The sequence below is a fragment of the Lactuca virosa genome, chromosome 6 (assembly GCF_052849685.1).
Source record: "Lactuca virosa cultivar CGN04683 chromosome 6, Lactuca_virosa_CGN04683_v6, whole genome shotgun sequence".
In the NCBI taxonomy this organism is placed as follows: domain Eukaryota; kingdom Viridiplantae; phylum Streptophyta; class Magnoliopsida; order Asterales; family Asteraceae; genus Lactuca; species Lactuca virosa.
In genome coordinates this window covers 80619294-80691382 of record NC_136431.1, presented here as the reverse complement: position 1 = coordinate 80691382, position 72089 = coordinate 80619294, and the positions used below count along the sequence as shown (strand labels likewise).

General features: G+C 36.6%; 1 protein-coding gene and 1 long non-coding RNA gene across 5 annotated transcripts; both read right to left on the bottom strand.

The window, feature by feature from the left end:
- Positions 1–37738: 37738 nt before the first annotated feature.
- LOC145122610 (uncharacterized) lies at positions 37739–41024 on the bottom strand. 3 transcript variants are annotated; one of them, XR_013714662.1, is made up of 8 exons: positions 40790–41024; positions 40612–40704; positions 40330–40426; positions 39776–39867; positions 39391–39526; positions 39037–39201; positions 38872–38937; positions 37739–38106 (listed from the first exon to the last, which is right to left on the bottom strand). It is a non-coding gene; the product is annotated as an uncharacterized LOC145122610 (long non-coding RNA). The 3 variants fall into 3 exon arrangements; XR_013714661.1 differs by lacking the exon at positions 39391–39526 and having other exon boundaries at positions 40790–41022; XR_013714663.1 differs by lacking the exon at positions 39391–39526 and having other exon boundaries at positions 37739–38091; positions 40790–41022.
- A 5949-nt stretch (positions 41025–46973) lies between these two features.
- LOC145120999 (receptor-like protein EIX2) lies at positions 46974–51024 on the bottom strand. 2 transcript variants are annotated; one of them, XM_079056784.1, is made up of 3 exons: positions 50599–51024; positions 50339–50532; positions 46974–50239 (listed from the first exon to the last, which is right to left on the bottom strand). In XM_079056784.1, the coding sequence occupies exon 3, from the start codon at positions 49742–49744 to the stop codon at positions 47096–47098; it is 2649 nt and encodes an 882-aa protein (XP_078912910.1). In that variant the 5' UTR covers positions 49745–50239; positions 50339–50532; positions 50599–51024; the 3' UTR covers positions 46974–47095. The 2 variants fall into 2 exon arrangements, with proteins under 2 accessions (XP_078912910.1, XP_078912911.1); XM_079056785.1 differs by having other exon boundaries at positions 50339–51024.
- Positions 51025–72089: the final 21065 nt, after the last annotated feature.

The following is a 72089-nucleotide window of genomic DNA, read 5'->3' as shown; positions in this document are numbered from 1 at the left end:
AGAGGAGTGGGTAGGAGACAATGGTGAGTCTCCACCAATTAACTCAACAATCTCCCACTTGGAGACTTGAACCATACGGTCTTCTCTATCATCCAGCTCTTGCAACACACACACACACACACTCTCTCGTTATCTGCCATGCCTTCCTCCTTAAACTTCTGGAAGGCCAGTTGAAGTCATGCATAACTTCAACTTGTCAGTGGTAACCACCTTGGTGAACATATCTGCTGGATTCTTCGTTCCAAGGATTTTCTTCAGATGTAGAGTTCCATTACTGATTAACTCTCGAATGAAATGGTATCTCATCTGAATGTGTTTCGTTCTACTGTGAAACACCGGATTCTTAGCTAGGTGAACTGCACTTTGGTTGTCACAATGCAGTACACAATCCTCCTGTTGAAATCCAAGTTCTAATAAGAACGTTTTCAACCATATAAGCTCCTTGGCCGCTTCTGCAATAGCCATATACTCTGCTTCTGTGGTTGAGAGAGCAACACTCTTTTGTAACCTGGACATCCAACTGATTGATGTACCTCCAATTGTGAACACATAACCTGTTGTGCTCTTTCCTGAATCCACACATCCACCCAAATCAGCATCGGCGAACCCTTCCAAGATCACACCCTTTCTTCTGAAACATAGGGCAACCTCAGATGTTCCTTTCAAGTAGCGTAACAACCACTTTACTCCCTCCCAATGCTCTTTTCCTGGATTTGACATGAACCTGCTCACAACTCCCACTGCATGAGCAATGTCTGGTCTGGTGCATACCATAGCATACATCAAGCTGCCAACTGCAGATGCGTAGGGAACTTTAGTCATCTGGTTCTTGTCTTCTTCCGTCTTTGGGGATTGCTTCTTTGAGAGTCTCAACTGACTTCCCAAAGGTGTACTTCTGGCTTTAGCATCTGCCATGCTGAACTTTTCTAAAACTTTCTTGATGTACTTAGCTTGTGAAAGTTTTAATGTACCGGTAACTCTGTTCCTGGCTATGCTCATGCCCAATATCTGCTTAGCAGCCCCTAGGTCCTTCATCTCGAACTCTCTGGACAACTGCTTCTTAAGCTTGTTGATTTCCTGCATGTCGGACCCAGCTATCAACATGTCATCAACATATAATAACAGGATGATGTATGAGGAGTTGAATTTCTTCAAGTAACAACAATGATCCATTTCACATCTGTGATACCCACTCCTCTGCATGAAGCTATCAACTTCAAGTACCACTGTCTTGGAGCTTGTTTCAATCCATACAGACTTTTCTTTAATTTGCACACCAGGTTTTCCTTGCCAACTGTTGGGAAACCCTCTGGTTGTGCCATGTAGATGTCTTCTTCCAAGTCACCATGGAGAAAAGCTGTCTTCACATCTAGCTGCTCTAGATGGAGATCTTCAGAGGCTACAATTCCCAAGACCATTCTGATTGTAGTCATCTTCACAACTGGGGAGAATATCTCGTTGTAGTCAACACCCCTCTTTTGTTGGAAACCCTTTACTACCAATCTGGCCTTGTATCTTTTACTGCCATCAATCTCATCTTTGACCCGAAACACCCATTTGTTCTGCAGTGCTTTCTTCCCTGCCGGGAGCTTGACCAAGGACCAAGTATGGTTCTTATCAAGTGAGCTCAACTCGTCTTCCATAGCCGTCTTCCACTGTATGGAATCTTTCATCCTTAAGGCCTCTGGATAAGATTCAGGTTCACCATTCTCAGTCAACAGCAAGTAATTAGTTGAAGGAGAATACCTTACTGGAGGTCTTCGTGATCTAGTGGATCTACGAATAATAGGAGTTTCGGTTTCTGCATCATCTGCAACCTCATCTTCTGAACTACTATCCACTGTGCTCCCACTATCTCCAGATACATCGGAGCTCCCACTGCTTCCTGAACTTTCACCTATCTCTGGAGTACTAATAGGTTTTACAACGTCATCGTCTAAGATTTCTTCTAACTCAACTTGATCCTTCTTTTCTGGTTGCTTGTCACCATTGGAGCTTTTTGCAAGTTCATCCTTGTATAGAGCATTTTCGTTGAACACCACATCCCGACTTCTGATAACTTTCTTATTCTCATTATCCCAGAAGCGGTACCCCATGTCATCCAACCCGTAACCTATAAAGGTGCACTTCCTTGCCTTTGCCTCTAGCTTGTCTCTCTCCGAGTCTTTAACTTTAACATACGAGACACAACCAAATACCTTCAAGTGTTTGAGCGAAATCTCTCGACCTTGCCATTCCTCTTCTGGAATCTTGAACCCTATGGGAACTGAGGGTCCTCTGTTGATTAAATATGCAGCTGTGTTGACCGAATCTGCCCAGAACATCTTGGGTAAACCTGCATGCAGTCTCATGCTTTTAGCCCTCTCGTTCAATGTTCTGTTCATCCTCTCAGCTACTCCATTTTGCTGAGGTGTCTCCGGAACCGTCTTTTGCATTCTGATTCCTTGGTCAGCACAATAATCAACAAATTCTTTGCTACTGTATTCGCCCCCATTGTCTGATCTGAAACACTTGATTTTCAAGTTTGTTTCATTTTCTACAATAGCTATCCATTTCTTGAATGTGCTGAAAACTTCAGACTTATGCTTCAAGAAATAAACCCAAACTTTCCTTGTGCAGTCGTCAATGAAAGTAACATAATATAGGGATCCTCCCACTAAAGAAACTGTAGTGGGACCATAAACATCTGAATGTACTAGCTCCAACTTCCCGGACTTGGGTGGACGACCAGTCTTCACGAAAGTAACTTTCTTCTGTTTACCAAGAACACATGGCTCACAGAAATCAACTGTTACAGTCTTCAGATATGGAATTCTTCCTTTGGAGGCTAGCATCTTCATTCCCTTCTCACTCATATGCCCAAGTCTTTGGTGCCATAGAGTAGATGCCCCAGCTTCTTCTACAGCATGTACTTCAGAGTCATCAGCTTCCACCATGTAAAGTGTACCCCGCTTCTGACCTCTAGCAATAACTAAGTTTCCCTTCGTTACCTTCCATTGCTGATCACCAAATGTAACATGGTGACCCTCGTTATCAAGCTGCCCCACTGATATCAACATTCTCTTTAGGTCTGGAATGAACTTCACATTCTTTAAAGTCCAATTCGTGCCTAAAGTTGTCTTGAGAACCACGTCTCCGACTCCCGTGATATCTAGACTCTTGTCATCAGCCAATCGAACATTTCCTTTGTAATGTCTAAAATTATGCATCACATCTTTGGAATGAGTGGCATGAAACGACGCACCAGAATCCATGATCCAGGATTCAATTGAGTTTTCAACCGCACAAATGAGCGCGTCACCTTCAAAATTTGCTGCCATATTTACTTCCTTCTTGCCTTTATCTGCCGAAGGCCTCGGGCACTGATTTCTGAAGTGACCTTTCTCCTTGCAGTTCCAACAGGTAATATCCGACCTGTTCTTTGACTGACCTCTCTTTCTCGACTTTGATCTTCCTCTACCGCCGCCTCCTCTATTGGACCTTCTTCCCCTGTCTTCAGTACTAAGAAGACTACTGGAAGATTCTCCGGCACTCCGTCTGCGTACATCCTCACCAAGGATTAAATCGCGAATACCTTCGAATGTTAGCTTAGCACCTCCGGTTGAGCTGCTAACTGCTGTCACCGTACCGGACCAACTTTCGGGCAAAGATGATAATAGTAGCAACGCCTCGACTTCATTCTCGAATCCAATATCAACCGAAATCAATCTTGAGATGATTGAGTTGAATTCATTTACATGATTTGTCACCGAGCCACCTTCCTTCATCTTTAGATTTACTAACTGTCGAATCAGAAAAACCTTATTTACTGCTGAAGGTTTTTCATACATGTTAGATAGGGCCTTGATCAACCCATGAGTAGTCTTTACATTGACAATATTGTAAGCTACATTTTTTGCCAATGATAATCTCACCACACCAAGTGCCTGCCGATCTAACAAGTCCCAATCCTCCTCCTTCATATCTTCGGGTTTCTCTCCGGACAGTGGTTCATGTAACTTCTTCTGGTAGAGATAATCTTCGATTTGCATTCTCCAGAAACCGAAATCGTGACCATCAAATTTGTCGATCTTAACCTTCCCATCTTCCGCCATAACTTCGAAAGAACAATATTGTATACTAGAATATAAATCTGTCGTACACAAAACGGTCAACCTTGTTTCTGATGTGGCCGATCAGACTAAGCTGCAACCACAGAGCATACTACAAGATATGACCTCCTTCAACCTTGGGCTGTGATACCAGTTGTTAGTAATAATAGACAATAAAATAAATTTCAGAACACAATATTTAACGTGGTTCGGTCTAATCTGACCTACGTCCACGGGCCAACGAGAGAGAGAGGATTTTATTATCACCAGAGAAAATTACAATCATACAAGGCTAAACTGCACTTGTAATCTGATCACTCAGTATAAGGTATCACTCGTGCTTTTGGCTGCCGAAAAGGCTCTGCACAAAAGGCTTCCTCACTATTTCTACTGGATATATAAGAGAAGTTACTTGACTCTTATATATGTTTTTGTTGTGTTTTGGTGCATCTTTTCCCTTCAACATATGCTTCCTTTTATAGTAGATGAAAAGGAATAAAGAGGAGAAATTAGTGGAGCAAATCAAGGAGTAATTTATGGAAAGAGGAGTGGGTGGGAGACAATGGTGAGTCTCCACCAATTAACTCAACATCTCTCATTATCCAAACACTTTTTCATATTAACACCATTATAAGTATCATCACCTCCCAATTGGCTGGCAGTTGTAGTCACAAGGAGGAGCAAGAGAAATGAGAAAATTATTAAAACACAAGGATTCATATTGTAAATCAAAATCTGAAAGATTTTTGGTAGTTGTATATGAACTGCCCTGTGAGGGTTTATATAGTCTTGACTGTGATTGTGAAGACAATGATTCCAAGTGGGTGGCTCAAATTGGTATCTGCTTTTGTGGGGCATGCAATGCTTAATTTCAATAAAATGAGAACGAAGCTATAAGAAAAATCAAAGATGAAGAATAGGAATTAATTGCCACAAATTAAACCTCCAAAGACTTGCAAGTCTTGGAAATTTGTATTTATTATCCATAGGTTTTCCCATATTGTGATATTTTTTGGTACTAAAAATTATGTGATATAAATCACAAAACAAGCAAACTAATGACATAAAATACAAACCGACCCATGAAAATATTAATGATATTACTGTTTATTTTAGTATTGTAACCAATTTCATGAATCTCATATTCGCCCTCCACTATTTAACTCCATATACTTGGCACATCCAACCAATTTCGGGGCAAACTTTTACAAAAAAATAAAAAATAAAAAAGTGACCAAATTCGTAATGAAAAATAAAACATGGGCCAAAATTGAAAAAATAAAAGTTGGTAACATGTTGTACCTGGTATAGCAGGTTATGGGGACTATTTCATAGTTGGTTACCTCTTGATATAGTAAAAATAAAAGGGGTATGTTAGACACTTGATATTGAATTTAAAAATACGTGAAAATATACGCAATAAAACTTTCATTTTACTCTCCATGATACGTGTTAGAAGAACAAATTAGACAATTAGTAATTAGCCATCAACTAAACTTCATAGCTTCTCTAGTTTATAATTTCCTACCAAAGTTTCAAATTTGTTTAAAACTCGGTATTTTGCAAGAAAATAAGAGCAATGGACAAAAACATAATGCAAGTTGTCAGACTATGGGGTGTTGTCACTACATGTTCACTAGAAAAGTGATGCCACGTATGCGGCACATCATCTCCACTACATGTTCACTAACATTGGAAATGGTTATCACTCCACATTGTTTATTTTTTTTATTTTTTTTTTGTTGTTTTCTTATATTTAGATTAAAATTGAAAAAACATAATTAATAAACATAATTAAATATTTCACATTACCTAAAAACACATTACATAACTTAAATTACTAAAAAACATAAAAACATAAAATTTCAAACCTAAATTACTAAAAAAAACATAAAAACATAAAAACATAAAAATTTAAACCTAAATAACTAAAAAAACATAGAAATTAAACATAAAATTAAAACGTTAAAACCTAATTTCCATACTTTTTCCGAACTTGTTGGATTTTCAAAAACGCGGCTAGATTTTCCGGGTCGATATTCGGTTGCGGCTTCGTATTTAAAATTTGAAGATTGGTAAGTGCTTGTTTCTGGCGCCGACCTTCCTCCGTTGCTTCATATTTTTTTTTACTTGTAAAAAACTTAGAATTTTGTCAATTCTTTCCGCAAGTACATCTTCGTTACTCGCTTTTCCGTTTGAAGACGCCGCCTTTTTTCCTTTATCCCTTCCCGGTGGTCGACGAAGTTGGACTTCCAGTGGACCCTCTCTTTCAGTGCCATCGAAGTCGTCATTGAGGTCGACACCAAAACCCACATCCGACTCGGAAGTTCTTGTCATTTTGTTGGAACCGGTGGTCGATTCCGAATGCAAAGTCTCCGGGTTAAGGACCTATTTTGGACCCTTACGACAAATTTCTTATGCTTTTTGGTGGCCAAACGCTTTACCGCCGTTGGTAACCTTGTATTGTTGGCAATCGGTTGATAAAATATTGAAATCGTTGCTACCACCTTTATGCATATTTTTCAGATTTTATGTCGTTAAACTTTGTGCAATCCGCTCATATTTCACGCCATTTTTCATTGACCGTGTCGTACGTTTGACCCGTTTTCCTTCCCAAAAGCGAGTGAAAGTGATCTAAAACACGAAGCCAAAAATTGTTTCCCGTTTGCGTGTTGCCCGTCCTCGAGTCACACGATATAGAAATCCAATCTTTAGCTAAAGCTTCCTCCTCATCTTCGATCCAAGCCGTTCCTCTTTTATTTGTAGCTTTTCCTTTTGCTTTCCTTCTCCTAGATGGTTGTGTTTCTTCGACCCGGTCGTCACCGTCATTGTCCAAGTTTATAGGTGAGGATTGAAAAAAAGGGACTTGAGATTGTTGTGTTTGGAATTGTTGAGATGATTGTGTTTGGAATTGTTGCGGTTGAAATTGTTGAAAACATTAGAAGTGAGATTGATTGAATTGTTGTGGTCTTTGTTGTTGGAAGTAGTTTGGCTGATATGGAATGTTGGTAAATAGAGGTTGTTGTTGGATTGAGGATGTTAACATTTGAATGTAACATTGATATTGATCATTTGGAGTGTTTGGGGTTGTTGGAGTGTTTGGGGTATTTTGATTTTGCTCCATACTTTTGAGAAAAAACGAGAGAGTAGAGAGATATGTGAATGATTTTGTGGTGTGAAATGGTTTAAAAATATTTGGTATTTATATAAGGTTAAAAAGTTTTAATTTTTTTTTTTCTAGTGGGTCAAAAATTGACCGTTTGGCACAAATGAAATTGATTAGTCGTAACAACGCGTAATTGACCTCAATTCACACCACGCTTACGGACATGGGGGGCGGTGTTCACGCGTAAGAACCCCCCGCCACATCACCCTCTACGCGTAAAAAACCCTTCCACACCCTTCGGCCTCATTGTGTATACATGCAATTAATATGAGTAGTTTCACTCTTAATTGTTCTTTACACAGCTAAATATGGTTGTTCTTTGATGGTCTTAAGAAAGATCTATAGCGTCATACTTTCAATTTTCTATGAAAAATATCACAAAATGGGAAAAAGATATCTATAGTAAAGACAAATTGTCAAGACTTGTAAGTCTTTCAACGTCTAACTAATTTGGTGCAATTAATTCCAATTCTTCAGTTTGGTTATAATTTCATGGAAATTAAATATTGTATGACCCACAAAAGTGGCCACCAATTTGAGGGCACCCACTTATAATCATTTATTATGACAGCCAACATATCTATAATAAAGACAAATTGTCAAGACCTGTCATTGTGTATACACATGTTGCTCAATTAACCATTTTGCATTTGACGAAATGAATTATCATTGAAGTCATAATACACATTATCACACAGTGTAGTAGATTAAGACCCTGTTCCCGAGTTCAAGGAGAGAAAGGAAAAAGAAATGGGTGGAAATGAGAAGAAAATAAAAGAAATTGGTTTTCCCGAGTTTTATTAAAGGAGAGAATTAGAAGGAAGTGGAGGGAAATGGGAGGATCACTTTCCCTCCTAACTTTCCTTCCGATTTGGGAGGATTTGGAAAGAAAGAACAAAATGATTCATTTTCCTTCCACTTCTCTCCAACTCGGAAACACAAAAGAAAATTTTGTTTTCCTTTCCGTTCTCTTCTTTTCTCTCGTGACTTTTTTTTCTCTTCTCTTCTTTTCTTTCGTTAAACCCGGGAACGAGCCGTAAGTGTAGTAGATTATGGTTTTATTAAAAATCTGAATACATTTTCTCTCATCCAAAACAATCGAACTTAATCCCTGGTGATTTTAGCATTAACCTTTCTTATAAAAGCTAAATTTGAATTGAAACATATCATCAAGACATCAACAACTTTAATTCAACAGCAGTCAAATAATATTATGTTGCAGCTGCTTATTTGACCATGGTCAGTTTTACCAAAGTGTGCAGCTAGATCCGTTCGTTCATTGCTGGTTTTTGATATGGAGAGTGTTAGTGTACACAGACATAAGCTTCACATTTTGGGCACAACCAGATGCTCATAAGGAAACCCCAGATTATGGTCGATTCATTTACTGGTTGCAAGGAAACTAAAAGATCAAATAAAGAATAAACTGATTACGTACTGATCATCACTGCAAATTTTAAGAAAGTATGTATCATGAAATAGAACTTAACATTAATGGTGAAAACAGGTTCCACGGAATGCTCAGCACTTGTTCACTAAAGACTTACCACCCACCCGGAATGCTCAGCACTTGTTCACTAAAGACTTACCACCCACCCCGATTTTACATCTATACCATTCATAACTAAGAGATAAAGACTCATCGATCAGTAGAGATTAATAGCCCTAATCTAACAATAGATTAGATGCACATGAAGAACACCCGATACGAAGCAAGAATCCTGAAGTAGTACATCACCTAGGTAACGATGTGTCAAGTGACGACGCTCTGTGCGTGGTTGTTCTGATTTCCAACCCGCGTTGACTGATCATTACGCACATAGATCTCACGATCCTATTTCGATCGTGCGACCTTATCATCGATCTTGTTTCAAAATCAGATCACTTTCTGATGTTTGAGCATATCAGCAAAACTTGTCCAACCAACTGGATATTTGGGGTAAAATGGTAAAAAAAAAAAAAATTTACTTTCCCATGACTTTTATATAATTATTTTTAAATACAATCCGGAAATTTGGGCATACATGGTATTTTTTTTTTTTTGGGTCCATTAATTACATATGCATTCCCTTAATCCAATATAGGATAACATTAACTAGAAGTTGCTGGGAATGTGTCTTTAATCAAAGATTGAGGGTTCAGTCTTATATATGTTGAAATAGTTAGATTTGTTAATAGAGTAATGAATAGAGTAATGATTGTATGAAATAGTTAGATTTGATAATATGTGTCGTTGTTGTCAAAATCATCATCTTATTGCATGATTGTATGATCCTATGATCTTAGGTATAAAAAACTAACGGGATAGTAAATGGATCGTATTTGGGGTATGATCGCAGGTAGGATAGTAAGATCGGGATCTGATCCAGTTGTACCTTCCTTTGATATATATATATATATATATATGGAGATGTTCAATAGAGAACCATAATTAACCAATGAACCAATGAACCAATCTTTTTTTCAACTTTTACAACTTATTTTTTATCAAAAAAAAAAAAACTAAAAATACAGAAATTCATAACTTTTTATCCTTTTTCCAATGATATCAAATTCGAATTTTTTTTTACGTCAAATTCATAATGTGAATCTTTGAAAATTCACAACGTGAATCCGGATTCACACGGTAAATCCGAAAAATATTTTTCACATTCACAATGTTAATATATGAATTTAGATATTTTTAGATTTTTTTTTCGGTAAAGAATAAACTCTAGAAATTGAAAAAAAGATTTGGTTCCTTGAAGAACCAATAATTATGGTTCTCTATTGAACTTTTCCCTCTATATATATATATATATATATATATATATATATATATATATATATATATATATATATATATATATATATATATATATAGGGGAGGGTTCAATTGAGAAAAAAAAAGGTTGAGAATGGAGGAATCATTCTCAGCCACTCATTTATTTTTGCCACAAAAGCCTCCGTCGTAGCAGCGGAAATGGGAAATGAATAGACATGTGTTTTCCAACAAAACATATTTCCTTAAACTATGTTAATCATTACCTTAATATATACAAAAACATAGTTTTTTTCATTTTTTTTAATTTTTAGAAGCTATTTTTATCAAAAAATGATTTTAAATATACCAAAATGCAAGATTTTTTATTCTCTACAAATAGACATCCATATTGATATAGTTTTAAGATAAAATAAAAAATTTAGTTTTTTTATATTTTCAGCTATCGTTATTCATAAGTGAATAAAAATGTATCAGGTTTTATTACAGTACATTCATTATTCACTTATGAATAAAAAGTATGATTTATTTTTTTTACAATTTAAGTATCATTCATATATGAATATAGCATATAATAAACATAGTATATTCATATTTAAATATTGGACGATATATTCACTTGTGAATATTAACATAGTATATTTGCTTGTGAATATTAGGTGGTATATCCACTTATGAATATTAAATGATATTTCATATGTGAATATTACATAGTATTACATGGTATATCACATGTGAATATTACATAGTATATTCACTTGTGAATATTAGATGATATATTCACTTATGAATATTACACAATATATTCACATATGAATATTACAAGGTATATTCACTTGTGAAGATATTCACTTATGAATATTAGAAGGTATTTTGACAAATATATATAATTTTTATATGTTATTCACATATGAATAACATACAGAATTGTATATTTGTTTTGTCTTTTTAATAATCATATACTGATTCAGGTGAGAAAACATATTCATATGTGAATATAACGTGGTAATTTAGTTTATGCATTTCATCAAACAGTTGGAGTGCATACAAGTTAACTATTTTAAAAATGTTAAAAACATCAAGTTATCAATTCCAAAATCATCATATACTTCCGATTTTGACTTCAGATGCGACATCATATGTCTGATCGATTTCTCATTTTGATTTTGATTTCTAAAAATCCGATTGGGAACCTGTGAGTATCGATTCTGAGTCCTTCAATGTCGACTGTGACTGCGAGTCCAGAACTCCGATTCCAATTTCATGAACAACGAAGAAATTCCGATTCCAACTGATTTCGTTTGCGAATCTGGGAAATTCCAGTTCCAAATTCGTTATAAACTTTAACAAATGCTTGCAAGCTACGAACATTCGGAGTATTCAACGAAGAAATCGATGAAATTGATGAAATTGGGTTGCGAATCTGTCTTGAACGGCGAACCTCCCAGCCACGAATATCGATGATTGATTAACACTGGATGATTGTTGAAGGTTGGAGGAGAAATTTTGATGATGAACGAACTGTTATCGAATTCTCTATAGTTACGTATTTGAGATTGAAGGTTATTAACATATTTACAAGTTTGCCACCGTGTCTTTTTATGCTTAGATTAAATGAGTGGCTGAGAATGATTCCTCCATTCTCAACATTTTTTATTTTCTCAATTGAACCCACCTATATATATATATATATATATATATATATATATATATATATATATATATATATATATATATATATATATATATATATATATATATATATATATATATATATATACTGCAAATGATTTTTTTTGCCAATTTATATCTTTTACCCTTTACCAATTTACCGTTTATCATTTTGTGTTGTGACTTATACTAATATTTTGAATTTTTTATAACTTTTGAACGAAAAATTGAACATTTGAAATATTTTTTATGCTTTAAATTTATAAATTAGAATTATGTTTTATTTTGTGGGATCTTAGGATCCCGATCTCGATCTTACGATACCGATTTTGCAAACTCAAAAACGTTCATAAGTAGGATCCTGATCTTCACAACCTTGATATGTATACTTGTCTAAACTTTATCCAAATTAATATTTAAATCAGTAACCAATCAACACTTTGGATACATATTCCGACATCACAATCATGTATCCAAATTTTTAAGACATCTTAAATTTTGGATTTCCAATTTTAAAAGGGTTTCAATGGAAAATGTGCGAGGTAGGCTTTATTTATAGGCTTCATCTAAGATTAAAGCCTCTTTTTGATGTTGGATGATATATCACAACACTCAATTTGCAGTGGGGTACCGTTACTAAATTCACGGTGGGGTACGATGGTAATGGTGATGGTGATGTAACATGAACAGATGACGAAATCACAACACTGCAAAGTTCAATCTTTTTTTTGGCCATGTAAGATGATTAAATTAGCTTTATTTTTTTTTTATTAAGTTCAATTAAATAATTAAGAAACATGGTCGCCCACCCTACCCGACAAGTCTTCCATCTCTCATTTGTTTTTGTTTCTTTTTTCACGCTCTATTAGAAGATTACTAGAGATAGAGATGGTGACCTACCAGAAAAATGGCCTAAATTTAGTGAATTATATAGCGGGCTGAAATCTTGGGGCCTCCTGTGGACAGTCGGTGCGAGGCCTATTTGAGATTTACATGAGTATCGAATGCAATTTAGGATATGCTGAGTGCACATTTGTATAACCGAGTGCACATTTGTATAATCGAGTTTGATCCAGGATACAAAATATGACTAGATCTACGGTATGCAGTATGTAGGGCTACCATTGAGGGGTCGATCAACTGCTCCAAAATTATTTTCAACCATCAAATAATATCATTTTGATGTTTATACGTCTGTATAGAAGATGATTCTTCCTCTTATGAATTTGATTCCTTTACATAAAATATATGTTTTACTAATTTGAACTATAGCTATAGTGATTTTGTATCTTATGAATGGAATTTCATGGTTTTTAGATATTGGAAACAAACAAACCTTACAAAAAAATAGTTATTAACTTCCATCTTCTTACATAAACTTATAGTTGTTTTTTGATTATATTACCCTATGGAAAATTTCATGGAATCCAAACAATTAATGGTCGATGCAATTCCACATCCAAGTTTGATGGGCATATTGCATATACACCGACAAATATTTAATAATTTACTTATTTCTAACAATGTATGATCATAAATTGTGGCACTTCAACACTCTCTTACTAATTAGATTATACTAGGCGATATTTCGCATGTTGCACGTTATAATTAAAATATTGATATATGTTATTAAAATAAATATATTATTGTTAGTATCTTCAAACTAATAATTCTTACACTAATTTATTATAAAACATTCTAAGTATTTTAAATAAATGATAAGCATTATCAAACATGAGTGCATAAAATTACTTTCGTAATTTATTTATGAGTATCAAATAATAGAACTCATATTATTCTATTTAAAGTCGCATCACCTCAATAGCGACTACCTATGAAAATAAAAATAAATTTAATTTAGATAGACATTTTATGTTATATTATTTCAATGCAATATATCTATAGTTTGTGTGTGAATTTGGAATTACGATGTAGGTTTTTAACATTTTATTTATACCTTTATTATTTTTAATGAATTTTAAAACCATCTTTTTATACATGTTTTATATTTAATATTATATTTAAAATTTTAAAATTTTTAATTTAATTTAAACTATCTATTTTGAGAAGAAAAAGTTATTATAAAAAGTAATTTTTAATCAATTTTTTTTGTTAATTTGACATTTTGATTTAGATCTTATATTTAAACTTTTTAACTATTTAGAAAAAAAATAGGTTTTGAATATATTATAAAAATTATGTTTTAAATTAAACATCTTATTTAGATTAACAAACTTAATATGTTATATTGAGAATAAAGAATTAATATTGAAATTACAGTAATATTAGATTTAAAGTACTAATTTAAAAAGAAGTTGAAAGGTTGGGGGGTTTCAAATGAATGTGCTCGAAGAAAAAACGCCTCTATTATAAGTATAGTAGGCGAATATCCGCGCGTTGCACAGAATATTATAATATAATTAATATATGCTATTAAAAATAGTTATGTCGGTATCATTGGCTTTGAAATAATATATTTTTTTCTATTTTAATTACTTTAAATATAGAATAAGATAGATACATATTTAAACTAACTATCTCAAGAGCGTTTATTATTGGATAGTATAAAATTTCATTAACTTTTGATTTATTGTATTATTTACTATTATGATAATCAATTTGTATAGCTATTTTTTAGAATTGCATTATCTTAATGACATATATCTAAACATGATTTGGTTCTGTAATAATAGTAGTTTGATCTATCATTTTTTTCCTCATAAAATACATCAATAAATAGTTTCTTCCATTCACCTACATAATTAAAAATTTACAATCTATATATAAAATCAGCTAACTTTGAAAAAATATTTAATTACACGTTTATATAGAGACAAATGTGAGTAATGAAGTCATTTTACCTACAAAATATCACATCATCGAATATACGTCACGTCATCTAGGCATGATCGTCATGCGGGTAAGTTGGATTTTGGGTTATCAGTTTGATGTTTGTTGCTTAACCGAACTGTATTACTTTTGTTAATCTACTTTTTGGTTATTCGGGTCCAGTTTGAACAAATTCGGTTTCGTTACTCGAATAACACACTAAATCCAATATTTTGCATTCGTCTTCTCTTACTCATGTAATCTCATCAACTTTTTTAATATCATATTGGTTATTATATTTTGGCAGCCTTTAACTTTGTCAAGCTTTGCATTCGCATACATCAAGTCATGTGAATATATCATATATCATATATTAAACCGCCCAAGTCATGTGTTTTAATGAATTAATTAATATAATACAATAACTTTTTTAATTAAAAGTATTTATATATACAATCATCACATTTTAAACGCATAAAGTATTTATTCAAGTGAAAAAAAATTAATCATATGGTCTTAAATAAAAAAAATGCTCTAAGAATGAGCAATCTTGTCATTTTACTCAATTGGAAGAATTAATAATCAGAATCCTAATTATTATTTGAAAGTAAAAAAAATCTTGTAGGTTGAGAAATATATGCTTGAGATGTATTATCACTCTAGATTTTCATTTCACTGGAGATGTGAGAAACAACCCATGAAAACACACAAATAGAATGCAAAACTTCATCAAAAATGAGAAAAAGATTAATAATAAGAATAAAAAAATTACATGTATTAAATCAATAACAAACCTTGTATCAAAAGAATCCAAAAATTTTAGCAGTAATACACCCACTAGTATTCTCTCCAAGGAAAATGAAATTATGCATACACATAGGTAAAGAGATATCATGAAATACCATTAAGTATATATAAGTTAAAAATGAACATGATTTAATCAATTTTTTTTCATAAAATATCATTAAGTATACACAAAATTACAAAACTTTTGAATGGCTATTATTAATTATGTGGAAAATAAAAAGTTTTGGAGGTTTCAAATGGATATTATGCAAGAAAAAATGCCCCCTTTATAAGTATACTAGGCGTAACCTCGCGCGTTGCGCAAGAATACATTTAAGTGGTTAAAATAATTATGGAAAAAATAGAAATATGTTGAAATTTACGTTTTTAGTTATGTTTTGGGCATTAACCGAATTATCAAATAACATAAAAATCTATCAACTTATTTTGATACTATCTAATATAGTCAATACCTTATAAACTTTACTTTTACTTTTATAATATCCAATATATATTATAAGTTTTTGTATAACATTAATGTAATCTACTTTTCTTATGTCCGATAATATTTTTTGGATAAAATAAGAAATAAGTTGTTTTGAATGAGCTATTAATAAATAATATTGAACTAATAAACTTTGTATTATAGGGATGAGAATTTGGCCCGAAAACCCGATCCGAACCGAAACCTGAACCGAACCGAACCGAATTAGGCCCGAATAAGCAATTCGATTCGGTTTTTGGGTATCTATATTAGGCTTATTCGGGTTTCGGGTTATTCGGTTCGGGTTACCCGAATAAGGGCTTATTCGGGCCAAATGGACCGAACCGAATTTGAAAAGTCACATTTTTTTCCCTTGATCGATAGCTTATTCGGTCTTGTACTATCGTGTTCAATCCATCATAAGTTCGTAACCCAAATACCCGATATCCACGTAACCTGGAAACAAAAAATCAAAGCAATCGACAAATCGACGACATGAGTATTTGATCGATCGAGTGTTTTTCTCATCCCTACTTGCGACGAGTGTTCTTAACCTTATTGTTAGGGATGAGTTTGATCAACACCGATCTAGTATCAAGTGCATGCAAAAGGCCGTTAAATACATTAGGAATTCTACACAACGGATTCAAAGGTTCAAAGAATGCATGAAAGAACTAAATGTGGAATCCAAGAAATTTTTGTGTAATGATAGCCCAACCCGATGGAACTCCACATACGATTTGTTGAAGATTGCGGTGGAGTTGGAGAATGTTTTTGGCATGTTTGAAGTCAAAGGTAATTTCATATTCCATTCCATTGTTTTTTTTTTTAATTTCAGCATGTTTGGAATTTTTTAGCCAATTTTGAACTGTCATAACGTCTTTGTTATTTGTCGGATTAGCCCAATTTTTTTCCAGCTTGTATTTCTCAATTTTAACTACAGTTTAGACTATTTAAATGCATTATTTGGTTATATATTCAGTGAGATACAAGCTTCTAAACATGGGGTATTAAAGCTGAGTTTTTCTGTTTCAGCATGTTTGGAATTTTTTAGCCAACTTTGAACTGTCATAACGTCTTCGTTATTTGTCGGATTTGCCCAACTTTTTTCCAGATTGTAGTTCTCAATTTTAACTACAGTTTAGACTATTTAAATGCATTATTTGGTTATATATTCAGTGAGATACATGCCTCTAAACATTGGATTTCTCGAGAAATTCAAAGTGAAAACCGACATAGTATCGACGTCAACAAAACCGATGACACATCGTTTTTTTGGAGAAATATGTGATGTGTACAAACACATTAAGGAATGGGCGGCTAGTCCCCAATTTTGTTTGATCGGGAAGGACATGATTGACAAATACGATAAGTATTGGGGCGACCTTGAAAAATTAAACGATTTTTTGTATTTTGCGGTCATATTAGATCCACGGTTCAAGTTTGATTTTCTTCAACAAGCCTTTGAGAAGTTGATTAAGTTGAAGAATACACAAAAAGATCCCATGCTCAACTCGGAAGTCATTTTGAAGGCTAAGGCCTTAATACGGGGTCTTCAACAAAGATTTGAGAATTTTTTTTATTTCTACAAATCAAAGTTTGACAATACCGACTCTTCTCAAAATCAAACACATGGTCATGAAGATGTAGTAGTGATTGATTACGAAAACGACTCCATGGGTGATTTAATAGTGCAAATTGATTACCCATCAACATCAATGGAAACAGAGTTGACACGATACCTAAACGAGCAGTTAGTTAAATACAATAAAGATTTTGATATTCTACTTTGGTGGAAACACAATGCATCTCGTTACCCTATTGTATCACGTATGTCGAAATGTATAACTTTATTATTTGTATACTTTTAAAAAAAAATTATATTTTAACATTTTCTATGTTTATGTTGATAGATATTTTGGGACTGCAAATCTCTACCGTGGCGTCAGAGGCGGCGTCTAGTACAAGCAAGCGGATATTGGATCAATATCGAACAAATTTGTCTGCAAATATAGTAGAGGCTTTGGTTTGCACCCAAGATTAGGTAAGGAAATCAAGAAAGCCAATTGTGGACAACATTGATGAAATTTTGAAAGACGATGAGGTCGCGAAATCTTTAGAAGAGGTGATAAACAATAGAGATGGAAAGGGAAAACAACCAATTAATATTCCCGAATAGTTAATTCGTGTTTGAAAAATGTTATTTTGGATATGGTTAAAAACTTAAAATTCATATTTTAATTTGGGTGTCGAATGTTTAATGTTTAACTTATATACTTATATATAGATTTTTGGATGTTTTGGGTGTTTAATGTTTTTTTTTTGAACCGGCAATTACAAATATTATAATCTACTCCTAAACTAACACCTAATTCCACCTATGTCCACCGCGGGACTTAAAACCCGCGACCTCAAAGAGGGAGGGCACCACCTGATACCGTTGGGCTAGAAGCTCTTTGGTGGGTGTTTAATGTTTAGTGTTTAATATGTTGCTTCATAACTATATCTTAAGATTTTGGTGTTTGTATTTTACATTTTAATCAAGAATAGTTAATCCATGTTATCCGTGTTTATATTCTTAGTTCACAAATTCTAACTCTTTTTGCACCTTTGGAACAATTATATATACTTTGTATTATTTTTAATTAACAAATTTGTTTCTTTAAAAGATTTGTTATGAAATCATAAAATACAAAAGTCATACAAAATACAATAGTTATAATCACATTGTAAATGTTAATTGGGTTATTTGGGTTATTCAGGTTATACAATAATAATAGGTCATTAATCATCTTGTACATGTTATTTGGGTTATTCGGGCCGGAACCGAACCGAACAGAATAAAACCCGAACCGAACCAAACCGAACCCGTATTGCTTATTTGGTTCGGTTTTTGGTTCATACAAATACCCTTATTCGGTTCTCGGGTTATTCGGGTTCGGGTCGGTTCGGTTTGGTTCTGGCCCGAATAACATCCCTATTGTATTACATTATTTATATTACACCAAAACATCCAAGGTTTCATATATGAACTTTAAAATATTAAACATTGAAATTAAGAATGAAGTCATACAAAATATATCATTATACATAAATGTCATCAAGAGTTTTAAAATAAGCAGATTAGTAAATATGATCTTTAATTTTAATTACATATTTTGCAAGGCGTACGTTTGACTTTATGTTGGTGCGCCGAAATATAAAATAGATATTACCAAGAATGAAGTCATACTAGAATCCCCATCCTTAATTTGTACCTAAAAAATTAAGGTGAATAGAAATATAAAATAGATATTACTAAGCATTAATATAAATAATTAAAAAGGGTACGTGGATCTCCTACCACCGGTTAAAGACAACATATCTCTCTAGTGGTATCGATTCGTATGTGAAATTGAAGTAGTCATTCTATTTACACATTCTTTTCTAATTACATAAACAAATATGAGTAACCAAACATAAAAATGTTATCTTTATGTAGGAAAAATATTTTAGTTAACTAACAAATTAAATAATATATGTTTAAGAGTTAGGAATTTCAAAACATTAATATTTTTATTAATCAATCAATTAAGTAACACATGTTGAAAATTTTACAATAATTATTAAAAAGCATTTGAAATATTAGATTTTAAATGAATTTTGGTTGAAGTGTTTTGATCTCTATTATAATATATATATATATATATATATATATATATATATATATATATATATAGAGAGAGAGAGAGAGAGAGAGAGATGGAAAATATAACATATGTATGAGTTTTAATTAATTATCTTTTTGAAACGGTACAATTACAAAAAAACATATTTAAAATATTTAATTAAATATTTTCGACATCACCCTATATAACATATGATCAATATATTAACGATTAAACCACAATATACAACGACTGTATTACAATAATCCAAAAACGAATTAGTATAACAAACTTACAAATTAAAAGCTTTAATATAATAGCATATCTCTAAAAGTGGTCATAAGACCTCAACCTAACACAAAAACCTTTAAGTTTGTTTTCTTTCTGAAATTTGTAAATGATTTGTATGCATTTCTTCCCAAAAGATTGGTCTTTTTATAGTAAACTTTTCACTAAATGCTAATTAAACATAATATAAGTTATAAAACTTTTGAGTGTTAAATCATAATTAAAAAAACTTTTGAGTTGCATTAGTTAAAAAAGGGGGTTTCAAATGAATGTGGTTTGAGGAAGTTAAAAAAGGGGGTTTCAAATGCATGAGATTCAAGAAAAAATGCTAGCTTTATAAGTATGTATGAGGTATGATGACTAGACGAATTCACGCGCGTTGTGCAACGTAGGTTAAAAATATATTGTTAAAATGTTGAAAAATATATGTTTAAAATGGTTATGTTATTGACATTAACTTTAACATAATATTTTGAACAATATTATTCATTGACATCAACCCACCTTCTTCATTAATAAAATTAAATATAATTATCTATTTAATATTATTTTTAACAATTGTTATGACTAATTAATTTAAATTTTATTTATGCGATTATTTTCTAATTTCGATATTGATGTTCATTTAAAATACAATTTATTTGTTGTTAACGTTATCTAATTTATAAATTGATGTTATTATCATTTAAAATTATTGTTCTTTAGTCTTAAACCACTTATTATTATTAATAAGTTAAAGTGAAACAACCCAAAAATGCAGTCCAAAAATTTTGTTTTAAATCTTATAATAAAACCATGAATCATCCATCATCATAAAGAAAATCAAGCATCAAGTATCTCAAAACATCGTGTCAAATACTGTATCAAAATCATATGAGAAAAATAAATCAGAGTCTAACATCTCAGTCTAAAACGGTGGTGTGCGATCATCCCGAGCCCTTCCCCTTGCTAGTTGAAGTACCTGAAACCAAAATTGAAAACTGTAAGAACGAAGCTTAGTGAGTCTCCTAAAACTACCATATACCATACACATAACATGCAACTAAGAGATACGGGCCCCGCCTACTCTCATGGAGATTCGGGCCCCGCCCACACTCTGTTGTCTAGGAGATTCGGGCCCCGCCCACACTCCGCTGTCTAGGAGATTCGAGCCCCGCCCACACCCCGCTGTCTAACATGCATACAAGTATCATACAGACAACAATTATATCTATTCCTATCAAGCATTCACATAACTATACTCAAATAATACTACGAGATTCGGGCCTCGCCCACACTCGGCTACTATGAGATTCAGGCCCCGCCCACACTCAGCTACTATCATATCACATATACGGGCCAGCCTTGGTGCCGTAGACCCGTTCCTACTAAAGGAAACTCACCCCGTAAGGCTAACTGCTGAAACTCGAGTGAAGAATCTCCGACTACTGCTTCGGCGAATCCCCGGCTATCAACTACATAATACACTTAATAAAAAATCTGATAATCCTTCTCAGGGTAAAATGAACATTTTACCCTTGGTCAAAGTCAACATCTAGGTCAAAGTCAATTTCAATGTCAACTCCCAGTCAACCCCAACTCGTCGAGTTATCTCCTAACTCGGCGAGTTCATGTACTACTCAGACTCGTGGTCAACCGAGTCAACTCGTCGAGTCCCTTCCCTGAGTCATCGAGTTCTTACTGTCATATAATCGGGACACAACGAATTTAACTCGTCGAGTCCCTCCTTGGACTCGTCGATTTCTTCAGTTTCCGAGTCCTAATCTTGCCCAACTCACTGAGTCGTCTTCTAGACTCAATGATTTCACTCAAACCAGAAAAGGGGTTAGGGGTTCACGACCCGACTTGTCGAGTCCCACACATGCCAAATCCTTACAGTCGCTTCTCATCGATTCCAATGCTTCCAACTTGTAGATCTGGACTCCTTAGACTAGCATTACACGTAAAGTTACTCGATTCGAAGTCGAAGCTACTCGATGAGTTGGGCCTCCAACTCGCCGAGTCCCAGTGTAAAATATGAAGTTTTTCTTGAATTTAAATACGTACCTGAAACCGGGTGGATCATGGAGGAAATGAAAAGTCATTGTAACGCCTGTAGATCCGGGCTAGTCAATTTAGAGACAATGAGCGTCAAAAATGAGTTTTTGATGGAAGATTATTTAGAATGATTAATCTTAACCAAGTTCTAGTAATGTTACAAGGGTTCCGTACATATAATGAACGCTGAAATCCGAGTTATAACGAAGAAGTTATGGCATGTCGAAGTTTTATGGTAAAATCGGCACGCACCGGGAGACGTAAATAATGAATTTACGATAGAGGACTTTTTAGCCTTAGTGATCTAAACAAAAGTTGTAGTATACGTTAAACCGAGAACATACAAAAAAAAGAATGCCCAAATCTGACTTCGTATGATGAAGTTATGAATTTTCTAAGATTTGGCATAGTAGTGCACGACCCGAAACTCGAATTTTAGTTCGAGAGGTTTTTGGCCTACGCGGCCTAAATGAGAGTTGAAGATCTCATTAATAGGAACTCAACGATAAAAAGACAGACGAAAACAAAGTCCGTATGTAGAAGTTATGAATTTTACGCGGACATTTAACAGTCTAATCTCCTCCTACTGTTAAATTTAAGATCGGTCGAGAATTAGCCTACGGAGTCTAAACGAAAGTTGTAGATTATGATCCCAATTTGAAGGAAGAGAAATGGTTTGGGCCTTTAGTGCTTGAGTCCGATAATATGAGGCCCAATTTGATGGTTTTCAGCCCATTGGGCCTTTAGAGTAGTTCACGGCCCAATCTTGTATAAAAGAATGGATTTATGGCCCATTAAGGCTAATTAGATTTGTTATGGCCCAACAAGGCCCATTAAAGGTAAACTAATCCATTTAAGGCCCATGATGGCCCAAAAGGTTAGGTTTTATGAGTGTGGGTCCAATTAGAGCCCAATTAAGGGTTCTAAGTCCAAAATAGTCAAATTGAAGGCTTATTGGTCCATTAGGCCCAATAAGAAAATCCTAGTCCATAATGGACTTAAACCGGGATTTTTAGGATTTCAAATCTGCAGTTGACTATTTGTAGTGTCTGTATAGAGTTTTGATCTTTCATTTGGATTTTTGATGGAAGTTTGTTGTCATGGAATAACATCATGCATGTTTTCAAAATTTTGATTACAATGGCTATCATTGTTATAGTTATAAGGATATAGAATTTCCTAGTTGTGACATGGTGACACGTGGCACATTACGCCCAACGTAATTTTGATTACGCTCAGCGTAACCCTTAAAAACCCATTACGCTCAACGTAATTTTTGAGTACGCTCAGCGTACTCGGCGCTGGCAGCCTATAAATAGAGGCGCAAATCTCCCATTTTCTTCACAACTCTCCACTTCTTTCCTCCCAAATACCCCCAAACCTTCAAAGTTTTTCCCTAGCACCTCCAAGGTGTTAGAAGCAAGTCCCGGAGCATCGGGAAGCTCCGAGAAGAGGAGCCTTTCGGCTCGGGAACGCTGCTCTAGCGAAGCCCGGTTTTGCGAAAAAAACCCGCTGTAAGTGAGCTACGCCTACCCTATCGTTAGTATATCTTATGTTTTAATATAGTAATGTTATTAGGACCTTATAATAAGTATTTGGGCTATTATTATGATTTATATAAGTGTCGTTATAATATCTTTTAACCACTCGCGGTACGGGGAATCTGGTTTAAAGGGCCGCATAGGGTTGTTGAATTTCAGAAGTGCTATATGCCAAAATGGTCCTGCCCTCTGGTGTTTTATGTCTGGCCCCTGTCTGTATATAGTGGTTGAGAAATACTGTTTCGTGCTTATATAATAGTAATAATAGCTAGACTATTAATTAGTCTCGTCAAACATTAGACTAAACTCCAGTGGTAATGATACTAGGTTTTGTCCGAGGGAAATTGTTTTAACACTAACGAAGTGTTGTCTGAGTGCCGAGTCACCACCATATCAAGTGAGTGCATAGTTACTTTCATCTTACACATAGATATGAAGTATTTTATATAAATTACGTGCTATGTGTGCATATTATCTGTATACTTGCTATCTATGCTGGAGGAACGATTTTATACATGTTTTAAAATGATTTAAACTGTATATGTATTTTATATCTACAAATATGTTGGGTATGACATGGGTAGATGAAATATGAGTTGGATGATGAGTTGAGAGGTGATATAGACCATGAGGTAAGGGTGAGAGGTGGACGATGTGAGAAGCCTTTTTCCCAAATGATGTCCCCGTCATCTAGCAGAGTATGGATGACAACCACAGACTATTCTAGACAGTCCAGTGGAACACTAGCAGGCTCGCAACCTGTAGGTGTTGTGAACGATGTGTTCACCCGGTGTACTCTAAACCATGGCGATCATGCAGACTTGATGCCTAAACCTTGGCGATCATGCAGACTTGGTGCCAAAATCCTGGCGACTATGCGGACTTAGTGCTTGTTGTATAAACCCTGGCGACTATGCAGACTCAGTGCCTAAACCCTGGCGACTATGCAGATTTAGTGTCTGTTGTATAAACCCTGGCGACTATGCAGACTTAGTGCCTAAACCCCCGATGACGATGGACTTCGTGCCAATTCCTTAGGATGATCCTTAGGAATGAATGAACGAGGAATAGTTGATTCTTAGGGTAGATCCTTAAGAGTAAAGAAGATAATGGGGATGGGTAATTGGGTTGATTGTTTGATGTTTAAACATAATAATTATATTATTGTGGGTTGAAAACCCTATGTATTCACCAGGTTTCCCAACCTGACCCACTCCAGCTTATTTCTATCACAGGTGTCGATATGAAGTTACATTACACTGAGAGATTTAAAAGAGATGTAGATCACTAGTGTAAATGAATGTAAGTTCTATTTATGCTTATGTTTCTGTATTGACGATGACATCCCAAATGTTTTAAAAATGAATAAAAATACATTTCTTCGGAAATGCTTTGATAACATATTTATCATGTTTTACTGGGAACAAATTCCGCAACATTTTTATTAAAAGAAGTACTCTAATTTTCAAACTAAGCATAAACAAAATCGGTCTTTTCTGGCCGTGAAAATGGGGATGTCACAGTCATGCACATTAGGGTTTGCATGGTGTAACCCTACATGTGACACACTATATAAAGAACCTTATGGCAAGCAAATCGGCCACTAAGACAAGAACAAGGAGGGCTAGCCGATTTTGAGTGAAAGTGTTCTTCTCTCAAGTTATTCCAAGAGTTGTGGTGTTGTGTGAAACATTTGAGGCATCACATTTGGGGTGCTAGGCTCACAAGGTCTTGAGGAATCCAAGCTACAAGAAAGGTATGTCATTCTACTAGTTTTTATATTACAAGTACCCCATGCCATGCTAGTTAGGATGAGAAACCTTGGAAAATCAAATTTGCATGTATATTAGAGAAAACATAGATCCAAGGTTTCTAGGGTTGCATGTACACCATAGGAGTGTTAGAATGCTCAAAACCCATCAGGAAGTGCACTTGGTTAAAGTCCAGTGGCAGCATCGTTGAGGCTCGGAGTGGACTTGGGAGCTGGAGTCCGAGATGCGTGAGAAGTACCCAGAGCTGTTTCCGGAGGATGACTTCGAGTGCGAAGTCTGATCCAAGTGGGGGAGAATTGTAACATCCCGAAATGAGGTATGCTTCGATGATCTTAATCGTTTATTCAATTGTCAAGATTAGTCCTTATTTGTGAAAAAGGTGGCAATTGAGTACGCGGGGCGTACGCATGTGTACGCGCAACGTACTCATGTGGTTTGCATGATCATGGAGGCCACCTAGTACACTGGGCATACCAAAGGGTACGTTGGGCGTACTAGGCTTAGAGTGAAAAACCTAATGCCTTGTGTGCCCTTATTTAAGGAACATGATGGCCTTATTCCAGCCTTCAACTTCCATCAAACCCTAAATCTCGTTTCCATAGCTTGTGTGAGTGCTTGTGGCTCATTGAGTGTTATTGTGAAGCTATTTGTGAAGAAGGAGCCTTGAATGAAGGATAACTGGTGCTTTTAGCTCTTGGATCTGAGTTCTTCTATTATTGGTGCATCATCCAGAGGTATCAAGTTCGAAACTTGCTCATTGTTGTAGTAGTTCAAGTTTTGGGTCCATTTTTAGGGTTTTATGTCCCAAGTTTGGAGCTTTGTGAGTTTGGTGAACTCTAGAGCATATCCTCTATCCTTTTAAGTGTATTTGGTTGTTTAGATTCATAAAAATGGGGATTTGATCGTCTATACCTCCCCATGTACGAGATATGTGGACTTTGGTGTTGAGAAGGTTAGAATTTGTAAGTTTGGGGCTTGTTCAGCCAAGCTAAGGCTAAAAGTCCACAACTTTATGGAGTAATAAGCCTTATTTAGCTTGGATCTATAGTTGTAGCATTTGTCTTAACAGATTAAGACCAAATGAAATCTGAGACGTACGTCGTGCGTACTCCCAGCTACGCGCAACGTAGCGTTGAGACTTCCCGATGCATGCATTGAGGGTAGTACGCCCATCATAGAGGGCTATACGCCCAACGTACTCGCTGAGTGTTGACCTTCGTTGACTTTTGGAGCTTTTGGCCGTTTGGTGGACTTTTGGCCAAGGAGGGGCAATATGGTCTTTTCGCCCTCCTAAGATTTTGTAGAGAGATTCGGTCTAGCATTTTGGGATTACTAGTATTATTTATTAATTAGAGATAAATGTGATATATTAGGCGGAGTCTAGACCGACAGTTCGGGTGTGAGATTGATTGCTTTCCAACGAGAGGTGAGTCTTCTCACTATACTTATTTGTGTGGTAACTTTTGTGTGACCGGAGGGTGTTATCTGTTTATGTGTTATCATTATGCATTTTGTCTTTGTGAATTATGCTGTTATGTTATCCTGTGTATTTACTGAGTTATGACCGGAGGTCCATATCGAGACGTGAGATTGGAGGGTCCTTATTGAGATTTAGCCACGAGAGGCTAATTACTTGTGTACATGGTATTTTGGGGAACTCACTAAGCTTTGTGCTTACAGTGTTGATTAAATGTGTTTTAGGTACATCTCAGGTTCGCGGGAAGGCAGCGGCATGATTGTACACACCGGCCTGATGTTTATAGTTCATGAGGATTCTTGGATATTTGGCTATGTTTCCTAATAATTGTATTTGACAATGAGAATTTGACAAGAGTTAATGCTATGAACTATGTTTTGATAATTTAAAAATGAAAAAAAATTGTTTGAAAACTTTGGTCGTTACAGTCTTATTGCATCCGCTCTTAGCTTTCAACTAGTACCACTCGCAGCTACAGATCTACCACCCTCAAGATCCTAGGCCTTTTATGTAACACCCGACTTTTTTTTAACACAAAATACACTCAAAATTTTCGTTTTAAATTTATAAAATCTCTTGGTATACATTATGTTAATCAGCAAGATATAAAAAGTTATCATAAATGATCATATAATTAAAACTACAACAATGATCAGAGCTGGGCGTTAGCAATATTTAAGAGACAGACGTTACCAATATTTAATCTTATTATCCGCTCCTTATAGGTTTACCTGAAAGGCACACACAACAACAACCAAAACAACATAATCTATGAAAGCGTAGAGAGTAACCTGCTCAACACAGATGATTATTTGTAGATAACAACAATTATAATTACATTATTAATTCACAAATCCATCTCTTAATGCCATTCAAATTTACTCGATAAGCATTCAAAATAGATTTATTAATTACACTCGTAAATTCTATGAATTTCACCACAAGGACTTATTATACTCCATAACTCGTACGATAAAGACTTGCTATACTCAATAATTCTTTATCACACAATTTCTCCATATACTCGTTTATAGTTTCAAAGTACTCGTTATGAAACTCGATATACTCAATCATATACTCGTAATAATTTTTAACGGCTCAATTTACTAAATATGACGTAATAGTTACTCATCAGTTATTGAGAAATCAATATAACTTGATTACAATAATTCGGCTAAGGAATAATATCACTATAGCTACTTAAACAATTATTTCAACTAACAACTTCAACAATGGTTTTACGACTCCTCAAACTACCCTTTATATAAAAATTCAATAATAAGTTCTCAATTATTATCAAAGGATATTGCCACAAAGTACTCATTATGCGGCTCACCATACTTGTTGGGTATTGTCACAAGATATTCGTTATGTGACCCACTAAACTCGTTACACATCACCGCGTGACAACAAACAATCATATATACATACTCTAACCTTTAGTAACGTGTATAGCAAAAATTCAACTATAATTCCCACTTACGCCAACCCATTAACTCGTGTAGCAATAATATATATATATATATATATATATATATATATATATATATATATATATGTATGTATGTATGATACACTCGTTAACTCATATAGAAGTGATTACTATAAATCTCCATTACAACCTTTAATTTACCCATATAATTTCAGTTAATAATAACTCGCACATTATATTCTTCACACACACAATAATCACTATATATCTACATTTGGACTATCTAGAAGAAGTGTAGTTATTCACCTGGGTATGCTTCATGTATAATGAATTCAAACTTTAGAAATCCTGCAGTTGCTCCCGTTTCAGGAATTCCAATAACTCTCGAAAAATCACATAACTCTTGAGTATTATAGCTCAAGATACCACTTACTCATATATTTAACTAAACTCTTCCATTAAGTACAAAACAATCAATTATATACTCAAACTTGTTAAGCTTCATGAGTTACTTGTCCTTATCTATTAACTTATTAAGACCTACACATAACTTCATTTCAAACATCATTTCACCAAGCTAATTATCACTACTAAATTCAAGTCATTTATTCTTGACTTATTGTCAAGATCAACTTTTACGTCAAACTTAGTTATACCCAATGAATTGATTATTTACATGTCTTAATCTGTTAAGACATCAACTTCACTTCACCTTATTCATAATTTCACCATTTTGAATATCATAGCTCAAAGTACAAGTTACTTATACATGACTTACTACCAAGACTTAATTCATTTATCCAAATTCAATTATACCTTACGTATAAATCATCATTGTAGCTTAATTCATTAAGTTGTGAATTCAGTTTCACTTAAATTCAGAATTCACCAATCTAGGAGTTGTAATCATCTTCTCAATTTCAAGAAATCATAAACAAAAATTGTTAATCTTGATGTTTTATACTACTAAACATGATTACTACACCCAATTCATCAATACCATCATGATTAGAACTCATAACAAAGATATATGGAGTTAGGATTTACATCACCCCTTTCTAATTTCTCCATAAGATCCCTAATTAATCTCAATATAATAAGATACTACCTCATAGTCCAAGTTGTGGAGTTAAATTTTTGATCTCCTTGATGTTTCTAGCTCAAAGTCTTGATCTCTAGATGTTCTAGCCTCAAAATCGCTATTCCTACTGTTCTCTGAAGTGTGTGAAAGATATAAAGTAAAATGATGATATTTGCTCTTAAACCCATTTTTTTAAATTTATGATGTGCAACCGCATCGTGGTTTCACAACATTTTTATCCCAACTTTGGACGACCATAACTTCTTCATCTAAACTCATATTTCGACGTTTTTTATATCCACATGTTCGATTCAAGTCAACTACAAATTTGTTTTACATTACTTCTGCTAAAAATGATTATATTTTTATTTATAATCCCATATACCAAAGGGTATACATATTCGTCCTCAAAATTACATTATTAGATACAAACATATGCTTTACATTCTCCTTTCATATACTTTAGAATGATACATGTTTTAACTCCTTTATTTAACTAATAAAGGTATCATGCCCTTTTATATAAGTTATATGAAATGGGTATTATATTCTACAACGCTTGACAGCCCACTAACAATAATTGTGGTAATCATGGATGTCAGGGAACCCTCGTAGCAACAACAACCGCGATCATGCTGATGGTGAGTGTTGTCAATTCAGCTAGGAATCAAATCAAAACATAGTCTTTGGAATATGCAACTGTTGTGGTATTGGGTATCTTCCATCTTACCATCCTAATCATGATCCATCCACCATTCGAACGAGGCCAACAACTAATTTTGTTGACAACAATGCGCTACATCAGCTACTTCTAATGCTTGGTTTCGAAACAACAGTTCCAACAACCATGTCACCCCCAATTTAGCAAGCATGGACGACTTGCATGCTTACTATGGAAATGACATTCTTCACGTTGATGATTGTAAGGGCCTCCTAATACTACATATCAGTTAATCCCACATTCACCACCACATAAAACCTTTCGTATTTCAAACATCCTTCATGTACCTGAAATCACAAAAAAATATTATTATGTTAAAAAAATTCTATTTAGACAACCATGTTTTCATTGAATTTCATCGTCTTCCTCAACTTCATTCCGTTCCACACATTGTATTTTCCACAACTCATGCATACTCTATTACTTAGCATAGGTGGATCGATCATCCATATCAACGTCTTTTGAATTTTATGCTTTATAGTTTCTCTCTTCTTGTTACAAATAAATAGTTATCAAGTTTTTGTTATTCGTTTCATATTGGGAAATCATCAAAACTTTGTTTACATGTATCTTCTTTTTTAAACAATAATATTATAGATTTGGTTTATTGTGATGTTTGGGGTCCTGCACATGTTCTTTCCTTTGAAGGGCATCAACACTTTTTACTATGTGTTGATCATCACTTTACATATATGTGGATCTTTCCAATGTCTCAAAAATCAGATGTCTATAATATCGTTTATTTTTTTCACAATGATTGAAATACAACTCTCCACCAAACTGAAAAAAGTGCAAACTGATTGGAGTGGAGAATTTCAAAACTGTCCTCCTTTCTCTCGTCACTTGGTAATGTCCACTAACACTTTTGCCCATACATTAGTGCACAAAACGGCTTCATTGAATGCAAACATCGCCATTTTGTTGAAACCATCCTTTCTTTAATGGAACAATCTAATGTTCCTTCACGATTTTGGCACTTCGCCTTTGACATGACGGTATACCTTATCAATTACATGCCCTCACACACATGAACAAACTGATCTCCATTTCAACTAAAGGTTGGACTATATCCAACTAACCTACATTGAGTTCATTCTCGGTTAGCTTGCTCTTAAAATCACCCATTTCTTTAAGTATACCCCTAAGATATGGATACACTAGTAGTATATAAGATGAATGTGAATTACGGAAAAACCCTAGTACCTATGAATGGTAGAACACTATTTTTAAAGAATCAAAATACTTTTACAAATTAACAAAGTTATATACAAAAAGTATTTTCAAAGTATAATATACAAAAACATGTGAATGACTGAACTCACTAACATTATGTTGGCCTTTCAAAACCACATGTATTCCTAGGAAATCGAGTGATGGAAGATTGCACCTCTGGAAGCAATGGTTGATCGACGAAGCTGCCGAAGACTTGTTATCATTATAATTATGCATAAAATTTGTATTAGAACTTCTAGTATTCTAGAAATACATTCTGATGTAATATTTTTATCCATAATAGAAGTGATATTTATGCTTTATATTGTTTTGTACTGTTTAATGTATGTTCAATGACTGTGAATTGACATTCTAACGTTACACAACCCGACGTTTCCGTCGTCGGCTGGGGGTGTGACAAAATTCTCATTTCATTGAGAAAGTTAAAACAGTTTGAACTTTGAGGAACGAAAATAAGTCAAATATATATGTTATAACAACGAGAGCAATTAGAACTTTGTTTCAATGAGAAAGTTCAAAGCGTTAGAATTTCGAGAAACGATGATAATCTATGCTAATGAAAGTAATTGGGATCTTTATTTCAATGAGAAATTTCAAAGAGTTTGAATTTTGAGAAACGGAGATGAGCCATAGATGTTACAGTGTTAGTGGGAGAAACAATACACATACTGAATGTGTTAATCTATGGAGATAGATTTTCATAATTCATTAGGATAAGGCAAAGTAGATGAAATCTCAAGGAAACTCGAAATAGTTCATAATTTATAGCATGACATTAAGCTAATGTCCTAATTCTAGTATTGAGCTATAAGAAGTGAATCGTGTCCCACATGCTTTTGCTTATGGGAGCGATCATGTATGTCATGGCACATACCAAATCTAATGACTCGTATGCCTTGAACATGACAGGTCAGATTAGATCAACTTGACAAGAAGCAATGAATCAAAACAAGTAAGTTCCTTAGTGTCCTAGGAGGACAAAAGATACGATAGTAGTATGAATGAGTTCATTATAAAAGTTACATTGGCACTAGGTTTCACACTAATAAAAACAATTATGTTTGCAGTCAGAATTCGTGTCTTTTACTGAATGGTGAAATATTTGCTTGAAAGAGTACAAAGTAATACACGATAGTGCATTTAATAATAAACTTATAGTATATTGCATCTGGTTATAATGCAAAGGAAACTATGTGGATGAAAGAAATTCATTTGTGACATCTTTGTTGAAATTCAATTATTGGTGATCATTATGAAAGATTCTTGTGATTGAAAAGGTGAACTTACCACGAGTATGGATCCCAAAGTTACGCAATGGCGTGTACTTAGTAAGTACAATCACATTTGATAGTTGTTCGAATGAGAAGACATCATAGTCAATAGAGTAATATCGAAAGAAAAGTCTTGTTGATCAATTCGCTAAGTCAACTGTTAGAGATTAAGGGAACGGAATAATAATAAGTACAAAATTGGATAGATTCAAGGATCGTGTTTATCAAACACTTTTTGAAATCTATAATTCGTCCCTTTTTCTTGGGGTACACGAATTCAGAAGTGGGATAACCCAAGAATGAACCAATCTGAATGACAGGCCTAATTCAGATTGTGAAACACATAATACCTTGTTAATGTGTTCTTGAGAGATAGTTCCAATCTTAATGAACGGATTTTGAGAGTATGTTCTGTAACCCATTTTCTAGAACATGAAGAATGTTTATACAAGATGGAAAAGTGGTTATGGCGGTTGCCTACATATTTGGCACAAAAACCGGTAGTTATTAGACATAACTAATGCTTGTATCATCAAGATGTCATCAAGTGAGTTTTGGCAGGAAAATGCATGGATGGAGTCATACTCGATGCATGGTAGTTATTAGACATAACTAACACCGCCAGGGGCGCAACCCCTTGGAACCCTGCACCCAGGCCAAAATAAATGGTTGATTTTAAATTTTTATTCGGTAATCGAGACTTTTTTGTTCAAAAGTTAAAATTTGAGATTTTTCCATAAACTAGACCAAAATAATGGAACTTTTCTAACAATAACCCTTTATTAAATAAATGAATATACATGAACTTCTTGTTGAACGAACATACACAAACATCCTATTACACGGTTCGCTGAAAGTTCAGTTCGTTTACAACCTTACTCGTTGCGCACGAACATCATATGGTGTGTGTTACTGTGGAAGAAATGCAGTCACAAAGACATTGTGCGCATTAGGAAATCCAACTCAAAGGTTTCGGGATATCCAACAATGGCCCAGATTACAATTTTATCGGATGGTTAACTCCATGAACACCCTACAAGCTGAACTGTGGAAGATGAACTTTAAAGTGATGTTTGGAGGATTTCGGGTATTATGTATATATGATTTTGTGATTGTCATTGTTGCATGACTTGCGATTCTATAATAATCATCATTCTTCTAGCTTTATAATCATCTATTTGGATTCCACATACAAGGATTAAAAAAACTGCTTTCAAGTCTTCTGTCACAATTCGAAAATTTTAGAGCCAACAATATCTAAACCCTAACTTAGTACAAGTGAAACCTCATTGCAATCCTTATTGCATTATATCCTCTATTTCCTTAAGGGTATGTTTATAAGCTAGTAACTACGTATGGGCTTAAATCTAAGTTGATTTAAGCTAATATATGTTGATATAAGTCAAGGTATGAAAGTTTAAAACACAAAATACCCCACCACAATGGAGTTTACGGCCCTAGACTTCTAGAACATGGAGTTTACGGCCTAAGTATAAAGTATCAAAGGTGTTTACGGTCCAATAAAGTGAACCAAAGGTGCTCACGGTGCAAAGATCCAAGGATCTTTTAGTTCACGACCTTAAAGCTTAAAGATCATAAGAGTTCACGGCCTAAAGGGATAAAGATCAAGGTGTTCACGGTTGGAATTAAAAGAACAAATGGTGTTCACGACCAAGAGGTGACCGTGAACACAAACCAAAGCTCTTATTTGGGCGTAAACACTCCTGAATATCTTCAATTCTTATCCAATTTAGCTTCCCAATGAGTTTAGATCCGTAAACCTCACATTCACCGCCTCATGAGTTCCTTCATATTTAAGTTACTTCCATATTTAAAGTGAAAATGATTTCATTTGCACATTCAAAAAACGTAAACACCTTCATTCTCTCTCAAATTTGCAAACCTTATTCGTTTCATATGCTCTCAAGTATCAAAGTATTCACCCAGTAAACCTTCAAACTTCGTAAGAAAACTCAAGTCATTTCCCAGGAAATTCTTCACTGTAAGTAAGTATTAATTCATATTACCTAGTGCTTATGAAAACACTTGTGTTGTTAAGATCAAATTATTCATACACTATTGTGTGTTTAAAACCATTAGGAACACGACATCCTTCCCGTAATCTAGCCCGAAGGTCACCGTTTCTATTCCGTATTCAAAACTGTTACCACACATAAGGTGAGTGCATACCCCCATATTTTTCCAATCTTTTTCAATGTTTTTAGGGGGGTGGGGGGGGGGGAATACAAGTATAACACAAGAAATATTGTGTTTTAAAATATATTTACTTATTATGTTTTCCTTACCATTAATATGTATTTAAACGTGAAACTTGTTAAAACATAGAAATAAACTTATAAACTATAATAGGTATAGTTTATGGATGATATGAACTATTTTACAAAGTCTAGGTTAAAACATGAAAATAAACTTATAAACTATAATAAGTATAGTTTATGGAACAAACAGATCTTTTTACAAAATTACCTGTTATTTATAAAAAAGTTTTCACAATATTACTTGTAAAGTCGTTGATCTAGTTTGTTAGACACGTCTTCGTGTACTTACATAAGTACCAGTGGAAGTCTAACCTTATGAACCAAAGTATCCTGGAGGGAGAGTGTGAGTTTGTGTATAGATCTATATGGGACCGACAATCCCTTACCTCGCTGGACTGGCAGGTCTATGGGTGACAAACATCATAAACGATATCGACGTCCGATTCACGTCATATCAATTAGTATGGTCATAAGAATTCATAAGGACAAAACAAAGATATATTTACGTAGTAATATACTTTTTCTTAAACAATCTCAAGGGATCTTAACTATGTGATTACTCAGTATATACAATAGGGTTTGATAAAATTGAAGTCCGGTAGACAGTGGAATGTGTGACTTCCGCCTTACTTCCTGTTCCTTGTTTGGTTGTGGGCTTAGGGCAGATTCACCCATTCAACTGTCTGTTCGATCTCGGTTATATACAACTCGTATGTATTAAGTAATCATAGGAGGGTAGTATCGTCGCATCAGGTTTTCAGGGAAAACAAATCTTCAGCTAGTTGAACTTATAAACAAAACTAGATATCATTAAAATAAGTATAGTAATTATACTTGTGCTTTTCGGTCTTGGAACGATCAAGACTACAAATCGGTTTTTATAGAAAATATAGGACTTTCTATGATAAATATCGTTATTTTAAAGGTAAACAGTTTTCGATTTAACTTTCTGAAAACAATAACAATTATTATTGAAAACAATGTTTTACAATAGAGTAGTGGAGCTAGGAACATATTTACAAAAGGTTCAACACTTATTACAAACTAGTATAACATAAAGGACCTTTAATGGTTAATTCTATAATTCCTTAGTTTATACATCAGAGTTATATATAAATAATATCCGATAGGCAGTGGAATGTGTGACTTCCGCCTTACTTCCTGTTCCTTGTTTGATTGTGGGCTTAGGGCAGATTCACACATTCAACTGTCCGTTTGATATTAGGTTATATATAGTTAGTATAAACTAAGTGATTGAAGAAGGAACTATTGTGGTTACCATTTTACCAAGAAAATATAGGATTTTATGAAGGAAACACATTCATCATATCTAAAAGAATCATTAATATTAATTCTGTGATTACTTGGTGAATAAGCTAGAGTTATATATAATGAAGATCCAGTAGACAGTGAAATGTGTGACTTCCGCCTTACTTCCTGTTCCTTGTTTGGTTGTGGGCTTAGGGCAAATCCACACATTCAACTGTCTATTCGATCTGTATTATATATAATTTGTATTCACTAAATGATCGCAAAAGGAATGGTTATGGTCATATTACTCATTAAGAAAATATAGGATTTTCTGGAGGAACAGACGAACTTTTCCAAAGAACAAAGAGTATACTTTTTATAACAAAAATACTTATGAACTCACCAACTTTAATGTCGACACTTTTTCAAACCACTTGTATTCTCAGAAACGTTAGTAGACAGGTACCCTCTCAGGTGTTGCGAAGACGGAGCTTAGTAGCATTACGTCTTATCTTTTGCTATAGTTTTAATGTAAATCATGCAATGTTTTGAACACAATGTAAACTTTATATTATTAATACGATGGTTGTTGCTTGATTACTATTATACAATTGTTGTGAAACTGTACATGACGTCCTCCGCCCCGAACGTTTCCGCCGTTCTGGTTTGGGGGTGTGACATCTTCTACTAGGTTTAGATGTATGATGACATCAACAAGAGTTGGATTTACAGTAAGTAAAATGATTAGTCCTCATTTTTATTAATTTACAATTCTACGATTCTAACCATCGTTTGACTTGTTACGTGACAGATGATGTTGCAAAGGTAGTACAAAGGTTTATTAATGACAAAATATCTTGACAAGATTTAAAATACTTACTTTATATAAAACTTATAGGTCCGATGGGGGAATCCATATCACAGTGTCACTTATGGAGAAACAACAATTTACTGATCTAATAGCATGATTCTAAGAAAGCTAGAAAAACTAACTTAATGATTTTCTAATAAATGCTAAGAGTAATTTACAATTTTTGATCCTTGAATATAGCTGATTTTTTCAATTTTGGTCCTAAAAAATTTCTCTTACAATTTTGGTTATTATTTGAGGTTTTTGTAAATGTTTTTTTTGTCCTTGATCCAAGTAAAATGTTTTTTTTTTTTTTTTTTTTTTGTTCCCAGTCGATTATGAATGATAAGAATATTAAGACAATAACAGGAAAAATGGAGGATAGACAAGAAGGGAGGATGAACTTTTAATCAAATTGTATAAACAAGAAAACTTAAAGAAGTTCTTGTGGTCTAAGCCACAAGGCTGATTACAATCCCTAATGATCTTTTTAGGACACAATTATGCTCCACTAAATAATGGTTATTGATCTGTATACAACTATTTTTGTCATACATAACAATTTATACTTTAGAAATTATATTTTAGAAGGTTGTACAATATATAAATTATACAATCTTTTGAAAACATAAATTGTTGTGTACGGATCGCTGTCCCTATATAATATTCCTCTAACAAAATAACTAACTCATGGCATCATTCCCCTACATGCGGCTTGAGCCTCTTCTAATAGACTTTCCACATTCTAAGCTTGGTGGGCTGTTCAAGGAAGGGATTGGGCTGAGAATCTTTAGCTGATCTTCTTTATTTTGGTCCCAAAAATATACTTATTTTACTTAGAAGTTAGAACATATAGCAACAATGTTACAAAAACCTCAAACATTAACCAAATTGCAAGAGACACATTTTGTGACCGATACTGAAAAAATAAGCTATAGTCAAGTGACCAAAAATGTGAGTTGCTCATAATCTTTTGTTTCTTTTCTTCATTCAGGTATTAAGATAGATGATTCAGTTGAGAGCTGCAGAGGTGTTTAATGGTGTACAAGAGGAACAGGTTTGGCCACGTGTTGTGTGAAAGGCAAAATGGGTTGTTCTGTATTAATACTAGTGAAATCTGAAGGCCGTGTTAATCACGGCTCACAAAAATTTCTAATGTCAAACATTGGTATAGAAAGGTGCTATAATACATAAACCACTATTGATAGTATATTGCCATAATAGAAAGAATTGAAAGTAAGATTATTATAATCTACGAAAATAACTAAAATGGCATACTAAAAAAATGAAAGTATAATCTCATAACAGAAACAAGATGGCATGGCTAAGCTCAACAATCACACCCATTTGGTTCTCGTATTCCATTATACTCCATGACATCATCATGTAAACTCCATCGTAATACAAGATTTCACATTATCCCCTGCATGATAATATCCTAACAGATCAAATTAAAAAAGTTATTAAGTAAGGATGGTATCAAATAGTATCATTTTAATGTGTTTAAATTCTTTTGTTGCAATGGATTTGGAGTCATCCAAAAGGATAGATCAAAAAAATTAGCATTTAACTCGAGCTATATCATGTTGCACTTACAGAGAAAAACATACAGCGATAAGCCTTAGAAACAATTAAAATTTCACAGAAGTAAAGAACATGGCTGAATAAATGTATCATACGTATGTAACTACACTAATTGTACGATTAAATAAAAAGTAAAGGATAAATCAGAGTTCTAGAATCAAAGCATAGTATCATTTTAGTATATTTCATAAGCTTATACCTTCAAAAATGGTTCTTGTTTTCAGGTAGGGGCACCCTCACAGAAAAAACATTAAAAACTTTGGAAAATTGAAATTATTTCAAATGTAATCCGACTGTAAAACCCCTAAACCTATTTTTTCTAGGGTATGTTGCTAATAAAAAAAAGTTTGATAACAGTGATTTCTCAATTTACTATATCATCCCTATGCTATATTGTCTAGATTCAAGGTTTAAGTTTACTCAATACTCAATAGGATACCAAACTTAAACCATCTTGTGGAATTCTTGTTATTAGTAATAGCAAGGCATTTTAGTAATAGAAACTTGACTAACAGTGATTTAGAATCAGTAGCAGAGAGACATCTACAATCTAATATCCCATTTTTTATTCAACCCACATTGTCTTGATTCAATGTAAATCAAAAACTTATTTCCTAACCTGCCTTCATGGATCAAATGGAAAACCAGCGTCTCTGGTTACTTCAACAACAACAATTCCAGCCAACTAAATCAAGGTCAAATGATTATCAAGGCCATTGTTTTTCTAAAATTCCAACATGGAAACACAAAGATTGAGCTCCAATAAACATAGGGAACTATGTACCTTCTAGATTCCTCCTCGTAGCACCTGGTCTGGAGTTGTACATAATATGTAGAGACCTGAGAGAGAGAGAGAGAGTGCGAGTGATGTGAAAAACATGTAAACAAGCTGCGTTCTTCACCAACTCCTCTGCCGGCCAATCTCTGTCATCACCATGTCGTCAATTCCCTTGTAAATATAAGGGCAGACGGTCAGTTACTCACGGTGGTTCATTCACTCCAAAAAAGAACAAGTTTAAGCTTATAATTGCCAAAAGAAAGTCTATCTTTTTCCTATTACAGACATTAAGAATAAACAATTTCTTTCAAAGTTAATTGTAAATGACCTTGTAAACATAAAGGTAAAATCGTCATTTACCTTTTAAATTGAATTTGATAGAAATTCATAGTTTCACCTGATTTAGTGTCTAAATTATGTTACAGTTAATCAATTCTCACACTTATTGAAATGACGATGCTAGAGCCAAAACCATAGAGCCTAATGATAATGGTACCTGTGAAAAAAGTTCAAACCCCCTTGATTGTTAACACATAAAACATTAGTAAAGTCAATGACTTGAAACCCAATAGAAAAAATCAAACTCATCATATAAAATCAACAATTGTTAAAAATTGTTAACTCTAAGTAGAAATTAATATAGAATTCGCTTACAACCCAAACAAGGAATGACGATTGTTTATGAAGAAAAAAACAAGTCAAATTGAAGCAAAACAAATTAGAAAAAGAAAAAGAAGAAAAAAACCTTGATATTGGCATTTTCTTAGAAGTCCATCTGGTAATTTGAAGCAAGTTAGATCATCAGCAACAGCAAGAACTCTCATCCCAATGTGAAACCTGTCAATTTCATTACCAACAACCATTAGAATGATTGCTGAGAATTAGTTTAAACAAATTAAACAAAACAAAAGAACAATTATACAAACAGAATACATGAAATTCATAGATAATAACACAGTCAAACCAAAACCCAACCTGAAAATCCGATCAGTACCAAAAGGTTATATCTGTATGCTATATGTAAAAAAATACATCAAATCAAACTGACAATCAACAATAACAACTATATTAAAGTTAACAAATTAAATCGTAAACAACAAACAGTACCCAAATTAGAGATGAAGTACGATTTTAGTTAATTTAACGCTAAACCCGGTATGAAGGAACATAGAATTATATGACAGATAGAGATAGATGTGTTCTTTGAAATTTGGAAAGAGGACATTAGGGTTCAAGGCAACTATAACACAATCGACCAGTAAGCCCATTTGAAATTCTGATATAGAGTTCAAAACTTACCAAACAACTGAAGCAGGGTCAAACAGGATAGAAAACATAACCAATGATCATGAAGAACCGTGTCGATCCTCAGAGAACTCGATCTATATATGATGACCTATCCACGATAAATAAAATACTATAAAGGATTGATAACCAGAGCAAAAAGATAAGGAATTCTTAATTTGATATTTTCGGTAGACTATGATTTTCGAATCTTACGAGCAAAAGGAAAGAATATTGCAAATAATAAACGAATCAAGAAAGTACATCTCGATGGAAACTTAAAAGAAAGATAGAAACCTAATCGTCATTATTCCAGCTATTCCAAGCCATTACTGAAACCAGGCAGATGAATGAGGTTGATGTTGGTCCCGTTTAAGTTACATCCGATTCCTGGATTTTATAGGCATAAAACATCAATGAAACATCAAAATACACAGGTAAATAAAGCAATAATAACATAAAAAATTAACCCTACCATCGCTAAAGTCGTCCTTCTTCAACACAAATAGTGTGGTGTGGTGGTGCGGGTGATAATGGCCGATGATTATGGCGGTGGTCTGTATGTGTGGTAGTGGCGGTGACCTTAAGGGTTGTTTTGAGAGAGAAAGAAGAAGTCGAAGAGAGTGTGGAATATTTGGAGAAGTATGCAAGAAGAAAGGGAAACGGTGAGACCGGGAGACCGTATCGGGGAAATCGAGAAAGTGGAGTACAGATGTCCATCCAAACGTCTTCATCATTAATGAGTTATGACTCGGCTTTGAAAATAAAAAAATCAAGAAAGTGGAAAAAAATATAAAATGAGAAAAAAAAAGTCAAAAGAAAATAAACGAAGAAGCAGATCACCTTTGCTGCAAATTCAGCAAAATTCAACAAAAATCGGACAAAAATAATTGCTTAATTGACAAGCCTTGTTGGGCTAGTGAAGCCATAAATGATAAAGTTCAAGGGCCAATATTGTAACTTTACAATTAATTGGTACGTAGCATCAAAGTCAAGAATATGTATGTGATGCATTAAATGCATAAGACACACAAGTCATAATTTGCAGCAATTAATGTGTGAAGACTTGGAGTACTTTCTAATGAAAAGTGTGCTACTATTGGAAACTTGTACGTAAGTCAAGAATATACAGTAGGTATGTGATGCATTAAATGCATGAGACACACAAGTCAAAATTTGCAGCAACATATACGTATATGTGTGTGTGAATTAAAGAAGAAGGTTACGGCTCAATGATTATAAATATTCATTTTCTCTTCATTTGTTAGATACACAATAACCATAACATCATAGAGAGTAGATACACAGATAAATTAGTGAGGTATTAATTTTTGTGCAGAGCCTTAATTTTTGGCAGCCAAAAATTACGAGTGATATCTTACAGTCAGTGATCAGATTACAAGTGCAGATTTTAGCCTTGTATGATTATAATTTTCTTTGATGTTAAATAAAATCTTCTCTCTCTCGTTCGCCCATGGATGTAGGTCAGATTAGACCGAACCACGTTAAATATCGTGTTCAATTTCGTTTGCAATTTTTTTTCAGTAGTTTTATTTCGCGAGTGTTACCGAAATCGTTAATCGTTTTGTTCGAAGTGCTTAACTTGTTTGGTATATTCCCAACAAACTGGTATCAGAGCTATGGCTGAAGATGGGAAAGTTAATATCGAAAAATTTGATGGTCAAGATTTCGGTTTCTGGAAAATGCAAATCGAAGATTATCTCTACCAGAAGAAGTTACACCAACCTTTGTCCAAAGACAAACCAGAAGCAATGACGCAGGAGGAGTGGGACTTATTAGATCGGCAGGCACTCGGAGTGATAAGGTTGTCATTGGCAAAGAATGTAGCTTACAATATTGTCAATGTGAAGACAACCTACAATCTGATAAATGCGCTGTCTAATATGTACGAAAAACCTTCGGCGGCAAATAAGGTTTTCTTGATTCGGCAGCTTGTAAATCTGAAGATGAAGGAGGGTAGCTCAGTGACAGACCACGTGAACAAATTCAACTCAATAATATCAAGATTGATATCTGTTGATATTGGATTTGAAGATGAAGTCATGGCGTTGCTACTATTATCATCGTTTCCCGATAGTTGGTCTGGCACAGTGACGGCCGTTAGCAGTTCAGCCGGAGGTGCCAAGCTATCATTCGAAGGTATTCGCGATTTAATCCTTGGTGAGGATGTGCGCAGAAGGAGTGTCGGAGAAGCTTCCAGTAGTCTTCTAACTACTGAAGGCAGAGGAAGAAAGACCAATAGAGGAGGTGGTGGTAGAGGAAGATCGAAGTCAAGAAAGAGAGGTCAGTCGAAGAACATGAAAGATATTACTTGTTGGAACTGTAATGAGAAAGGTCATTTCAGAAATCAGTGCCCAAAGCCTTCGACAGACAAAGGCAAGAAGGAAGTAAATATGGCAGCAGATTCTGAAGATGATGCACTCATTTGTTGTGTCGAAAACTCAACTGAATCCTGGATCATGGATTCTGGTGCGTCGTTTCATGCTAGTCATTCCAGAGAAGTAATGCATAATTTCAAGCAGTATAAAGGGAAAGTCAGATTAGTAGATAACAAGAGCCTGAATATTACTGGAGTTGGGGATGTGGTCCTCAAGACAACCTTGGGTACGAAGTGGACTTTGAAGAATGTCAAGTTCATTCCAGACTTAAAGAGGATGTTAATATATGTGGGGCAGCTTGATGATGAAGGTCACCATGTTACATTCAGTGATCATCAGTGGAAAGTGACAAAGGGAAACTTAGTTGTTGCTAAAGGTCAGAAGCGGGGTACACTATATATGGTGGAAGTTTCTGATGCTGAAGTACATGCTGTTGAAGAAGTTGGGATATCCACTCTATGGCACCAAAGACTTGGACATATGAGTGAGAAAGGAATGAAGATGCTAGCATCCAAAGGAAGAATACCAGATCTGAAGACTGTGACAGTTGACTTCTGTGAGCCATGTATTCTGGGTAAACAGAAGAATGTTACTTTCACAAAGATAGGTCATCCGCCCAAGTCCATGGAGTTGGAGTTAGTTCATTCAGATGTTTATGGTCCCACTTCAGTTTCTTCAGTGGGAGGGTCTCGATATTACGTTACTTTCATTGACGACTGCACAAGGAAAGTTTGGGTTTATTTCTTGAAGCATAAGTCTGAAGTTTTCAGCACATTCAAGAAATGGAAAGCTATTGTAGAGAATGAAACAAACTTGAAAATCAAGTGTTTCAGATCAGACAATGGGGGCGAATACAGTAGCAAAGAATTTGTTGATTATTGTGCTGGCCAAGGAATCAGAATGCAGAAGACGGTTCCGGAGACACCTCAGCAAAATGGAGTAGCAGAGAGGATGAACCGCACATTGAACGAGAGGGCTAAAAGCATGAGACTACATGCAGGTTTACCCAAGATGTTCTGGGCAGATTCGGTCAACACAGCTGCATATTTAATCAACAGAGGACCCTTAGTGCCCATAGGGTTCAAGATTCCAGAAGAGGAATGGCAAGGTCGCGAGATTTCACTCAAACACTTGAAGGTATTTGGTTGTGTCTCGTATGTTAAAGTTAAAGACTCGGAGAGAAACAAGCTAGAGGCAAAGGCAAGGAAGTGTACCTTTATAGGTTACGGGTTGGATGACATGGGGTACCGCTTCTGGGATAATGAGAATAAGAAGGTTATCAGAAGTCGGGATGTGGTGTTCAACGAGAATGCTCTATACAATGATGAACTTGCAAAAAGCCCCAATGGTGACAAGCAACCAGAAAAGAAGGATCAAGTTGAGTTAGAAGAAATCTCAGATGATGGTGTTGTAAAACCTATTAGTACTCCAGAGATAGGTGAAAGTTCAGGAAGCAGTGGGAGCTCCGATGTATCTGGAGATAGTGGGAGCACAGTAGATAGTAGTTTAGAGGATGAGGTTACAGATGATGCAGAAACCGAAACTCCTATTATCCGTAGATCCACTAGAATGCGAAGACCTCCAGTCAGGTATTCTCCTTCAGCTAATTACTTGTTGTTGACTGAGAATGGTGAACCTGAGTCTTATCTAGAGGCCTTAAGGATGAAAGATTCCATACAGTGGAAGAAAGCTATGGAAGACGAGTTGAGCTCACTTGATAAGAACCATACTTGGTCCTTGGTCAAGCTCCCGACAGGGAAGAAAGCACTGCAGAACAAATGGGTGTTTCGGGTCAAAGATGAGACTGATGGCACCAAACGATACAATGCAAGGCTGGTGGTCAAAGGGTTTCAACAAAAGAGAGGAGTTGATTACAATGAGATATTTTCTCCAGTTGTAAAGATGACTACAATCAGAATGGTCTTGGGTATTGTAGCCTCTGAAGATCTCCATCTAGAGCAGCTAGATGTGAAGACATCTTTTCTCCATGGTGACCTGAAAGAAGACATCTACATGACACAACCAGAGGGTTTTCCCACAGTTGGTAAGGAAAATTTGGTGTGCAAACTGAAAAAAAGTCTGTATGGATTGAAGCAAGCTCCAAGACAGTGGTACTTGAAGTTTGATAGCTTCATGCAAAGGAGTGGGTACAATAGATGTGAAATGGATCACTGTTGTTACTTGAAGAAATTCAACTCCTCATACATCATCCTTTTATTGTATGTTGATAACATGTTGATCGTTGGGTCCGACATGCAGGAGATCAACAAGCTTAAGAAGCAGTTGTCCAGAGAGTTTGAGATGAAGGACCTAGGGGCTGCTAAGCAGATATTGGGCATGACCATAGCCAAAAATAGAGTTATCGGTACACTAAAACTTTCACAAGCTAAGTACATCAAGAAAGTTTTAGAAAAGTTCAGCATGGCAGATGCTAAAGCGAGAAGTACACCTTTGGGAAGTCAGTTGAGACTCTCAAAGAAGCAATCCCCAAAGACGGAAGAAGACAGGGAACAGATGACTAAAGTTCCCTACGCATCTGCATTTGGTAGCTTGATGTATGCTATGGTATGCACCAGACCAGACATTGCTCATGCAGTGGGAGTTGTGAGCAGGTTCATGTCAAATCCAGGAAAAGAGCATTGGGAGGGAGTAAAGTGGTTGTTACGCTACTTGAAAGGAACATCTGAGGTTGCCTTATGTTTCAGAAGAAAGGGTGTGATCTTAGAAGGGTTCGCCGATGCTGATTTGGGTGGATGTGTGGATTCAAGAAAGAGCACAACAGGTTATATGTTCACGATTGGAGGTACATCAATCAGTTGGATGTCCAGGTTACAAAAGAGTGTTGCTCTCTCAACCACAGAAGCAGAGTATATGGCCATTGCAGAAGCAGCCAAAGAGCTTATATGGTTGAAGAACTTTCTATCAGAACTTGGAATGCATCAGGAGGATTGTGTATTGCATTGTGACAACCAGAGTGCAGTTTACTTGGCAAAGAATCCAGTGTTTCATAGTAGAACGAAACACATTCAGATGAGGTACCATTTTATTCGAGAATTAATTAATGATGGAACTCTAAATCTGAAGAAAATCCTTGGAACGAAGAATCCAGCAGATATGTTCACCAAGGTGGTTACCACTGAAAAGTTGAAGCTTTGTATGGCTTCAACTGGCATTTCAGAAGTTTGAGAAAAGGCATGGCAGAAAACGAGAGAGAGATAGAGAGAGAGATGGAGAGAGATTACGGAATGTTGCAAAGTTTTTTGAATGGCAGAGAAATAATATGTCATTTAAGTCTCCAAGTGGGAGATTGTTGGGCTAGTGAAGCCATAAATGACAAAGTTCAAGGGTCAATATTGTAACTTTACAATTAATTGGTACGTAGCTTCAAAGTCAAGAATATGCATGTGATGCATTAAATGCATAAGACACACAAGTCATAATTTGCAGCAATTAATGTGTGAAGACTTGGAGTACTTTCTAATGAAAAGTGTGTTACTGGGGAAATTGGAAACTGGTACGTAAGTCAAGAATATGCAGTAGGCATGTGATGCATTAAATGCATGAGACACACAAGTCAAAATTTGCAGCAACATATACGTATATGTGTGTGTGTGTGAATTGAAGAAGAAGGTTACGACTCAATGACTATAAATATTCATTTTCTCTTCATTTGTTAGATACACAATAACCATAACATCATAGAGAGTAGATACACAGATAAATTAGTGAGGTATTAATTTTTGTGCAGAGCCTTAATTTTTGGCAGCCAAAAATTACGAGTGATATCTTACAGTCAGTGATCAGATTACAAGTGCAGATTTTAGCCTTGTATGATTGTAATTTTCTTTGATGTTAAATAAAATCATCTCTCTCTCTCGTTCGCCCGTGGATGTAGGTCAGATTAGACCGAACCACGTTAAATATCGTGTTCAATTTCGTTTGCAATTTTTTTTTCAGTAGTTTTATTCCACGAGTGTTACCGAAATCGTTAATCGTTTTGTTCGAAGTGCTTAACTTGTTTGGTATATTCCCAACAAGCCTTCCACCTCATCCCACTTATCTTAACTCTAAGATAATAAGGCTAACTTATATATATATATATATATATATATATATATATATATATATATATATATATATATATATAAAAGATATAAAAGATTAATAATTAAATATTTTATCCTTTTTCAAATGCTTAAAATTATTGTTATAATATTTTAAAACACTACATTATATACCACTATACCAGGATATAAGAAGTCAAAAATAACTATTGGCCACCATAGTGTTAGTGGCAAATTTATTGATATTGGGAGATTAAAAACCACTCACAATTTACATTATATACTGGGAAATAAGAAGACAAAAAATACAAAATTAGATTACAAACTACGTATATATATAGCCTTTTGCAAATTTGCAATGACCACAACCATCTTCACACAAACCCATTCTTTGAAGCTCTCATAAAACTGAAAAAATGCATGTCTCCCACGACGGTTGAGAAGTAAAGCCCCACATGCTATCCAAAAGCCAGTAGCAAAACCCATGCCCCCACCAATATAAAACCATCCCCAGAGTTCATCATCACCCTCACTTTTACCATTACCAATGATGGGTGGTGATTCTGATTCTTCATCTCCTGGACATTTTTTTGTAAGGGGAGGCCCACATAGACGTGCGTTTCCATTGTATCTTGAAGGTGGAAAGGATTGGAGTTGAGTGCTGGTTGGGATCCTCCCAGATAATTTATTAAATGACAAGTCTAGGTCATTCAATAAACTCATCTGAGACATGCTTGATGGAATCCGCCCTGAGAAATTGTTTCTGGATAAATCCAAAGTCAAAAGCTTTTTCATCTCACCAATTTTCCGAGGAATCTCTCCGGATAGATTGTTCCTTGACAAGTTCAGGGCAACTAAGTCAGAAAGATTGGTAATTCCATATGGGATTTGTCCTATTAAATTGTTGCTCGACAGGTCAATGATCTTCAACAATTTCAGAGTGCTAAAGAATTCGCGTTCATCTCCTTGCCACTCAATCATTGCATGGTCAACATACGTCTCAAATGCAAATGAATTATCAGTTACATTTCTATAATACTGTACATCTTGTGAGAATCCTCCTTGTTGAACCATGCTGGTAAGATTACTCAAACATGAGGGGATGCTTCCATGGAGATTGTTCATTGACAGGTCTAGAGCTTGAAGATTACTTAACTGACATAACTGTAAAGGGATGGTTCCAAAGAGTTTGTTTGACCTTAGGATAAGAAGATTCAATCCTGATAAGTTTTCCCCAATCCAGACAGGCACATTACCAGAAAACTTGTTGGCCCCCAAATTCAACGAGATTAAACTCGTGCAATTTTTTAAAGACAAAGGCAATTCTCCAGAGAATTTGTTCTTGAATAAATACAACACCTTGAGTTGCGTCAAAGATCCGATAGAGGGAGGAAGACTTCCAAAGAGATTGTTGTGTCCGAGATTAAGAACAAGTACTTGTGTGAAATGCCACAAACAGTCAGGGAGTTGTCCGATGAATGAGTTGTGAGAGAGGTCAAGAAAGTATAAGAGCCCGTCAACAATTTGGCATATAAAAGAGATTCCTCCAGTGAATTTGTTTCTGGAAAGATTTAATGAAAACAAAGTGGAAGGAACATTTGGTATCGGACCATAAAAGTTGTTGGAACTCAAATCTATCGTTGCACGTTTGGCAAAATTTGATAATAAATCTGGTACTTTCCCACTAATGTTGTTGGAAGAGAGATTCAGATATATTAATTGAGAAGGCCACATGTCCCAAAACTCAAGAGGAATTGTGTCTGAAATTCCAGTATTGGAAAGATCAAGATAGGTAAGATTTTTGAGTGTCTGAATCCATTTGGGGAAGCCAGGCCCTAGCAGCTTGCAAGAGCTCAGATCAAGATACTTAACATAAGAGATGTTTGACAAGTGATATGTGGAAGGAACTGTAAGATAATTAAAAGAAAGGTCAATGTATTCAAGGCTGGGTAGTTCCCACAGTTTCTCACTTATACTTCCATTTAACTGATTACCAGATAGGAACAACTCTTGTAATGTATCCGATGTGCATCCAGAGAAGTTATTGAGAAAATCAGGAAATTTGACAGCAATAGAGTTGTTGTAGAAGTACAAAGTTTCCAGACTACAGAGGCCACCAAGATATTTGGGTATCCCATCTAACATGTTGCTAGAGAGATCAAGAGCACGGAGCTTATTGCTGGTTAACGGGCGCAACCAACGATACATGGATGAGTTGAGATTGTTGTTTCCAAGATGAAGGGACTCAATAGATGATGATGAAGAAGAAGAGTTGAGAAATGAAGAATATGGATACATGACCTGTGATAGCTCACATCCCCTTAAACGTAAAAATGAGAGTTTCTGGAGACTCAGAATTACATCTACCCAGTGATTTTGTTTGGCTAGGGAAATCCCATCCATTTGAAGATCCTCCAAATGATAGAGATGAGACAACCACTCGAGGTTTTCAACTCTACAGCTTCCAACATTTATAAGGTAAAGGTGTTGTAGGTTGGTGAGGTTTCCAAACTCTGGAGGAATGGTTCCATATAGAGAGTTGAAGGAAAGGTCAAGGTACCTCAATTCAGTCAGAGAACCAATTGAAGTGGGAATGTTTCCATGAAAAGAACTGTCGGAAAGATCAAGATGATTCAAGTAGGTTAAGTTAAGCAATGAATGGCTTATCTCACCTCCAAGATTAGAATGCTTGATATAAAGCTCTGTGACATGACCTGTTTGATTGTTGCAGGTGACTCCACTCCATTTACAGCAGTTATGTTTGTCAGCTGTCCATGAAGAGAGACGACCATCAGGGTCTTGAAGGGGAGCTTTGAAAAGAAGGAGGGCATCTCTCTCCTTATCCAAACACTTTTTCATATAAACACCTCCATTATCATCTCCTCCCACTGGTACTAATTGGCTGGTAGTTGTAGTCACAAGGAGTAGCAAGAGAATTGAGAACATTATAAAAACACAACGATTCATAATGTAAATTAAATACTTAATTGGTGATTTTTAGTTTGTATTGATGCCTGCATATATGAACTGCCCCCATGAGGCCAGGGTTTATATAGTCTCCACTGTCAAGTGTGAACATAAAGGATTCTATGTGGGTGGCTAGAATTAATGGTCTGCTTGTGTGGGGCATACAATATTCAATTTCCATGAAATTAGAACGAAGCTGTAAGAAAAATCAAAGATGAAGAATTGGAATTAGTTGCCACAAATTAGACGTCCAAAGACTTCCAAGTCTTGGAAATTTGTATTTATTATCTAGTGAAATCTCCGAAAAAGTCCCAAAATTTTGTCCCAGTTTATAATTTAGTCACAAATTAATTTTTGTAATCGAAAAAGGACAGGATATGGCTGATTTATTCACCCCCAACCCTTTTAACCTTTTCAGGTAACATCTATCTCTCTATCCGGTGAGCCATAATTGGATACTGGTAAGCTCTTCTTATCGGCAACCACCTAACCACGCTTCAAGAAGCCATGTACCCATAAATTAAAATCTTCTTTAATGCCCAGATCATAAAATTTTCAAAAGACATTAAAAAAGCAAAGATATAATACAACTACCTGGTAGCATTAGGAGGTGAAATAGAGTCAACAACAACCAAGGTGGGGATATTGACAGAAGAAGAACAACAACAAGACAAGAAGAAGAAAAAGGGAATACACAAAAGATTTGGTTTTGACACCAATCGGGCGCTTTTCATCGAGCAGTTATGTGCGTGATCAAACAATCCAAGAGAAATACATGAATGCACAACCTGAATCAAAGGGGAACAATCAGGAGAAATTTGGGAGTCCACTTTCTCTACTTTGATTTTTCTTACCTTGAATCCGTTAACAATCGTCTTGTTGATGATCATTCTGACAATTTTCTCCACTATCATAAATCTAGTTTTCCAGATTCCGACAATTGATGCAGAAATATTGTCCATTTTTCAGCCAATTCTACCTCTTGTAAGGTATATAGCTACATATTTCAGGTACATGTTTTCCTTCAATGGAGAGTTCACGTGTAAGAATGCCGCTAAACTGAGAATCCTCAACTGAAAACGTGGTCACGTTTGGCGTGGGGGTTTTCTCAGTAGGGAGGACCACCAATCTCCACCATGTGTTAACGAGTTTAAGTCTGACGATATGAGGAATTTTGAAGCTCCTTCCACCATCACTACCTGATAGAAAAAGGATCCGACGAAAGAAGTCTTGGAACGTAGAAATAGCAATCTAATTTTGACTTTCTTAGCCGGTATCGTGTCATTTTTCTTTAACAAAAATTAATTTGAGACTACATTATAAACTCATAAAAATTTTGGGATTTTTTCAGAGATTTCCCTATTATCTCCGATGGTTTCCCATATATTTTTTGGTACTCAAAAATATGTTATATAAAATCTATAAATCATAAAACAAACAAACTAATAACATCAAATGCAAACCGATCCAAGGAAATATTAATGATATTTTTCGGGTCTCTGTATAAAAGTTATGTCCAATAAAAATTACTCTTTATTTTAGAATTGTAAGTATTTCATGAATCTCATATTCCCCTCCATTATTAAAGAATTTATGTTTCTGCCCGGATAGAAAGCACACTTCACACCTCATCCTATCCTCAAAAGTATTTCATATCATAAACAGATTTATGAAATCAATTAGATAAGTTTCAGCAGAAACATATCTAATTTGTAATATCAATAAAAAGTAATCTTAACGTAAACATAAACCCAACATTCAATAGAAGGAAAAAACTAAAATCAAAAGAAACACCATTCAACCGAAAATAGAGAACAGAGCTCGGTACCTGTGATGGCCAAATAAATTGGCAAGTTTTGCTGACATGGAACCTTATGTGTCAACTTTTAGCTGATGTTGAAAAATTTGAACCCTCACCAACCAACAATCTACTTGGCATCCGAAAAATTTTGGGGCAAATTTGTACAAAAAAATGTTTGGGCCAAGTTCGTAATAAAAAAAACATGGGCCAAAATTGAAAAAAAAATGAAAGTTGGTAACATGTTGTACCGGGTACACGAGGTTATGGGGACTATTTCATAGTTGGTTACCTCTTGATTCAATAAAAGGCGTATGTTGGACATTTGAAGACAATCATGATAGTATATTTCCCAAAAAAAAAAAAGCAATGTACATATATAATTAAACCTTACTACTCATTATGATATGATAGATAATTTTCTTCTTACTTGTATTAAATGTATTAAAACTGAGCCATACTATGGTGAGGATAACCTCTACGTTGGCAATGGTAAATGTCTACCCATTCTTCACATTGGATCTTCCAAACTATACTCATCTAACAAATCCTTTTCACTTAATCATAATCTTCATGTTCCTAATATCAAACGCCACCTTCTATCTGTTCAAAAATTTTGCCTTGACAATCATGTTTACTTTGAATTTCACTCTACTTTTTTTTGTTATAAAGGACTCAGATACACCAATACCCTCCTCATAGGGCCAAGTGATGGTGGGCTCTACTCCATCCGTCTTCCTCAGATCCAGCCACTCCCAAAAGTTGCATTCTCTGCTGTTCGTGCTTCATCTCAGATTTGGCATCAGCGTCTTGGACATCCACATGCTCAACTTTTACAATTTATGTTATCTAAATATCATTTACCTTTATCAAATAAATGTTCTACTTCTGTTTGTGACTCACGTTTATTTGGAAAATCATCTAAGCTACATTTGCCATCTTCTTCTTACAAAAGTTCACATATTTTATATCTTGTGTTTTGTGATGTGTGCGACCATCACCCGTTACTTCTAGCGATGGTCACAATTATTTTCTTCTTTGCGTTAATCACTACTCTAGTTTTATGTGGTTCTTCCCGTTAAAATTAAAATTTGATATCTTTCCTATTTTTCAACGCTTCATTGTTATGGTTGAATGCCAATTTCAAACAAAACTAAAATCCGTTCAAAAAATACAAGTATAAATGTCATACTTAGGTTAGTAATATGTAGTTTAATTCGTAAATAAAACCGTTTGAAGCGATGTGTAAAATAAGTGTATTGTTGATTTCGCGTAAAATAATGTATTGTCGTTTATCATGTGAGTTTTCATAACCGTGCTGAAAATGAATTGCATGCCTCAACGTTCTTCAGGCGTCGAAATGATATGACATTTGTCACCCATAACCTGCCAGTCTGGCTGTAGCTATTAGCCAGGGTGCGGGATCATCAGTCCCGTATAGATCTATACATAAGTATCACGCTCTCCGGGAGGAGACTCTGGTTATAAAACAGGACTTCCATGTATACCTTTGGTAGGTACGATGAAGACGAATGACTCACAAATTTCCAACGAGATACGTGTTTTTGTAATGAAAGTGTTCGTACATGAAATTGTTACTCCTTTCGTTATGTTTATAATATATAAAAATAATCGTATTTTTATATAATCGTTCTTTGCCCCGAAAGGTAAAATAATGTGGATGTTTCCCAAACTATACCCTTTATAATTTAAAATGTATTGTTTCGTTGAAAATGATAATCGTTTCATTTTAACATGTTTTGCATGTAACCGCTTGCAAATTTAGTAATAACGTTATTTCACATGTTTGATGTTTTTACGTAAAAGTTACATAAACGTAAGAAAACATAAAAAAAAAATGGTTTGTATATTAACACAAGTTGCCTTGTGTTTTTACTTGTATTCCCCGCCTTATAACATAGAAAAAGTTATGAAAATGTAGGGATATGAACTCACCTCGAGTATGATAGCGGTTTAGATAACGGGATAGAAACGGTGACTTTGATTTAGAACACGAAACGATAGCCGAATCCTAATGTTTTAAACACATATTAATGTGTGAATATTTGATAATAATCATTAGATGGTTGTGAAAACACTAAGATTTTATAGGAACTTACCAAAGTTTAAATCAAATTTGAAGCAAAAGTCTCTTGGAGTAACTTGGATCTTGTAAATGAAAGGAAATGAGTTTGATACTTTGAGAGAAAAAGGGGTAAGGTTTTTGTTTACTGGGAGTAAAAATCACGAATGGACTCTTATTATGTATCTTATATATGAAGGAAAAGATAAGAGGTTGATTTGATGTTTGCATTGGTTACTGGAATTATCACCCAGGGAAGCTAAATTAGGATAAGATATTAAGATATTTAAGGAGTTTTCTGCCTAAATGAAGAGGTTTACGGCCAAAATAAAGAGTTTACTGTCAAGTTGAGGGTGTTTGCAGCCAAAAGGATGTGTTTGTTGTCAACTATGACCGAAATCCCACATGTACACTCATAAAAGAGTGATTTCAGTCATAATAGTTGGGTTTTCGGCCATAATGGTTGGGTTTTCGGCGATGGTAATCTTCTATGGGTTGTTTTCGGTCTTATACAAGTGTCATGGAGTTGTTTTCGGTCCCGTGTGACCGAAAACTCAAGGATATGGGGCCTAGAAGTCGAAATCTTTAAAATAGTGTCATTTCTTTATCTTGTTGACCACTTTGGCCCCTTAAGTTTTGTTAGTTTGTATTTACTTATTTCCTCATGGTTTTCAATATGTAAACATGTATATGTATAACTCATATAAACATGGATCTCAATTTATATTAGCATATATAAGTTTGTATTCTTGGCATCCAAAGTTCTTATTGTATAAATGTTATGGTGATACTTCACTTGTACATAGTTGTAGTTTAAACTTTTATTTGAACATGTTTGATTTACATTGATTTGAAATAACGGGTTGTTACATTTCCCCCCCCCCCCCCCCCCGTTAGAAGGAATTTCATCCCAAAATTGTTTCTAATGTGGTACTCATGTACTAGGGAAAAGGTGTGGGTACTTTTGTTTCATTTCATCCTCCCGTTCCCAAGTGAATTCAGGTCCCCGCTTGGCATTCCAGCGAACCTTCAGTATTGGTATATGACTTTGTTTTGTTCTCTTGATTTCCCTGTCCATGACCTCCACTGGTTCCTCTACGAAGTGTAGACTCTCGTTTAACTTGATTTTGTAACACCCCGATTCTCAGGTATTAATATTATGACTTTAATTTTCAAGTTTCATGGTTTACTCGACGAGTTGGATGCCCTGACTCGTCCAGCAGTAGCGGGTTTGGGACGCGTGATTAAGTGACCAACTCGCCGAGTCGGAAGAGTGACTCGACGAGTTGGAGCTGGAGGGTAAACCCTAATTTCAAGGTTTTGCACCCCATTTAAAGAATCATAAGCCTCCTTCAGCCTCTTTACAGTCCCTTGAGAGCTCAGCAAAACCCTAATACGTGTGTGTGTACTCCATTGTGTTTTAAGCTTTGGAAGAGGATTCTTGGGGAGAAAAGCTTGGGGAAAACAAGTGGATTGAAGCAAGGAACTCGTGGGAATCAAGATCTACTTCAGTTGGCATCTTTTGGGAAGGTATTAAGCTGTTATCTTAACCCCTTTTCATTCTAGATCTATTTTGGGTGGATTTTAGGGCTTTTCTAGCTTATTAGGAAGCCTTTCTTGTGTTTGAGCTAAGATCTGAGGTTGCAACCTCAGATATGAACTCTCTTGGGTCTCTAAGTCCATAAAGTTTCCAGCCTTTGCAAGAATGAGACTCTCCTAAGGTGTAAAGCTCCATTAGAAGCTTAGATTGGTCAGTTAGAGTCTCTAGGGCCTTGCATGCACGTAAAGTTTGCAACTTTACATGATAAACATGCCTTAGAAGCTTGGATCTGCAATATGGGGCCGTTGCATGGCTTAAAAAGCATCTTTATGTTTAAAGGATTGAAGGGACTCGACGAGTCGCAAGGTCGACTCGGCGAGTCATATGAAGATAGTCATGTACTCGACGAGTTGGATGAACAACTCGGCGAGTCTGATGAAGATTGCCTTGGGCTCGACGAGTTAGTCGAATGACTCGGCAAGTCAGCTAGGGTTTTTCCCGAACCTTTGGACATGCATGAACTCGACGAGTTATAGGGGAACTCGACGAGTCAACCAAGGATTTCACAACTTCTCGAGTTCAGGAAGGACTCGACGAGTCGGTGAACTACACTCGATGAGTCGGGTCAACGTGGACTGTTGACTTTGACGGTGGAATTTGACTTTGGGCAAGGGTTGACTATTGGACTTTTGGAAGTATCTTGATTTCACACCCCGAAACCGATGGCGGAAACGTTACGGGGAGGATGTGACGTCATGTAGAGTATCACAACCAATGTACATAGCAAGCATAGTAAACACAACCATTACATTACATAGGAAAGTTTTACATTTGTTTGAAAATAAAGTACTACAAGTTTAGATACATTGGTTAGAACAAAAGTAAAGACGACTCTTCTATATGCTCCGTCTTCTTCAAAAGGTTAGCAGGAGTACCTGTCTATAGATGCCCTGAGAATACAAGCAGTTTTAAAATATCAGCATAAAGCTGGTGAGTTCATAAGCGGTTTGTTTTCTGGAAAAGAAGATTCAGTTTCCTTTTGTTTCATGAACAGTTGATATCCAAGAAAATCCCGTATTTTCTTATAAAAGTAGTTTGGTTATCCCTTTGTTACACAGTTAGAATTAAGAAAATCCTGCAAATTTCCTTATGAAAATATGGTTTGATTTCTCGTTAGAAGTACCATACAACCTTGTTTATGAAAAGTTTCGTTATCCCAAGAAAACCCTATGTTTTCTTATGTAATGCATTCGTTGGTTATCGGTTCTGAAGTGATGTGTACAAGTACCTACCATACTTGTATCGTTTGAGTGAAACATACTGAATGACTAGTATCCCGTAGTAAGCATATTAGTTTTGACACGTACACAAAACTAATAAGTAGGTAGTGAACTGGTAGTAATTAAAGACAGTTATTACTAGAAGGTTAGTTCACTAGTTTCGTTATTACTTTATTAGTAAAATTCCATTATCTAAGTTGCGAGTTCCATAACCATACGATAGACTAGACATGGCAATAAGTGGTCCATCGTCATTTTATGACTTTTGTCACCCATGGACCTGACGATCCAACTGTAGCTAGCAGCAGGGTGCGGGGTAGTCAGTCCCGTATAGATCTATACACTCAAGTCACGCTCTCCCTCCAAGAGATTCTGGTTACGGGAGTAGTCCTCCACTCTCGTAATCCGTGTGGAGTGTTACCGAGGACGTGTCTCCAATCATAAGAATAATGAACTTTACAAGTAATAGTATTGAAAATCCCGTTTTATGAAATGACATGTAATCCTTGTGAAATGTAAAAACGTAACATTTTATAATAAGTTTCACAACAGGTTTTTGAAAACTAACTCCACGAGTTAGACAGTTGGTTAAAACGGATTTCAATGTTTAAAATCATATTGAGCATGTAGTGTTGTTATATGATAAAATCGATTTGAGTACAAGTTTCCTTGTACTTTTGCTTGTATCCCCCCCTGAAAACATGAAAAACATAGAAAATGGTGTAGGGGTATGAACTCACCTGGCGAGAATGTGCCGATATAAATGCTAAGTATTCGTTTAGGGCTTGAACACGCGTGAGGTTCCTATGTAACATGAAGAGATACATAATTGTATCTAATTAGACTTTGATTTACCAAAATAGTAGGATAATACACTCCAAGGCACGAAAACACTTCAATTCAAGTGTTAGGGATGGCACGGGTTGCATCTAAGGAGTGTAGGGCCTAGATAAGGTGTTTACTCTTCAAGTGCAAACTCTTAGGGGAGTTTACGGTTTAAAGACCCCATCCCCCATGAGCTTACGGCCGTAAACTCATGGGTGTGGTAGTTTGAGTGATCCAAGGTCTCATCTTGCACAAAGGAAGGATCTAGTGTTGATTCGAGGGCTTAGGAAATGATCGGGACGTGAAATGGCCTAGGAAATAGGGTTTACGGTCATTGGACCACCTTTGTGGAGTTTACGGTCGTAAACTCAAGGGTTTACGGTCGTAAACCCACCTTGGGGAGTTTACGGTCGTAAACTCATGGATTTACGGCCGTAAACCCACCTTTGTCATGTTTGTCCGTTTTCCATGTGTTTTGGTGGATTGTAGACCATTCATGCAAGTTCTAGACTCAAATACAAGCCATGCAAGGTGTTTGGAGCATTAAAACACCTTTGGAAAGGTGTTTACGGTTTTGGGAGACGTTCCCAAACCGTAAACTCATGTTTATGCTCATTTGGACATGTTTTAGGGTTCTAAGATCATCCAAGCAAGTTTCAAGGCCATTAGACATGCATTGGAAGGGTTAAGGAGCATCAAAACCCCTTGAAAGGGTGTTTACGGTTCTTGAACATTCAAGGACCGTAAACTCATGTTCATGGCCAAAAACTCATGATCTTGTGGTTTTAACTCCATGCATGTAAGGATCTAAGCATTAGAAGATGTTTGGAAGGGTCTTGGGGCTTCAAAACCCCCATTGAAGGAGTTTACGGTTTTTGGGAGGCTCCCCCAAACCGTAAACACGAGTTCTTGATGCATTGGAGAGTTTAAGACATGGATTTGCATGCATGTTAGGATAAACGACTAGTTAGGAAGGATCACTTACCAAAATGGAGCTTGAAAGTGAAGATCCTTGAGAGAAATCCGATTTTAGAGAGAGAGTAGAGAGAGAAAGTTCAAGTGTGGGAAAAGCTCAAATGGTGGTCACTCCACCCTTTTATGTGTGACTAGAGTTAGTGACCCGGTGGGAAAACACCCAATACCGGCATCAAACGGAGCTTAATATTTTACCCGGGTAAATAACCATTACCCGTATTAGTCGTAGTCTAGGAATTTTCAAAAGATTATTTAGAGTGTTTTCACTCAAATAAATATTTCGTTTCAACACATAGGAAATAATAATAATAATTCCAAATGAATTATTAAATTTGAAAGTTAACGGAAAAACCCAAAATAAAATAAATTTTATTAACGGAATGAGTTATGTTAACGGAAAATCTTTCGGGTTGTCACATTACCCCCCTGTTAGAGGAAATTTCGTCCCGAAATTTAGAATTTAGATACAAATCATGGAATTGGAAAGAGATGCGGGTATTTCGTTTTCATCGAGTCTTCGCGTTCCCAAGTGAATTCGGGTCCCCGCTTGGCGTTCCAGCGAACCTTCACTATCGGGATGCGACTTTGTTTCGTTCGTTTGATCTCTTTATCCATGATTTCGATGGGCTCTTCCACAAAGTTCAGGTTTTCGTTGACTTCGATCTCATCCAAAGGAATCACAAGGGTCTCATCAGAAAGACACTTTTTAAGGTTTGAGACGTGGAAGACAGGGTGAATATTGCTAAGTTCATGAGGTAATCGGAGTTTGTAAGCTACGGGACCAATCCTGGCTAGGATTTCGAAAGGTCCTATGTACCTTGGGTTAAGTTTTCCACGCTTTCCGAAGCGTATCATGCCCTTCCAGGGTGAGACTTTCAACAAGACACGGTCTCCAACCTGGAATTCCAAGGGTTTTCGTCGATTATCGGCGTAGCTCTTTTGTCTATCACGGGAGGCCTTAAGTCGTTCTCGGATTTGTACGATCTTTTCAGTGGTTTCGCGGATGATTTCTGGACCAGTGAGAGTGCTGTCAGGGACTTGTCCCTTGACCAGCTGCGTGTCACCCACCTCAGCCCAACACAGAGGGGATCTGCACTTGCAGCCATAGAGCGCTTCGAAAGGCACATCTTTGATGCTGGTATGGTAGCTGTTGTTATAAGAAAATTCAACCAAAGGAAGATGAGTAGATTTGGTCAGTCGGTCGACAATTACCCAAATGGTGTCGTACCCATTCGGAGATTTGGGTAACTTGGTAATGAAATCCATAGTAATCATTTCCCATTTCCATTCAGGTATTTCGGGTTGTTGGAGTAGGCCGGAGGGTTTTTGATATTCAACCTTCACTTTGGCGCAAGTCAGGCACTTGCCCACGAAGGTAGCGATTTCGGCCTTCATATTTGGCCACCAGTACAGTTTCTTGAGATCCAGGTACATCTTATCCGAACCTGGGTGTACGGAGTATTTAGTATTATGAGCCTCGTTCATGACAACCTCTCTGAAGCCTCCGAAATTTGGGGTCCAGATCCGGTCCATGAAACAATAGACTCCGTCGTTTCTGATCTCAAGATTCTTATCCATTCCTCTCAGGGCTTCGCCTGACACGTTTTCTGGTCTTAAGGCTTCCAGCTGAGCCTCTTTGATTTGCGCGGATAAATAGGAATGGATAGTCATAGTCAGTGCCTTCACCTTACGACCTGAGTATTCTTTCCGGCTCAGGGCATCTGCCACCACATTGGCCTTGCCGGGATGGTAGCGGATTTCACACTCGTAGTCGTTGAGTAGTTCAACCCATCGCCGTTGTCTCATGTTCAGCTCCTTTTGGTCGAGGATGTGCTGTAGACTTTTATGGTCAGTAAAGATGGTGCACTTAGTTCCGTAGAGATAATGTCTCCAGATTTTTAATGCGAAGACTACTGCTCCCAATTCTAGGTCGTGAGTCGTGTAATTGACTTCGTGTACTTTCAGTTGCCTGGAAGCATAGGCGATGACCTTGCCTCGTTGCATTAGAGCACAACCGAGACCTTGATTGGACGCATCGCAGTAGACAACGAAGTCTTCCGTCCCATCAGGAAGGGACAGGATAGGTGCACTGCACAAGGCTCGTTTCAGTGTTTGGAACGCAGTGTCTTGCTTTTCGCTCCAACAAAAGGGTACACCTTTCTGAGTTAGAGTAGTTAAGGGTTTGGAAATTTTGGAGAAATTTTGGATAAATCTGCGATAGTAGCCAGCGAGACCCAAGAATTGACGGATTTCGGTGGGTGTCTTCGGTGTTGACCAGTTTTCTATCGCTTTGATTTTTGAAGGATCCACGTGTACGCCCTCCTTGCTTACCACGTGAACAAGGAAGGTAATCTTCCGGATCCAGAATTCACATTTGGAGAATTTCGCGTACAGTTGCTCCGATCTAAGAGTTTCCAACACTAGCCTCAAGTGTTGTTTGTGATCTTCTTCGTTTTTGGAATAGACAAGTATGTCGTCGATGAACACGATAACAAACTTGTCCAGAAATGGACGGCACACCCGGTTCATCAAATCCATGAACACCGCCGGCGCGTTGGTTAGACCGAAGGGCATAACTACGAACTCGTAGTGGCCATATCGAGTCCGAAAGGCTATTTTGGGAACGTCGCCCTCATGGACTCGCAGCTGATGGTACCCTGATCTTAAATCAATTTTGGAAAAGTAGCTAGCTCCTTGAAGTTGATCGAAGAGATCGTCTATTCGAGGAAGAGGATAGCGGTTTTTGATTGTGAGCTTGTTCAGCTCTCGGTAATCGATACACATTCGAAAAGATCCATCTTTCTTTTTCACGAATAAGATCGGGGCTCCCCACGGCGAGGAACTCGGTCTGATGAATCCTTTACTGAGCAGCTCATTGATCTGACTAGATAACTCCTGCATTTCTGCCGGAGCTAATCGATAAGGAGATTTGGCTACGGGGGTAGCTTCGGGGATTAAGTCGATACGAAACTCCACCTGGCGTTCAGGAGGGATTCCGGGGAGATCCTTTGGAAAGACATCAGGAAAATTGCAGACTTCGGGGATGCTCTCGAGGTCTTTAACTTCCTGCTTTTCGTTAACGACATGGGCTAAGAATGCATAACACTCCTTCCGCAGAAGTTTCTAGGCTTTGATGCACGAAATGATGCGAAGGTTTGAACTGAGTTTATCCCCGTAGATTACAAGAGTTTCGTCCGAAGGAAGATTGAGACGGATAGCTTTTTCGCAACAGAGGATGTCTGCACGATTGGGGCTCAACCAATCCATGCCAACGATGACATCAAAGCTTTTTATGGAGACTGGCATAAGGTCAATGAGAAATGAACGGTTGTCTAAGGATAGGGTACACCCTACGTATATCTCGTTAGTGCTCTCTTTCTCATCGTTAGCCATTTCGACGGTAAACTTTTCGGTTAATGGTTGGGATTTTTGTTTAAGAAATTGTTTGAATGCATGACTAACAAAGCTCCTTTCAGCACCAGAATCGAAAAGAATGCATGCATAAGAGTTGTCGAGGAGGAACGTACCCGTGACAACGGTGGGGTCAGCGACTGCCTCTTCTTGTCCCATGGTTAGAACTCTACCGGTGTTGTTGTTTGGTGCTGCTTTGGAGCAGTCCCTCTTGAAATGCCCGACTTCCCCACAGTTGTAGCAGGCTCGACCAACACCCGCTCCAGAGGCTTGATTTGTGGGTTGGGCTGGGGTTCTACAGAATCGCATCGTGTGCCCCCTTTTTACCACAGCTTGTGCATGACATCTCCCGGCACGGGCCAGGATTATGGTGGTAGTTACACTTGTCACACCGAGGAAGGGTGCCATTGTACCTGCTGGTAGGAGCCTGGGTAGCAGGAGTAACAACAGGGGTAGTAGCAGCGTGGACCGCTACAGTTTGCTGTTTCTTTGAGGATCCTTGCGAACCCTGACCCTTTCGTTTGTTCCAAGATTTCTTCTTGTTTTCACCGCTCCCTTTAGCCGGATCAGAGGCGGTGGCTATTTCCTCGGGATCGTCGCTATGATCAATCAGAATTTGTGCCAAACACTTGGCGCTATCGAAGGTTTCCGGGTTCGCAGACAAAACATTTCCCTTGGTTGGCTGGGTCAGCCCCCAAATGAATCGTTCGATCTTTTTGCTTTCCGGGGATACCATTCCCGGACAAAGGAGTGCTAGGTCCTCGAACCTAGAAGTGTAGGAGGCAATGTCAGAACCCTTCATCTTTAGGGTCCAGAGTTCGTGTTCGAGTTTCTGCATCTCGCCCCGTGGGCAATACTGGGCTATCATGAGTTCCTTTAGTTTGTCCCAACCCATGGCATTTGCCACTGGCAGGGTTAGGGACTTAACTCGGCCGTTCCACCAGGTTAATGCTTTGTTGAGGAAAGTGCAAGCGGCGTACTTCACTTTGTTGGATTCTGAGACTGCGCAAATCTCGAATATGGATTCAATCTTTTCAAACCATTGAGTTAGAGCAATAACACCTCCTTTGCCGTCGAAAGATGTGGGTTTTGCGTTCATGAAGTCTTTATAGGAGCACTCCTTTTGGTGTCCCTGACCACTTTCTTGCACACCACTTCCCTGACCACCAGATCCACCGGAATTCATTTGCGACATGGCAGCAGTCACTGCAGCAGTAACAGCTGCCTGAAACATGACATGATCAAATTGGGGAGGAGGCGGTGGTGGAGGAGTGTCGTTGCTTCTCCTGGTAGATCTCCTTCGGGGAGGCATCTTGATCTGAAATGACCAAGAAAGAGGAGAATGGAATTTAGAGATATGAAACAAGGATATATCTCATAATAATTTTTAGAGTGTTCTACTAAGCGATAGGACAGGAAAATTACTTAAAGTAAGTAAACTATCGCTAAGGGAGGAATGAGTAGTAACACTCGGGACGGACTTCCATGAGGTATTTGGTTCGGACTAAAATACTCCCATAGTATTTTATGTTGAATGGATATTAGGTAAGCTATAGGCCTGCTGTACACCACAGTCACTCCCAAGCACATGTTGGCCGTGTCTCGAATGAATATAGTTGATCAGGCTATATTGACCCTAGACATGACTACATAACTGCCCAGGTTTAACCACAGTGCACAACACCCAAATTACTTATGCTTTGTTCTCTTCGCAATATGGATTTCGGCGCTCGGGAATACTTGTATACTTTTATAAAAATACTTATATTTTAAAAGCATACTTTTAGTTTAGAGCACTTAGGCCCCTTAGTGTTTATAGTTGTATACCATGTAAGGTTCGGTATACTTAGTTCACTATAAACAAGGGCTCAGATACCAATCTGTCACACCCCGAAACCGATGGCGGAAACGTTACGGGGCGGATGTGACGTCATGTAGAGTATCACAACCAATGTACATAGCAAGCATAGTAAACACAACCATTACATTACATAGGAAAGTTTTACATTTGTTTGAAAATAAAGTACTACAAGTTTAGATACATTGGTTAGAACAAAAGTAAAGACGAGTCTTCTATATGCTCCGTCTTCTTCAAAAGGTTAGCAGGAGTACCTGTCTATGGATGCCCTGAGAATACAAGCAGTTTTAAAATATCAGCATAAAGCTGGTGAGTTCATAAGCGGTTTGTTTTCTGGAAAAGAAGATTCAGTTTCCTTTTGTTTCATGAACAGTTGATATCCAAGAAAATCCCGTATTTTCTTATAAAAGTAGTTTGGTTATCCCGTTGTTACACAGTTAGAATTAAGAAAATCCTGCAAATTTCCTTATGAAAATATGGTTTGATTTCTCGTTAGAAGTACCATACAACCTTGTTTATGAAAAGTTTCGTTATCCCAAGAAAACCCTATGTTTTCTTATGTAATGCATTCGTTGGTTATCGGTTCTGAAGTGATGTGTACAAGTACCTACCATACTTGTATCGTTTGAGTGAAACATACTGAATGACTAGTATCCCGTAGTAAGCATATTAGTTTTGACACGTACACAAAACTAATAAGTAGGTAGTGAACTGGTAGTAATTAAAGACAGTTATTACTAGAAGGTTAGTTCACTAGTTTCGTTATTACTTTATTAGTAAAATTCCATTATCTAAGTTGCGAGTTCCATAACCATACGATAGACTAGACATGGCAATAAGTGGTCCATCGTCATTTTATGACTTTTGTCACCCATGGACCTGACGATCCAACTGTAGCTAGCAGCAGGGTGCGGGGTAGTCAGTCCCGTATAGATCTATACACTCAAGTCACGCTCTCCCTCCAAGAGATTCTGGTTACGGGAGTAGTCCTCCACTCTCGTAATCCGTGTGGAGTGTTACCGAGGACGTGTCTCTAATCATAAGAATAATAAACTTTACAAGTAATAGTATTGAAAATCCCGTTTTATGAAATGACATGTAATCCTTGTGAAATGTAAAAACATAACATTTTATAATAAGTTTCACAACAGGTTTTTGAAAACTAACTCCACGAGTTAGACAGTTGGTTAAAACGGATTTCAATGTTTAAAATCATATTGAGCATGTAGTGTTGTTATATGATAAAATCGATTTGAGTACAAGTTTCCTTGTACTTTTGCTTGTATCCCCCCCTGAAAACATGAAAAACATAGAAAATGGTGTAGGGGTATGAACTCACCTGGCGAGAATGTGCCGATATAAATGCTAAGTATTCGTTTAGGGCTTGAACACGCGTGAGGTTCCTATGTAACATGAAGAGATACATAATTGTATCTAATTAGACTTTGATTTACCAAAATAGTAGGATAATACACTCCAAGGCACGAAAACACTTCAATTCAAGTGTTAGGGATGGCACAGGTTGCATCTAAGGAGTGTAGGGCCTAGATAAGGTGTTTACTCTTCAAGTGCAAACTCTTAGGGGAGTTTACGGTTTAAAGACCCCATCCCCCATGAGCTTACGGCCGTAAACTCATGGGTGTGGTAGTTTGAGTGATCCAAGGTCTCATCTTGCACAAAGGAAGGATCTAGTGTTGATTCGAGGGCTTAGGAAATGATCGGGACGTGAAATGGCCTAGGAAATAGGGTTTACGGTCATTGGACCACCTTTGTGGAGTTTACGGTCGTAAACTCAAGGGTTTACGGTCGTAAACCCACCTTGGGGAGTTTACGGTCGTAAACTCATGGGTTTACGGCCGTAAACCCACCTTTGTCATGTTTGTCCGTTTTCCATGTGTTTTGGTGGATTGTAGACCATTCATGCAAGTTCTAGACTCAAATACAAGCCATGCAAGGTGTTTGGAGCATTAAAACACCTTTGGAAAGGTGTTTACGGTTTTAGGAGACGTTCCCAAACCGTAAACTCATGTTTATGCTCATTTGGACATGTTTTAGGGTTCTAAGATCATCCAAGCAAGTTTCAAGGCCATTAGACATGCATTGGAAGGGTTAAGGAGCATCAAAACCCCTTGAAAGGGTGTTTACGGTTCTTGAACATTCAAGGACCGTAAACTCATGTTCATGGCCAAAAACTCATGATCTTGTGGTTTTAACTCCTTGCATGTAAGGATCTAAGCATTAGAAGATGTTTGGAAGGGTCTTGGGGCTTCAAAACCCCCATTGAAGGAGTTTACGGTTTTTGGGAGGCTCCCCCAAACCGTAAACACGAGTTCTTGATGCATTTGAGAGTTTAAGACATGGATTTGCATGCATGCTAGGATAAACGACTAGTTAGGAAGGATCACTTACCAAAATGGAGCTTGAAAGTGAAGATCCTTGAGAGAAATCCGATTTTAGAGAGAGAGTAGAGAGAGAAAGTTCAAGTGTGGGAAAAGCTCAAATGGTGGTCACTCCACCCTTTTATGTGTGACTAGAGTTAGTGACCCGGTGGGAAAACACCCAATACCGGCATCAAACGGAGCTTAATATTTTACCCGGGTAAATAACCATTACCCGTATTAGTCGTAGTCTAGGAATTTTCAAAAGATTATTTAGAGTGTTTTCACTCAAATAAATATTTCGTTTCAACACATAGGAAATAATAATAATAATTCCAAATGAATTATTAAATTTGAAAGTTAACGGAAAAACCCAAAATAAAATAAATTTTATTAACGGAATGGGTTATGTTAACGGAAAATCTTTCGGGTTGTCACACTTGAGAACCTATGAACTTTGTGATATGTCAGTCATAGGTGGTGGAGTTTGTGGTGGTGATCCGGGGTTGAGCTTTCTAGTTTCAGACGATAGTTGCGAGGTGAGTTCTCCTCACTATATCAACAGGGTCTAAGGCACCAATGCCGGCCCTTATTGGATTTGTATCGAAGTTTATTGCATGATATGCTTATTGATGTACATCCTGGTAGTTAGGATGGTGTTATGCTTAGTGACCTGGTTAGGTCGATATCCTGGTATATAGGATAATGCTATGTTAGTGACTGGTTAGGTCTGTATCCTGGTTATAGGATGTTGCTATGTTTGATGATCTGCTAGATTGGTTTGATTGTTATATATATATGCTAGCGTATGATATTATGTGCACATGTTGTTTGATTGGGGGTTGGGTTGAGGCGGACCTGCTTTGTGCTAAAGGCCAACATACCCAGGGCGGTCCGGATAGACTACAGGCCCAGGAGGGCATGTCGGTTAGACCGAAGGCCCGACGAGCAGTCAGGATAAGCTGTAGGCCCTACGAGGCGGTCCAGATGTGCCGTAGGCTCGAAGAGCGGTCCAGATGGGCTGAAGGCCTGCGAGGCGGTCCAGTCAGGCTGAAGGCTCATTATGCATGCTGATGGTTTATATGTTATGATTATGATCATATGGCGTTGGTATTTTGGGGGTAACTCACTAAGCCTTCGAGCTTACATTTATCCATTATTGTTTCAGGTACTTCTGATGATCGCGGGAAGGCGAAGGTGTGATCGTACAGCTCCTCATATTTTATGATATTATGATTTGATTCTGGGATACCCTGACACTTGACTATTTTGAAAACAAGTTTGTAATAATCATGGGTTTTTGAAATGTTTCAAAAAGTTTAAAACTTGGCATAATTTTATGGATGTTAGTGGAACTACAAGAGTCTCGTCAGACAGACACTTCTTCAGATTAGATACGTGAAAAGTGGGATGAATGTTAGTGAGTTCATGTGGTAGATTGAGTTTATGGTCTGATGTACCTTGGACTTAGTTTTCCATGCTTTCCGAAGCGTATCATGCCCTTACAGGGTGAGACCTTTAAGAGTACACAGTCACCAACCTGAAATTCAAAGGGTTTTCGTCTCTTGTATACGTAGCTCTTTTGTCTGTCTCTAGAGGCTTTCAGTCGTTCACGGATTTGAACAATCTTCTCGGTCGTTTCCCTGATGATCTCCGGACCAATGAGAGTGCTATCAGGAACTTGTCCTTTAGCTAGCTGTGTATCCCCCACTTCCGCCCAACACAGAGGTGATCTGCACTTGTGGCCATAGAGGGCTTCAAATGGAGCAGCCTTGATGCTAGTGTGATAACTGTTGTTATATGAGAACTCAACTAGTGGCAAATTAGTATCCCATGCCTTACCAAATTCTATTACATAAGCTCTCAACATGTCTTCTAGTGTTTGTATCGTACTCTCACTCTGTCCGTCTGTTTGTGGGTGGTAGGTTGTACTCATGTCCAACCTAGTTCCCATGTATTTTTGAAGTGATTGCCAGAACCAAGAGGTGAATCCACTATCTCTATCCGAGATGATAGATAATGGTACACCGTGAAGTCGCACAATCTCTCTGATGTATGTTCTGGTCAATTTCTCCATCTTGTCTGTTTCTTTGATTGGTAGGAAGTGTGCGGACTTGGTTAACCGGTCTACGATCACCCAGATTGTATCGAGACCACCCGTTGTATTTGGTAACTTGGTTATGAAATCCATCGTAATCCGCTCCCACTTCCACTCAGGTATCTCTGGTTGTTGTAGTAACCCTGAGGGCTTTTGGTTTTCTACCTTTAACTTGGCACAAGTCAGACACCTGCCCACGTAGGTAGCAATTTCTGCTTTCATGTTTGGCCACCAATACAATTTCTTGAGGTCCAGATACATCTTGTATGAACTTGGATGAACAGATTATCGAGTCTTGTGTGCTTCGTTCATGACAACTTCTCTGAATCCACCAAACTTCGGTGTCCAGATCCGATTCATGAGATAACGAACTCTGTCACCCTTGATTTCTAAGTTTTTATCCATTCCTCTTAGGGCTTCACTTGTCACGTTCTCTGGTTTCAGGGCCTCTATCTGAGCTTTTTTGATCTGTGTTGATAGGTGGGAATGGATAGTCATGGTTAGAGCTTTTATCCTCCGTCCTGAGTACTCCTTTCTACTAAGGGCATATGCTACTACATTGAGTTTTCCGAGATGATAACGAATTTCGCATTCGTAGTCATTGAGTAGTTCTACCCATCGCCTTTGTCTCATATTAAGCTCTTTCTGGTCGACTATATGTTGAAGACTTTTATGGTCTGTAAAGATAGTGCACTTTGTACCATAAAAGGTAGTGCCTCCAAATCTTCAGAGCAAACACTACTGCTCCCAGCTCCAGGTCATGAGTAGTGTAGTTGACCTCATGTGTCTTTAGCTGTCTCGAGGCATAGGAAATGACCTTTCCTCGCTGCATAAGGACATATCTGTCACACCCCCAAACCGGAATGGCGGAAACGTTCGAGGGTGGATGACGTCATGTGTAGTATCATAACAATTGTATCATAGCAATCATAGTAAACACAACCATTACATTGAATACATGTATGAAAAGAGTTTACATCTGTTTAATTCTTTTCATACATGTCTTCAATGTAATGATTATGTTTACTATGATTGCTATGATACCAATCTGTCACACCCCCAAACTGGAATGGCGGAAACGTTTGGGGGTGGTTGTGTATTCTATGTTTGAATTTCGGAACGAAATTCCCTCTATCGGGGGGATGATGTGACAACCCGAAATCCTTATCTGTAAATCAAGTTCATCCAATAAAAGTCAGACTTGTTTCCACTATCATTTTACAGTGTTTAGGGTCAGTTTGAGAGTCTCTAAGTCAAGTGCACTTAAGGGTTGAATGTGGGAAGCGTTAACTTGAAATCTGTAGTTTGCAATCGAGCCTGGAACACCCTCAAAGGGAGTTCACAGCCGCAAACTAGGTTCACGGCCGTGAACCACCCCCCTCTATATATATATGGTGCACACATTCTTCCCTCATTTCTTCCAGCTCTAGCAGTGAACATCCCTATTCTCTCTCAACTATCTTTGACCGTGAACCCTCCAAAGGCTCCAAAACGTAAGTGTTTCAACCTTAAACTTGATATACTTGAAAGCCTACTAGATCCTATCCTTGATTCTTCATGATTCATCACCATCTTCATGAACTTGAAGGGATCACAGCCGTGAACCCTTCAAGAGGGCCGTAAAACCCTTCATGGATGCAATGGGTCGTGAACAACTCATGAGGTCGTGAACTCTATACGGCCGCAAACCCATCTTTGGGTGGCCGTGAACCCCTTCCAAACTTCCAATTGTGAGCCTAACACTTCATTTAGGGTGTTTCCTACAATCCTAGGTGGTTTCCTATACTTATTAGTAGTATAACCACTAATTGAATACACATATATGTGAATATATGACTTATAGGATCCAACTGTGCTTCGGAACTCCAATTATGAACTCAAGCATCCTATATCTTCTCACCTTCCAAGTCACTCCTAGTCAAGTGAGTTCATACCCCTACGTTTTTATGATTTTTAATGTTTTTAGGGGGGAATACAAGCCAAACACAAATGATTTTGTGAAACAAAAACAAAAGGATTTCAACGAGTTTAAAACTTATGCAATTGATACAGTTAAATGATTTCCCACGTTTTATGAAACATTTAGACATTTTATCCCTTTTGTACTATGTTGAGCATAAGGGACCCTTTCAACTTGGAAATATAATTGCATAGTTTTTAGAACAACTTACAAACCGAGTACATAACTTTTCAATCAAACTATAAATAGGTATAGTTTGGGGAATTCAATACACAGTTTTTACCAATTCAGATTACATACATGGGTAACATATAAACTATGACAGATTTAGTTTACGATATACAAGAGTACAACATTTAATAATTGTTTAAGTATAATTATTACCTTATACAGTATACAACGGATTCACATACAAGAGAATAACATAGAACCACACGTAAACTAGTTAATACAGGATTGTGAGACAACACTTCAATTGTACCCTTCGGGGCACAGGTTAAATCGTATCATAGTATAACCAGAGTCTCATGGAGGGAGAGTGTGAGATTTGTGAATAGATCTATTCGGGACTGACAATCCCACACCTGAACTGCTAGCTACAGTTAGGCAGGCATGCCTGGGGTGACAAATGTCATTTAACCGACACTTGAAGAACGTCAAAAAGGTCACTAGGTCATATCAAGCATGGTTATACGACTCAAAATAGTATAAAGTAACCATTTGTTTACGAGATTTCATTATTCATTAGTTTTATTTTAAGTAATGAAACTACTATACATACTGGTGGTAGCCAGGGTTTTCAAACAGAACGAACTATACATACTGGTGGTAGCCGGGGTTTTCAAACAGAACGTACTATACATACTGGTGGTTGCCAGGGTTTTCAAACAGAACGTACTATACATACTGGTGGTAGCCATGGTTTTCAAAGGGAACGTGCTATACAATGGCTTTCGTACATAATACATATATACTATGATTAGTATTAATCAGACATTCAAACTAGTATTTTCCTATGCTATAACAGATTTCAGTAACGAACATTCATAGTTAATTCTATAATTACTTAGTTTAAGCATCAGGGCTACATATGGAGAATATTCGATAGACTGTGGAATGTGTGGTTTCCGCCTCATTTCCTGTTCCTTGTTTGGTTGTGGGCTTAGGGCAGATCCGCGTAGTCAACTGTCTGTTCGATATTGGTTTATACATGGCTAGCATAAACTAAGTAGTCGTGGATAGAACTGATAACATCACTTTCACTAAAGAAAATATTAGATTTTCTTGGAGACGTACGAACATTTTTACAGAGTCATCAACAGGTTTTCATTACAAAAACATCGCTTATGAACTCACCATCTTTATGCTGATACTCTTTCAAAACTGTTTGTATTCTCATGGAATCAGTAGGCAGGTACCTCCTGGAGTTTTGATAAGACGGAGCGTATGTGATCACGTCTTTTCCTTTTGATTATACTTTTGATGTATAAAAACAAGAATTAAACAAATGTAAACTGTTTTCATACATGTATTCAATGTAATGGTTGTGTTTACTATGATTGCTATGATACAATTGTTATGATACTACACATGACTTCATCCACCCCCGAACGTTTCTGCCATTCCGGTTTTGGGGTGTGACAACATCCCAACCCTTGATTGGATGCATCGTAGTATACTACGAAATCTTCTGTCGCTTCTGGGAGAGACAAGATAGGTGTGCTGCACAGGGCTTGCTTCAGAGTTTGGAATGCAGTGTCTTGTTTCTCTCCCTAACTGAAAGTTACACCCTTCTGAGTTAGTGTAGTAAGTGGTTTTGCGATCCTTGAGAAGTTCTGTATGAATCTACGGTAATAGCCAGCAAGGCCTAAAAATTGGCGGATTTCTGTTGGCGTTCTTGGTGCTGAATAGTTCTTGATTGCTTTAATTTTGGAGGGGTCCACGTGTATTCCTTCTTCGCTGACCACGTGACCTTAGAAATATAGTTTCCGAATCCGAAATTCGCACTTTGAGAACTTCGCATAAAGCTTTTCCGCTCGTAATGTTTCCAAAACCTGATGAAGGTGCTAACTATGTTCCTCCTTACTTCATGTGTATATGAGTATATCATCTATGAATACGATCACGAATTTGTCTAAG

Coding starts and splice junctions, on each gene's coding strand:
- LOC145120999 (XM_079056785.1), bottom strand. CDS start 49,744: ATGAATCGTTGTGTTTTTATAATGTTCTCAATTCTCTTGCTACTCCTT.